The sequence below is a fragment of the Monodelphis domestica genome, chromosome 5 (genome assembly GCF_027887165.1).
Source record: "Monodelphis domestica isolate mMonDom1 chromosome 5, mMonDom1.pri, whole genome shotgun sequence".
Lineage (NCBI taxonomy): Eukaryota > Metazoa > Chordata > Mammalia > Didelphimorphia > Didelphidae > Monodelphis > Monodelphis domestica.
The window spans coordinates 44,461,592-44,531,535 of NC_077231.1; the positions used below are offsets into that span (position 1 = coordinate 44,461,592).

At 37.9% G+C, this 69,944-nt stretch overlaps 2 protein-coding genes across 3 annotated transcripts in view; both read right to left on the reverse strand.

Moving 5' to 3' along the window:
- IL26 (interleukin 26) overlaps nt 1-9,292 on the reverse strand; it is a 9,354-nt gene extending 62 nt beyond the window's left edge. The window contains exons 1-5 of the mRNA XM_001373815.3: nt 9,083-9,292; nt 8,919-8,975; nt 8,567-8,701; nt 109-174; nt 1-25 (exon numbers count right to left, since the gene is read on the reverse strand). The exon at nt 1-25 is cut by the window's left edge and continues 62 nt beyond it. Of these exons, the coding sequence (XP_001373852.1) occupies nt 1-25; nt 109-174; nt 8,567-8,701; nt 8,919-8,975; nt 9,083-9,292 (493 nt within the window). The remainder of the gene's footprint in view (nt 26-108; nt 175-8,566; nt 8,702-8,918; nt 8,976-9,082) is intronic.
- A 21,705-nt stretch (nt 9,293-30,997) lies between these two features.
- Nucleotides 30,998-60,683, reverse strand: IL22 (interleukin 22). 2 transcript variants are annotated; one of them, XM_056798442.1, is made up of 6 exons: nt 53,799-53,890; nt 37,152-37,363; nt 36,127-36,192; nt 35,729-35,872; nt 34,831-34,896; nt 30,998-31,602 (listed from the first exon to the last, which is right to left on the reverse strand). In XM_056798442.1, the coding sequence occupies exons 2-6, from the start codon at nt 37,323-37,325 to the stop codon at nt 31,525-31,527; spliced, it is 528 nt and encodes a 175-aa protein (XP_056654420.1). In that variant the 5' UTR covers nt 37,326-37,363; nt 53,799-53,890; the 3' UTR covers nt 30,998-31,524. The 2 variants fall into 2 exon arrangements, with proteins under 2 accessions (XP_056654420.1, XP_056654419.1); XM_056798441.1 differs by lacking the exon at nt 53,799-53,890 and adding an exon at nt 60,263-60,683 and having other exon boundaries at nt 31,001-31,602.
- Between the last annotated feature and the right edge of the window lie 9,261 nt (nt 60,684-69,944).

The window sequence follows — 69,944 nt, forward strand, 5'->3', positions numbered from 1 at the left end:
CTTTGTAGACTCCCTTGTTTCCAATCTGTAGATAAGGTTTTTACATTAAATGTAGAAGAGATTCATGTTTATAAAACAAAGTCTATTTGCAATCACAGAGATGCTTACCTTGTAAAATATTCTTTTAATCCTGGTAATGGGCTTCATCTCTCCAGTATAAGGAGCACATGGAAACTGAAAAGGCAACCAGAATGCAGATAACTTTTGTTAAAGAGGGCTGGAAATGCCGGAAGAAATAGGAAACTGAGAATCAATCCTACAAGTATCCTTTATTTGGCTCAGTGGATAAAGCTCTGGACCTAAAATCCAAATTCAAATTTGGCCTCAGATACTTCCCAACTCTTAGATCCTTGGCCATTATAATTGTGCTATTATTATTCCCATTTTACAGATAAGGAAATTGAGGCAGAGGTAAAGTGACTTGCCCAGGGCCCCCCAGCTTGTGTTTAACGATGACCAAGAAAGTTTAAATGACTTGTCTAAAGTATTCATAGGGAAGAAAGGGTCAGAATCACAATTTGAATGCAAGGACCCCAATTCCAAAAGGAGCTTTCTTTCTACAAAAACCACAGTGCTTCCCCAGGAGAGAAATTTGATTCCAGAAAAGTAATAGTTACTGGGAACTTGCTATATTTCCTATCCATGGCAAATTACAAATCAGAAGAGCCATTATCCTCCTCAGAAATTTGAGCTCTGAAGTATGTTACCTCCAAGTTTTTTAGATTAGGTGCATAGAATACATGTCCCAATAAAAACAAACAACAACCCAGGACTTATATCATAACCAACGACAAGTTGGATGGTTCCAGATAAAGTCTCCCCTGCTCGATAACTATGATAGTTTATTGTAAAAAAGGGTGGATATAAGCTAGGGAGGAGCAACGTAGACACAAATATCCTGTTTTGTGGACCTCATAAATCAGAGAGCTCTATAAAGGGGGTAAAGGTAGAGCCCTATCTAAAATGGGATGATTGGGGCTCTGTCTCAGGATTCTCTAGGTTTCAGAATTTAATGTATTCTAATAGTTCTTACAGTTTTTTCAATAGCTTAGACACTTCTAAACTTAGTATCTAGCAAGAATAATTGGTTAAAGCAAGACACTATCTATTTCTTCCCCTTCTTTTTTATTTTCTGGTTAAATTTCAAAGGAGCACCCCCATTGCGTGGACCTTTCCTTATGTTTCCCCAATACTGTCCTCAGAAGATATCAAGGGAGCAGCTAGGTAATGCAATGAATAGAGTACTGGACTTGGAATCAGGAAGACCAGAGTGCAAATCTGGCCTAGGACATGTCCTAGTTATGTGACCCTAAGCAAGTCACTTAACCCTGTTTGCCTCAGTTTCCTCATCTGTAAAATGAGCTGGAGAAAGAAATGACAAACCACTCCCAGTATTTTTGCCAAATGATGCCAAAACCCCAAATGATCCCAAAGAATCAGACATAACTAAAATGCTGAATGATGGTATCCCAAAACTTCCATCCCCTCCCCAGAGTGTACACTTAGAAATCAATATAAAAATCTCTATTTATGACTTTTAAGCAAAGATGAAATATGATTTAAAGAGAGAAGGGCGTGCTACAAAAGAAAGTGTACCAGAAGAGCTGGAGCTTGTATCTGAAAGTATGTCCTCAATGGAAAGAAAATACCTAACTCTGAGGTCATTTGCAATTCTCCAGTTGATTATAGATGATTAGTGGTAGACTCAGTTATAGGGTGGTGATATATGATTTTGCTTGCTGACCAATGAGAAATAACACAATCGCTTCTCCTGAAGCCAAGCTACTCCAAGAGGAGTGACAAAAAGACTAACTCACTAATGAGGTATATGGCATGATAATATAGTCAGAGAACCAGGACTCCAAGTCAATAAACTTCCCAGTTCCCAGTTGACTGAGAATAATCAACCAACTTTGGATTAAAGGACAGACCAATAAGCTTAATCCAAATAGGCCAAATTGGACCAATTCCAATTGGGAAGAAGATAAGATATTTTTGGATAAAAGATACCATCCTTTTCTGTGGCAATGAGGGAGCAAAACATGGTGGCATGGGGGCCCAACCTAGAGTATTTCATGGTCCAAACTAACCCTAAGGAACTTTAAAGATTAGATGAAAAGGCACAAAAGTAAACAGAGGTTGGGTTTTTAGACATATGAGTTCCTCTTAAATCTTATCCACAAGAGGGGAAAAAATCTACATCTAAAATCAGAGCATTAGAGGTAATCTACATCCTGGAAACACCACAAACTATAGTATAAGCAAGGTAATAGTGGCAGAGATTAAACCTATGATTTCACTGATATAGGAAATACCCAAATAAGGAAACTCTTTGCCAATGCAGATTGGCACCGTTTCTGTGACCTATGGTCTTCTGGGAACCTGGTTTTTAAAAATGTTTTATAACTATGTTTCAGAATAATATATTTCATTTGCAAACTTTTGAATGTATGCATATATATTGTAATAGTTATGGGGGGAAATGGGTGGATATGAAGAACAACACATATACATATATACATATATATATATATATATATATATATGTATATATATATATATATATGCATTAAAAACCATTTTTCCCGAGAAAATGTCCATAGGCTTCACCAGGTTACCATATGGGTACAGGACACAAAAGAGATTAAGAATCCAGGAGTTAAGTGACTTTCCTAGGGACACATAGCCAATATGTTATTTTTATTTTATTTTTATATATAGTATATATCTATATCAGGAAACTATACGTCATGGCTAGCAAAGATTCTGATCATAAAGACATTTCGATGGCTCTCTTTCAAATTATACTTTTAGAACTATTTAAATCCACATTAACAAATATATATGATTATCCACATTAATATATATACTAAACATTAATAGTTTCTATATATACATATATATGTCAGGCTGCAAGGGCTTCCCATGCTGTCATACCACATCTTGACACTCAGAAAACACTCAGTAATTGAAATGTTCTCCTAATGGTTACAGGTATCACAAAGGAGATAGTGGGCTGATTTAATCAAAGATTAGTCAGAAGGAAAATTTCATTTCAGACACAGCAAGGAGTAGAGAGTTTGGAGGGCCAGAGTTGGGGTGAATGAAGTCATTCTGACTTTAAAGCCCATCTCAGACACACATTAGCTACATGGCCCCCACCGATCGTTTCAATCGAATGCCATTTGATAGGAAAGCCAGAAAAGTAGGAAGGAGTGGGCTGGTATTATGGAATATAGGAGGGACTGAACCGAGGTGAATTAGAATTTTACCATCAGGGGGAGCCAATAGCTTCACAAACTGTAAATCCTAAAAACAGAAGGAAACCGTTTTGTGTTTATAAGCTGACCAAGAACAAATATTTGTCTTGGCAGGTTGAGGTTGACTTGAAAATGAAATTTCCTTGAAAAAAATGAGGAAAGAAAAATGTTCCTGGAAGCAATCAAAAGCAGATAGTTGAATATTGACAGTCATATTTGACAAAGATGAGTAATCTAGCAACAGAAACAAGAAAACTTCATTAAGGAAGGATAAAACCAAGTGTTGGGTCTCATTTAATCTTGATTCCCACCCCCTCCTATCATATCTGTAGCAGCCGCTGACATTTGTCTAAGGCTTTAATCACATTTTCTCAGCCTCATAAGAGCCCTGAGATAGATACTACAGGGGTTATCATCCTCATTTTACAGATAAGGAAACTGAGGCTAAGAGAATCATAGATAGAAAAAACCCATAGGCCATTTACTCCAGCCTATGCCTGGACAAAAACTTTATCTACTATATAATCAATAGGTGTTATTGTCTTGACTGGGGCAGTTAGATGGCACAGTGGATAGAATACTGAATCTAGAGTTAGGAAAATTCATCTTTCTGAGTTCAAATCTGACCTTAGACACTTCCTACCTGTGTGACCCTGGGCAAGCCACTTAACCTTGTTTGCCTCAGTTTCCTCATCTATAAAATGAGTTGGAGAAGAAAATGTTAAACCACTCCAGTATCTTTGCCAAGAAAACACCAAATGAGGTCACAAAGAGTCAGACATGACTCAAACAAATGAATGGCGAATGGTAATTACTGTCATCATCATTCTCATGGTGACTAACAATTATGTTTACTTTAAAATCTGCAAGACCCTTTACGTACCGTATCTCATTTGCTCTTTGATTCAGCCTTCACCCAAAGACCTCTAGTAAGGGGGGACCTTCAGAGAAAATCCATCCCATTTTTTCCTTTTGTTAGATAATTTGCCCTTATATCAAATCTCCAGTTGGCTGTTTGTAAGGCCTACTCATTATTCTTATTTCCACTCAAGCAGATAAGTCTCATCCCTCTTCCATATTATAACCCTTTATATAGTTTTCACATTCCTTCCTCTTCTCCAGAAATGGAGAATATCCCCAATCCCTTCAACCAGCTCTCAGATTATGTGATCCCAAAGCCCCTTCCCCATCCTGCTTGCCTTTGCCAAGATCACATGCTCTTAACTTGAGGACTACACAAAATCCATACCTTGGGACTATGGCTAGATTTTAGGGTGCCAATGACCTTCAAAAGGGAAAAAATACATTCTTATTTTGACTAACCTTTCATTTCCTTTGTAATCTCATATATTTTGTTTTATTAATTTAAAATGATTATTGAAATTCTATTTATATTCATAATTATTATTATAAAATAAAAATTATTGAGAGAAGAGGTCCATCGGCTTCACTAGACACACAGAAAAAGAGGGAGGAGGTTCACGACCAAATAAAGGTTAAGAATTCCTGGTCTATGAATTCTCTAGAAGTTAAGATCATGGTAAGGGTGACAAGATTTAAATGCTCATATTAATTTAACATATCTCCCAATATAACACCAGGCTGCCTCCTGTGTCTATAGTAGAATGATACTTTGGGCTGGATTTTTGGGAAGGGGGGGCAATATTTCACTTTTATTAACAAATGCAGTGAAATAAAAGAACTAATATCATTGAATCATTGGGTCACCATTTAACAAGAATCGAAGACTCCAGAAGAAGGAAAAAGAGAAGGTCCCATAGAAAGGGCACCCAAACCATAGAGGGCTCTTGGCTTTCCATTCTTCCAAGAATAGTATTACACACACACACACACACACACACACACTTGTTCCTTGACAAGAAGGATTTGGACTACACCTATGACTTCATCAATACAGGTCATTCTCAGGTGAGGAAATTCCTTCTATCCCTCCATACCAGCTACCCTTAGTGTTTAGGGAGCTGACCAGAACTCCAAAATATTAAAAGACTTGACCAGGTCATTTAGCTAGTAAGGGGATTGAACCTAAGTCTTTTTAGCAAGTTTTTCATAAAACTCTATCTCTGATTGTCACTATGATGAGTCAAATTGCTCTCATTTCTCTACTAACTCAAAGAGAGCCCCTTGACTTTCATCTTGTTCTACTTAGATCTTTTCAGCAACCAAAACAAAAACAGAACCCTTTGGGTTTTTTTTTTTCTGATGAGATGTTAGCTTGTAAATACTGGTACTAAAAGGAAGGGGGAAATGTAGACTCAACCAGCCCCTGTATAGCAGAAAAATAATTACAGTTGTTTGTTTGCTGCCTCAAAATGGCCCCATGACAAGTTTTGGGGTACCATGTTGTTTGGTTATTTCAATCGTTTCCAACTCTTTATGACTGTTTGGAGTTTTCTTGGCAAAAATACTGAAGTGGTTTAACATTTCCTTCTCTAACTCATTTTACAGATGAGGAAACTGAGGCAAACAGGGTTAATCAACTTTCCCAGGGCCACCCAGGTGGAATTGAACTCATGAAGAGGAGTTTTCCTGATTCCAAGTCCAGTGCTCTATCCTGTAGATAGGTGGGATACTACTTATTCTTCTTTCATTAAACAATGGGACACTTAGTCCACAACATTCTTCTTTTGTCCATTATGAGGAGGTACCAAGTTGGAGTAAGGAGGGAGTGTGAGCTGCTGATCTGAGATGTTGTAGGATGAAATAACCAACATCACAAATAATATACCAAAGCAAGACAACTGACTGTGGACACATTGACTCCCTGTCCGATAAGCCCATGCTTGGAAAGGATCATGGAAAGCCCATAGAATTTAGAACTGGAAAGGGATCTTAGAGATTATCTTGCCCTTCATCTTCATTTTACAGATAAGAAAACTGAGATTCAACAACGTTGATTGACTTATCCAGGATCATGTAACTACTAAATATCTGATGATCATGCAGCTAGTTAATATTTAAGGCAAGATTTGAATTCAGATCTTCCTGACTCCTAAATCCAACACTCTGCCATCTACCCCTTATCTTTTCTTTTTCTTACTTACTTTTTCTGACTCCAGAACAAAGGTTCTTTTTCAAGACACCATGTGTCCTCAGCATGTCCTCCTTTGATTCCATTAGTTTATAAGCACATTGAGGGCAGGAATTAGCGGGTGTTTTGTCTCTTTTTGTATACCCAAAGCTTAACACAGTGCCTGGGATATAGTAGACACTATTTTAACCCCTTATCTTCTGTCTTAGAATTAATACTTTTATTAGTTCCAAGGCTGCCCACAACATAGTAGGCACTATTGAATGCTTTGTTAATTAATTAATTTACTGAGGTTTAAACTGAGCAACAAGAATCAAGAGATTCTAACTCTAGATAAACATCTCTCCTATTGGATATAAAAATCATCATCTATCTCATTCAATGTCAGAAAGGTCCACCATGGAATACACAGGGACATCCAGGTTGCTCAGTGGATAGAGGACCAGACTTGGAGAGAGGAGGTTCTGGTTTTAAATCTGGCTGTGGAACCCTGGGAAAATCATTTAATCCCCTTTGCCTAGTCCTTAATGCTCTTCTACTTTGGAACTGATACTTAATATCGATTGTATGATAGAAGGTAAATGTTTAAACAAAGAAGAAGAAAAAACCAATGAAATATGGCAATGACCCTTCAAAGTCTTTTGTTGTCCCCAGCGTTATTGAAGAAAATCTCTAGGGGATTAGAAAATCATAGATCAAAGACTAACAGCCAAAACTTTAGCTCCATGTAACCATAGAGACATCTGCCTTCATCTAACATAATCCATCTCCCCTTCAAGCGGATGCTTTCGTAGGATGAGTCTCCCTCTGAGCCTTCAAATGTGAAGACACATTGAGCAGTGACTTCACCAAGGATAACAATTTTAGGTGAAGAAGGGAAAAATCTATTGGATGAACACAAGCTGATATTTTATTTAGATTTCACTTGTTTACTTGGTCCTAACATGGTTCTTTACAATAGGGAAACATAAAAATCAAGCAAATGAATAATGTAGGAGGTGGCCAGCAGTATAATTAATATCTTCTGACTTTGTACCATTAAAAAGGAAAAAGAAATAATGAGAATAAGCAAAAAATTTTTATAGAATCAGGAGATTTCAGAGACAGAGATCCTGGAGAGAATTAGCAAGTTCAAGCCCCTTATTTTTACAGATGAAGAGTGTACAACCCAGAAAAGTAAACTGACTCACAAGATTTTGGATTGCAATCCACTGCAGAAATCATTACATCTAACCAACCCCTGACTGAAGTATGAATCCTTCTACCATATGCCCAGTAAATATCTCAACTTCATTTAAAGAATTCCAAAGGGGCAGCTAGATAGAACAGTGGAGAGTTCCAGCCCTGGAATCAGGAGGGCTTGAGTTCAAATATGACCTCAGGCACTTCATAGCTGTGGGACCCTGGGCAAGTCACTTAACACCAGTTATCTAGTCCTTACCACTCTTCTGTCTTAGAATTTATACTAAGACAGAAGTCCAGGGTTTAAAAAAATCTGGCTATGGAAAGCCAGCTATCTTTGATGGCAGCCATTGGGAATAGTTATAATTGTTAAAAAATTCTTTCTTGACATGTATAACCCAGATTGAATTGCTTGCCAGCTCTGGAAGAGAGGAGTAAAGGAGGTAAGGAGACAATTTGGTTCATATAACCTTGGAAAACTTATGTGGAAATGTATTACATGTAATTGGTAAAAAAAATTAGGAATTAAAAAAAGAAACTCTTATATTAAATTAAAATCTGCTTTCTTGTTATTTCCATTCATCAACGCTAATTCTTTCCTCTGGGACCCTGCAGAATAGAATTCCTCCCTCCAAATGACTGTTACCTTTCAAATATTTGAACATTTAGAGATCATCTAAAGAGATATCATGTATCTTTTTGCCATAGTCCTATCCAATGTTTCTATTTTCATTCTTTTAAGGTGATGGAATCATAGATTTTTGCCTCAAGATGGATGACATGGATGTTTATATATATATATATAAACATATATATATTTATATATATATACACATATATATATGGGATGAATATTTGATGTAGTTATTGAGAAATGCAGTTATCAGCAGTTCTTGCGATCTTTGGTAGGACTAAAATCTCAGTCGGAAAAACCCTTCATTTTGAAGACACCTTCCCAAAAAGCTTTGCCTTTTGTTCTTAGACTTTGTTTAGTGTTTTAATTTGTTTTTAGACTTTGTTCTAGGTAAGGTCAGAAAATTTAGAATACCTATGCTCTGAAGAATATACTTACACAGTGATTCAGTTTCTTTCCAAAGCTATTAAAGTCCTCAATGAAGGCTGTCTCCTTGTTTGATGGAAACTGAAGCTTCCCAAGAACGTCTTCCATGAAAAAAAAAAGCAGTTGCTCTCGAAATTGGCAGCTTTTCTACAAAACAAGTAAATGGGACATGACATTAGACAACTGGGCATCAATGGCAACTGGGAGACTGGAGGACCCTAAGAAGTAAATGTTGCCTGCCCTAGGAACACCCTCTTAATCATTAGAGATCACTTTGTTGGCAGAATCAAAGGTTAGATTGTTAATTCTTCAAACATAGGCTAAAGAGAAAAGTAAAATAAAAGGGAAGGAATCCCAGGCTTACCATGAATAGATTTTTGGTTTTCTTTTTGAGCAATTTTGTGTTTTTGATGCTGTCTGCCTATAATGCAATAAATTGAGATTAGGTCTAGCCCAGAACACACCATGAGTACTAACATTTTGAAAACATCTTGGGTCATTCTCCGTCAAGCAAAGTCTAATACTTACTGGTACGGATGCTTTGAATCTCATAGCCTGAATGAAGAGTATGTCAGTTGCTCTGGATAGGGTTCCTTTATGACAGCAGCCAGAGGTGGAACGAAGTGATTTGCTTTCAATGGTGACCAAAGGCAGAAAGGTAAAAAGCAACCCAGAACTCAAAATATAATTCACTTGCATTTCCGCACCACCACCACCACCCCAACCCAAAATACACATGTGCGCACACACACACACACACACACACACACACACACTGGCCTTGTGTCACTCTTAGCAGACTGAGTTTCTTCAGGTTGGTTAGATGATAAAGGATAACCTACTTATGTAACCCCCTCCCCAAGCTTCTCCTATGAGATGCAGCTAAAGATAACTTTGAGCTTGTAAATAAGAAGATCACGCTTGTTGCTCACTCTATTTTTATACAGCTTGTTTCAGAATAAAAAAAATTTGACCTCACCATTTGTGGCAGTTAGGTAAAAGCCAACTCAAAATTTACTGGTAATGTTCAGATCATCGTTTCCACAAAAAGACGGTTTGTAATGGCATTCCGAAAAAGACGTCATTGTTTTAAAGGCATCACTCAAAAAAGAGGCCACACAATGAGCAAGAATTATAGATCGTAGTTGACCAAATTGTCAGGTGACCTCTTAGTTCCTCCTCAGATTCTAGAATTCTATAAACTAAGAAAGTCGGGGGAAATCGACCCATTTTTTCCCATGACAAAACCCACACAGCTTTTATGTTTCTTCCTTCTTGATATTCCAGAAGTACTGAATCTCAAGTTTGGAAGGGATTTTGGAAACTCTCTAGTTTAGGGGTTCCCAGCTTATAGGTAACTGTAGTTCAATGGTTAAGAACACTGGTTTTGGAATTAGAAAGACCTGAGTTCAAATACAGCCTAAGACACTTCCTAGCTTGTGACCCTGGGCAAGTCATTTAATCGCTAACTTAACCAGCAATTTAAGTAACTGACTTAACTAATCACTTAAGCATGATTTTAAAAGAATTGATGGAAAACAAAATGGCAAATCACTCACTCTGGTATCCTTGCCAAGAAAATTCCATGGATAGTCATGGTTCAAGGAGTCACAAAAAGTTGGCCTTAACTGAACAATAACGAAAACTACAGACCTCTTTGGGGATCTAGAGAAGCCTTCCAACCTCTTCTCAGAATCATGCTGGTAGAAACATTAAATATTGGGTTTACCAAAACTACCAAGAAACGCGTTTATGGACCCCAACTTAAAAATCTCTGATTTAGTCCAAACTATCCCTGAATAATAATCCCCTCTAAAGTATTCTCATAACTGTTGAGCCACAGTTGTCTTTATGGACCCCAACATAAAAATCTCTGATTTAGTCCAAACTATCCCTGAATATTAATCCCCTCTAAAGTATTCTCATAACCGTTGAGCCACAGTTGTCTTTATGGACCCCAACATAAAAATCTCTGATTAAGTCCAAACTATCCCTGAATATTAATCCCCTCTAAAGTATTCTCATAACCGTTGAGCCACAGTTGTCTTTATAAAAAAGGTTAGGAACTCCTGAACAAGACAGCTTCTGAGATCCTTTGCAAAGTTGATATTCAGTAATTCTGGAATTCTGGAAAGGGAAGAAACATGAAACCATTTGGGTTTTATTATTTGGGACTGCAAATGGGTGAATTTCTCCTGACTTCCTTTGTATAGTTTATAGAATTATAGAATCTGAATTGAAAGTATGCAACTTTTGCTAGAAGACCTCTAAGACAATTCCAAAGGACTTTTGATGAAAAATGCTACCGACATGAGAGAGAACTGACCAACTCAGTGCAAATCAAAGTACACATTTTTTAAACTTTATGTTTCTTACTTTTTTGGCAAAATGGCTAATAATGAAATCTATATTTTGCATAATTTACATATATAATTGATACCATGTTGCTGGCCTTCTTAATGGAAGAGCGTAGAGGGAGGGAGAGAATCTGGAACTGAAAATTTTCAATAATAAATAAATAAAATTTAAAAAGAAGATCTCTAAGAGAAAGGAATCCTTTCCTCTACTTTCCAAGTTAGCCATTCTACCTTGGGGTTATTCCAATTGTTTAGCAGTGTTTCCTTAGATTGAGCCAAAATCTATCTTTCTGCAACTTCAACCCCATTACTCCTTGTTGTTACCTCTGAGGTCAGGCAGTACAAATATAAATTCTTTCCATATGACCACACTTCAAATACTTAAAACCACCTTCATACTCCTTCTACATCATCTCTCTCTAAAATTAGATTCCCTCAGTTATTCCAACCGATGTTTCTATGACACGAACTCAGTCAAGGCCTTTAACCATCTTAATTATTCTACTTTTTTCTCAAGAAAAGAGTTTTGCATTTTTTCAGATGCCACAAGCCTGTGTGACCTAGCAAAAGAGAAACATTTCCTGCCCTAGTTGAAAAGGTTAGGAGGCCCTGAAACAGAGGTACCTAAAACATGTTATGATTTCTTTAGCCCTGGGATATTGGTTTGCAAATTAATGGGGTTTTTCCCCCCTTCTACTCCTTCCTTTTTATGACATAAGGTCTAGGCTCTTTCCCAAGTTCTCTCTCTATATCATGAGAAGCATCTCTATCAATCAGTTTTTCCATTCATTCATTCAACCAAATTATATCAACTATCCAGCTGAAAAACACATACACCCCACTAAGTGCTATGAAATATATAAAGATGAGTAAGACACGGTCTTTGCCATCAAAGCAGTTATCATCTAAAAAGAGAAATAAGCAGGGGCGTGCTCTCAGAGGGAAAAAATATACAGAGGACACACTTTCAAGTTTAATACATATTATTAACGTTTTCTCCATTACTTTCTCAAGTCTAGACAATCAGTAAAAGAAAATATCAAGCCCTTGATTTTAGCACTTGTTGATTTCCTGAATGTGAAATTTTAACAGTTGGCTGAAAGAGTCCAAGCTGGCTTGGGTCCAGAGGGGTTCAAGTGAAGATAGAGAGCTTACGTGTCAAGGATGCTGTGGAAAGGATTCAAATTTAGTTAGAATTGAACTAGGAAATCACTTTCCTATCTGGGATTCTACAATGTGAAAGACCAATCACACCAACAAAGCATGACCATGGATAGATGACATAAACGGATTCCTGGCATGACTGACTTAGCAAGCATATGAGATCTTTTACATCCAAAACTATATTTTGCCTCCCATCCAAATGGTTATGACACAAAAAGGCTAGATGTTAATTCCAATGATACTCCCATTGTTCAAGACATTTTTGTGGGGTAGCTAGGGGTTCTGTGGATAAAGAGCCAGGCCTAGAGATGGAAGGTCCTGGGTTCCAATCTGGCCCAAGACACTTCCAACTGTGTAATGCTAGGTAAATCACTTAACCTCCATTGCCTACCCCTGGCTGCTTTTCTGCCTTGGCGCCAATACACAGTATCGATTCTAAGATGGGAAGGTAAAAACTAAAAAAAATAAAATAAAAGACCATTTTGGGAGCACCTTCAGAATTGCCCTCCAAAGTTGAGTCATGTCTTTTTTGTATATTTCAGTGGTGACAAATTTTCCTCCACTGAGAATAAATTTCATTTTGTGAAATATGACAAAATCATTCAGGACCAAGTCTAACATATGACATGAATAGTCAGACTTGGGTATGGATTTTTGAGATTAAAAAACAAAAAAGGGGAAACTCGGTGACTCAGTGGATAAAGAACTAGACCTGGTGATAAGAGGTCCTGGGTTTGGATTTGGCCTCAGATACTTCCTAGCCATGTGACCTTGGGCAAGCCACTTAACCCCATTTGCCTAGCCTTTACTACTCTTCTGCCTTGGAACTGATAGTTGGTATTTATTCTAAGACAAAAGGTAAGGGTTTAAAAAACTAAATGAAACATTAGAGATTCTCTTGGAGTTAAGTGCAAGGAGGTACAACAACTGCTATTACATTCAGAATTTTATTAGATACATTTTTAGTTCTATAACAGCACTATCTGAAAGGGTTTGAGAGATGTCCAGGGTCTCTTCCATTGATGCAATCTCTTCGCTGATTTTGTTCTCCCAAACTTCCTCCATCCAGTTCCATTTTACCACTCAATAGTCAGATTAGCTGTCACAAAGGAATATTTACTTCAAAGGTCTCCCAAAAACAAATATAGAAGCATTCCCTATCAGCACGTGAAGGCATAATCCCCCACAGAGAGCACCTCAATCTAGGGAGGACAGAATAGGGATTAGGTCCATAATTTAGCACAGTCCCACCAAGTTCCAAGTCCAAAGCTCCCTTTGGGTTTGAGTCTTGTTGATCTGGAAACAACACTGGTCTGGAATCCTGCCTCCAAAGTTGTCTTGATTTGAGTCTAGGTCAAGGATTCCACCATTAGTGCCTTAGAACTGAGAAGGTCAAATGAAACATAATTAAGTACCAAACCCATTTCTCAGAGCCAAAGGACCTAAAAGAGGAGGGAGGAAAAGTAGACTTTATTCCTACCCAACTCAGTTCATGGTGCCCATCATGTGGATGAATAATAATGTTATCCCTCTGCACACTTCCGGAAGAGAGTGAGACAGTCCCACTTTGGAAGTTTTAAAGATGAAACCCATTCTGGCTACACAGTCAATAGAAAGAGAATATTCCAACCAGTATAGTTGGGGAATGAATGCAAAATATCTTCTCCCAAAATCAGGTCCCTGATCTCCCATGTGGGTTCCTCTAAATTCCCTAAGCATGCACCTAAGCTTTTGTTTTACTTAATTTTCTCTATATATTTCAAGAGTCCTAGAGTGAAGGCTTAATCTAATATCCATCCTCCAAAGAGAAGCCCTTTCTTTTGTACCTCTCTAGAAACCTAATTAACTAATACCTAATATATATATTAGTCACTTAATAAATGCACATTGAATCAAAGAACATCCAAATCCCAACCATCTCTTGAGAAAGTCATATTGGAACAAGCTTGACTTAAATCTCATGAATTCTTGTGTTTGTTGATTCATTTCTCATGTGCTACTATAGCAACCATTTCCCAGGAAACCCAGATAACCCTCAGACCCAGGTCTTAAAGCACACTTTCTGATAAACTAGTCATCCTGAGCATGAAATCTGTTCTTTCCCTGATGCCCACCTGGCCTCATCTGAACTCAGGGCATTTAATCTGTATTTCTCTAAAGCACTAAACTGATACCAATTTTTGGTCTAGTTTTACTTAAAGATATACTGTCCCCTCAATATCTGTAAGCATCTGTAAGCAAATTAATCGGTCTAAAAGTGACAACAATGACAGCAGAGTAAAATGGAGCAACTAGTTGACTTCTTTCTGTGTTTGATGAAAAGGATAGATCCTTTAGGTGTCACAGTGGAAAAACTGACAGTTGTGAGTTGTTTATTTCTAAATCTTATCAATATTATTGTTCCATAAGGGCAAAATGCATGCTACTTTCTCTGTGAAATGCCAGCCATCTCAGCATTCATATCCAAAATTGTCCAAGGAAACACTGTCTTCATTAAATCGAAAAATCATCTCAATAATTTCTGGCGATACTATCAACTGTGTACATTGTGAATAGATATCCATTGCCATGAGGTATTTTTCTTTATTTTTCTTTCTTTGCTAAGAATAATAAAACTATTGCTTTTGTTATTCTAAACTTAACAAACAACAAAAAACATGGAATGAAAGGTGGATATCAAAGTTGAATGAGCAAACTTGAAAAGGACTCAGCAAGTCCTCACACCAGACCTGCTAGACTCCAAGAAGCAACAGCTGCATTCCAGTAAAACTGTCTCAATAAACTGATTAAATCAGGTTGAGGGTACCTGACAGGCCTCATACCTATTGGTGAGTTAGAGGAATGTCTACCTCAAGCAGGTAAAGACTTCTTCTGGCCATTGTTCTAAAGTCCACAAAGAAGGTAAGCAAAAGCTATGGAGGGCTTAAAGTTTTATCAGACATCAAAGATGCCAAGTCCATCTGCTACAACCCGGGCCATTATCAGCTGTCTTGACTTTCTCTAGCTACTAGACTTGGATGACTTTAGAAGACAGAGATAGACTGATGACTTTGTGTAATTCTGCCTTTCTTAAATCCAATTCATGTAGAAGTCAAGGTATCATTCCATGATGTCCTTAATTCTCTTTGAAAATGAAGGACCAATAACAACTCTCTCTAAAGATAGATAGATAGATAGATAGATAGATAGATAGATAGATAGATAGATAGATAGATAGATAGATAGATAGATGGATAGATGGATAGATAAATAGATAGATAGATAGATAGATAGATAGATAGATAGATAGATAGATAGATAGATAGATAGATAGATAGATAGATAGATGATGGATGGATAGACAGAGTCAGATAGATAGATAAATAGATAGATGGATAGACAGATAGATGAACAGATAGACAGATAGACAGATGGGTGGATAGATAGATGAATAGACAGAAAGATAGAGAGAGAGGTAAAGATAGGGATGATAGAGACAGAGATAAAGATAGAGGTATATTAAGGGATCTCAAATGGACGAGTCAAGTACTGGGCTGGCTGACTTCACCATGTGATAGCCTATATTCACTTGGTGGGTGGTTTGAAACTTATGAACTTTTCATATTTTTATTTTCTGGAATTTTCCAAATTTTCCCTTTTTTCATTTTTTTTCTTTGTGGTTAACCACTGGTAATCGAATCAGTGAATAAACAAATCAGCAGTTAGAGGGGCCCTGCGGTATTTAATACTGCTTTTTTCAATTCTAAACAGTTAAATTTCTACTTCTAAGCAGATTTTCAATTTTAGACATATTAACTTTATACAAAATAAGCAATTAAGCAAACATTTCACATTCTTCAAAAATACAAATTTGTATTTACTCTTTTTTTAGGTGTTTGGAGGCTTCTTCCATTAGACGTACTGAACCTGTAACTAACATTTTCTCACAGCTCAGTGGAAGTCAGTTGTTCCTAGGATCCATAGTTAAATAAATTCTTTTGATAGACATTTACATAATCCTAATAAAACTGACATCTTGGATTCTAAGAACCATAACCGAAAGCTTGGACTAGTGATGACTGTGCCAAAAATGAAAACAAAAGATATTCTCTTTGCTTCCTGGGAAGTTCTGGGCTAGAGCCACAGCAAAATGCCTTCTGTTTAGCAGAGGACAAACTGTGGGAGTAAAAACATCAAGGAAAAGCAACTGCTTGACTACAGGGGGGAAGGGGATACGACTGAGGAGAGACTGAATGAACACTCTAGTGCAAATACCAACAACATGGAAATGGGTTCGAGTCAAGAATACATGTGATACCCAGTGGAATCATGCCTCGGCTATGGGAGAGGTAGTGGGAAGGGGTGGGGGAGGAAAAGAAAATGATCTTTGTTTCCAATAAATAATGTTTGGAAATGACCAAATAAAATAATGTTTAAAGTGGAAAAAAAATGCCTTCTGTTTGCCTCAAAGGAGACAAGATTCCCACCCCCCACCCCAGCTAGGGCTTTGGTATTAAAAAAGAGAAACACTTATTGACTTATGTTCCATAACTTCCTCAAAGTAAGGAAATGGTTAGATTCATTTAGACCTATGACACTTGACAAAACCTGAATCATAAGTGACCATTTTTAAGTAGTGAAATGAGGTTCATTAGACCTACAGTTAGAAGGTAGCTCAGAGGTCATCTAAGCAATCTCTTCATTTTATAAGAAAGGAAACCAATGGCCTGAAAACGTAAATGATTTGCCCAAGATCATATAGTTAGTAAGTTTCTGAGGCAGAATTTAAAACCAGATATTTGTGATTCCAAGCTAGCAGTATTTCTACTACTGGATGAAGAGAGTTGCTTTGGGCAATCCAAACCTTTGTTCTTCTTCCAGGTTTAAAGCAGTACCTCCCTGAGAGGGAAAAACAATATAGCACCTGAAGGGAGGAGTAGGGGAAAGTATAATTCCTACACAAAGGTAAGGACCATCCAAGAGGGAGAACTCTTTCTCCTAAGCCAGTGGTTCTCAAAACATGTTCCACTGACCATTTGAGTTCCTCAAGACCCTTTCAGAGGATCCTCAAGGTAAAAAATGTAATTTTTTATTTTCATAATAATACTAAGATGTTACTTATCTATTAAAATAATCCTTGCTTTTTCAACTCCATATCTATGTGGTAAAGTTGGCTTTTCTTTAGTATATGAAGCAAAACATATCACAACAAGTTGAATTCAGAAGCAGATAATTCAGCTGTCTTCTGTGACCTAATATATTAAAGAAAATTTAAAAATACGTAAAACAATTGCACTCTTCCCACTATATTTGTTTTTATAAAATATAGTTATTTTTATTTAAAACGTTATTTACATTTGCATAATAGACTTATTGTAAATAAATTAAAATTTTTATTTATCAATTTTAATTTCGATTAGAAATATCTGTAGATAGAACCAATGTAAACAGAAATTCTTTGGGAAAGTTAATATTTTTTAATTGAGTTTGAAAACTGCTGTCCCAAACCATTTAGAGGAGCAATTTTTCTAGGAAGGACCATGGTTAAGTGTCCTACAACAGAAAGAGAAAGTTTGCTTGCTTGCTTGCTTTCCTCTTATTTTCTGTCTTAGTAATAACAAGAGAGAAAAATGAACAAACAAACAGAGAGAGAAAGGAAGGAAGGAAGGAAGGAAGGAAGGAAGGAAGGAAGGAAGGAAGGAAGGAAGGAAGGAAGGAAGGAAGGAAGGAAGGAAGGAAGGAAGGAAGGAAGGAAGGAAGGAAGGAAGGAAGGAAGGAAGGAAGGAAGGAAGGAAGGAAGGAAGGAAGGAAGGAAGGAAGGAAAGAAAGAAGGAAGGAAGAAAGGAAGAAAGGAAGGAAGGAAGGAAGGAAGGAAGGAAGGAAGGAAGGAAGGAAGGAAGGAAGGAAGGAAGGAAGGAAGGAAGGAAGGAAGGAAGGAAGGAAGGAAGGAAGGAAGGAAGGAAGGAAGGAAGGAAGGAAGAAAGAAAGAAAGAAAGAAAGAAAGAAAGAAAGAAAGAAAGAAAGAAAGAAAGAAAGAAAGAAAGAAAGAAAGAAAGAAAGAAAGAAAGAAAGAAAGAAAGAAAGAAAGAAAGAAAGAAAGAAAGAAAGAAAGAAAGAAAGAAAGAAAGAAAGAAAGAAAGAAAGAAAGAAAGAAAGAAAGAAAGAAAAGAAAGAAAGAAAGACCCATTTGAACATGAGGTATGCTCTAGATTCCTTAAGTTTCAAAGAGTCTCGGAGAAGATACCTGATTGCCAACAATGATAATTCACCCAAGATCAAACCTTTCTCCTCAGTGGATCCTTGTCTTTATGGGTAAGACTCCAGAAAGGTCTAAGTAGACAGGACAACACAAGAGTCAGATAGGGAGAAGATAAATTATTTAATAGAAAATATCAGAGGCCCTATGGAAGGTATAGGAAACAAGAATTATTTCCCTCAGAGATATCTGTCCTGAGTGTCTCAGATGTGCCTTTGTTTTTTAGTTGAAGGTTAGAAGTATAAAGAAATTGGTCTCTAAAGATGGAAGGTCAATGAGTTGAAATAAACTCATTCTTAAGGAGGAAGGATCAATAACCTTAAGGAAAATAATCTTGAAAGGAGAGGCAAGAAAAAAGTGGTTTGTCAACCCAAAAGTCATAGATGATTTTCCTCTTTGGCTCATCCCCAGGCACTACTATGTGCATATTATTATATCGTTAATAGTATTCTTATTGTCACATCTACATTGTGATACCACCATGGCTCACTACTTTTAGGAGCAAAAGTATGTATTATTTAGCTTTTATTTTGGTTTTCTATTTTTCCATGAGCAAATATAGGTTCATACCATAAAGGGCAATATCTTGCTGCTGATTTCATGACTTTCTTCCCACATGTTGTTCCCTATATGAGTCAAGGGTTCTGATAACAACTTTCTTGTGGGCACTGAAATTGCATATAATATTCAGAATGATTCCAGATCAGAGATCCAGAGATGATCTGTGGAGAGATGTGCTCTAAAACAAAGAGGAAGGGGGAATGAGAGAGACAGAGACAGAAAGATAGACAGAGAAAGAGAGTAAGAGAGGGGAGAAGAGGAGAGAGTAAGGGTAAATAAAAAGATTTTGATAATTCTTCATGTAATAATTTGAGGGTCAGAAATCTTTCCATTCTTATCTTCCCTCACCTGCTCATCCCAATAACACCTAACCTAAAATTTTTATTTGATCTTAACACCAAGAAATTCAAGACAGAAATTTCTTTCCTTTTCTTTTTTTAAAAATATATTCATTTATTTGTTGCATTAAAATTCCCAGGTATCTCCAGCCACACACACACACACACACACACACACACACAAGAGTAGCCATCATTAAATATATATATATATAATATAAATTTGCAGATTTGTTATAGTCATACACAAATAAAAATTTATCTAATAAAATAAATATGTAATAATATAAATATATACAAGCAAGATAAATTATTATGTCTTGCATGTTTCTATCAGCTTTTTCTCTAGATATATATCACATTCTTCAAACATTATTTCTTTTGCTATATATACTGTACTCTTGACTCTGCTCATTTAACTCTTCATAATTTCATGCAAGTCTTTCCATATTTTTTCTAAAATTAACCTGCTCATCAATTCTCATGGTGCAGTAATATTCCATCACAATCATATGCCACAACTTGTTTAACCATTACCCAAACAATGGGTAGTTCTTCAATTTCCAGTTCTTTGTTAGCACAAAGAGAGCTGCTAGAAATATTTTAGAGCACATTTTATTTTCCAAAAAATATACAAAACATAACAACTGATTTATTTCCAAATTCTCCAATCATGGTAGTTCCCCCCATCATTCATATTTCTCTGGAATGAAATAACTCCAAAGTATCATTTATTATATGTATTAATTTTACTTTATTATTTGTTAATTTATTCTAATTATCATTTATTACTTTGTTGTGAATTTATTTTTATTACTTTATTATTTATTCATTACTTATTAAATTATTTTTGCTTCTATTTATTTATTAATTACTAATTACTTTTAAGTGAAGATTACACAGGGTCACCCACTGAAAATTCTTCTTTCCATGGTGTCTCTCATCAGAACTCTAAATAACAGTTTACCTGAGGTGAACAGCACAAAAAGCTCCCTAAGATCTATTTTTATGACAAATATTAGTTGAGGGAGATGATCCTGATGTGTTTCCCATGAAGAAATGAACAAAATGACAATAGCACCTTTAGGTAGAAATCCAAGAATTCTAGAAGGGCTTTACGAAACAGGTGGGAGGAGGTACTTAGTCTCCCATTTAACCACTTATCCTTGTTAAATAGATGCTATATTCAGTAGTGTTGGAGAGGGAAGTTCCTATGCTTCCAAAGAAGTACACTGTCAGTTCTCATTAAGTTCTGACCTCCTGATACATAGCTATAGTTTTCTTATTCCAGTTACAGCTTTGTCCCTTGGATTCCTCTTCAGAAATATAAATCTAATCACATCCTTGATTTCAATAGAATTGATTCATCTTTAAAATCTTTTAAGCTATTCTTTTTGGGATTTTTTCATAGCCTTAATGTGTTAAATTTTGTATTATAATCATTTGTCTACACGTCTCTTCCACCCCAAATTATAGGCTTTTTGAGGGCAGGAGTTTCATTTTTGTGTCCCTAGCCTTTCGTATGTTTAATGAATTAAATACTTAATATAAATATATAGGTACTTGTATGTATATAAGTGCATACACATGTACCCATTTTGAAGTACACTGCTTTTTTTTTATCCTTACTTCTATCTTAGAAGCAATACTAAGTATTGATTCCAAGGTAGGAGTCCTAAGGGCCAAGTAAATGGGATTACATCATATGTCCAGTGTCACACATCTTGGAAGTGTCTTAGACCAGATTTGAACTCAAGAAGAAGAATATTCCTGATTTCAAGTGCCGCCTAATCACTAAAAAGCTTCTTGACTGAGCAGGGATGTCAGCATCCAACTCATAAGGCTATAAAAAGTACATTGGTAATCATTGCCAAAAGCTCTCTAGCCACAATGATTATTCCTCCTAACATTAAATGAGACTGGTATTGACTGGCAATTTTGTCAATGGGTAAGCTTAAACATAGAATGGTTGAGTAACTGTCCCATCAGCACCCAGGCTCATCCCTGGCAGAGGCAGGAGAGAACAATCACTAATTCCCTGAGCTACTTTTCTTTCATAAACATCCATTACTGCCTTTGAAGAGACCTGAAATTGAAGGCTCTCTGGATTCACTTTGGCACCTCTTGCCTCCAAGGTGTGATTGGACTAAGCAACAAGGCAAAATCCATAAAGATGTCTGGAAGGCAGCATGACTAAGAAGTCTAATACCAAAACTGAATAATAAACATGTCAAGGATACAAGTGGTTTTTTTTTTCAAAAAACTAGATCATTCTAAGCTGATTTCAAAGGGAAATAGTGCCAACTCATAACGATGCCACAGGTCAATGTAGAGAGAAGAAAGAGGTGAACCTGCCGCCATGTTATCAGAGTAGGAGGAAAGATGCTAAGAACCACCTCGCTCAGTTTTTCCCCTCTGTGTAGGAGAAGTGGGCTGTAGGAAGGAGACATAAGGATTCCCCAGGTATTCTTATTAGGCAGAGAACCACTGAGCATCCATGCATACACAGATCATGGCTCCCCACAGGAAGCACCCCTATCTTCTCCACAGGGAAATCCCTATGTTTACTTCAAGAGAAATGTCATGGCATTTGACCAGATGGCAGGTTGGCTGGAAAATGAGATTATCTAATAATGTAAGGAGGCTTCTGGGGAGGAGAGAAAGAACCAGAGGAAGCATCTATACCTGGAAAGATACATTCCCAGAGCACCTGTGGAATTGAAGGGGAGATGGGAGCTTTTGGGCCAATATCACATTTTGTTCTATTCCTAATAAAGTGTGGTTATTTAAAAAACTAAAATTCCATTACTTTTTGTTATGTTAGAGTTACAATAAACATTCATTACAGTTTTAAAAAGTAAATTAAGGGTATAATAAACATTTGCATTTGGGGGGATTAATAAGCTATCCTTTTTTTCCCAAACCCTTACATTTCTGTCTTAGAATCAATACTTTGTATTGGTTCCAAGGCATAAAAGTGCTAAGAGCTAGGCAATGGAAGATAAGTGATTTATCCAGAGTCACACAGGAAGTGTCTGAGTTCAGATTTGAACCCAGGATCTCCCATCTAAAAGTCTGACTCTCTATTCACTGAACAACCTAGCTGCCTCCAAATAAGCCTTTCTTATAATACATCAATTCCCTATTCCTAAATTTAACTAGACAACCAAGCAGTTACCAAATTCTACATCTCCCCTGATTTTCCCTTTTAACTGAATTTCAAGATTCAGTTTTATCAGGGACTGCTTAGTGGATAGAAAACCAGGCTTGGAGTCCTGGGTTCTAATATGGCCTCAAATTGGAACTGCATTCCAACTGCATTGGAACTCCTAGCTGCATGATGCTGGGCATATCATTTAACCTTCATTGTGTAGCCCTTACTGTGCTTCTGTCTTGCAACCAATGTTGATTCTAAGATGGAAGGTAATGGTTTTTGGTTTTTTTAAGATTCCATTTTACTTCTTAAATTGGGAGTTCTTAACCTTTTTGTGTTCTTCTCCAGGACACATGAAGCATTCTGGTAAACCCTATGTACCACTTTTGAGAACAAATGAACTTTTAAAAATGTAGTATTACAAAAGTTATTCATTATCTAAATGTTTTTTAAAATAACTACTCTGAATCAAGCTATCAAAAAAATTTTAACAAATTCATTAGCCCTAAACCACTCTGCTTAAATATTCACCCTTTGAACCATTTTTCCCTAGAAGAGAGACAACCAACTCCCAGAAATAGAGTAAAAGAGAAATACCAGAAAAAAATCCACACTCTCTGAATGATATCCTCAGAGAGCAATAGGAGTCAAAGATAGAGTGGGATTGAGAGGAACTAGGGCTGGACTTGCCAAGATTGAGCTATTATTATTATTGTTATTATTATTTTATTGGCATCTATCCTATCACCTATACTAGAATAATATGAATGACTTAGGTTTAATTTAAGTGGATTTGGATAGTTAGATTCTTGACTTGAAATGATCAGAATAAACTGAAATCTTTTAGGTGTAAGCTAAATGCTTTCAGTTAAGCTACATCTTAATATTCCAAGTACTTTCCAGTATACTTACCATGTTATGACTTTTCTCCTCTTTAGGGTTTCTAGATGTATTAATTATTTAAGTTAATTAAATTGAGAAGGGTGAAAGGCAATGTATGCAAGCCCTGTTGCCTATTTCAAGTGAGCTCTATTCTTCATTTACTTTTATTTTTTATTTGGAAAATTTTATTTAATTAATTTAGAATATTTTTCCATAGTTACATGATTCATATTCTTTCCCTCCCTCCTTCTCCCAAACCATAGCCAACAAGCAATTCTATTGGGTTTTACATGTATCAATGATCAAGACCTGTTTCCATATTATTGATATTTGCATAAGGGCCATTATTTAGAATCTGCATCCCCAATCATATCCCCATCATCCCATGCATGTGATCAAGCAGTTGTTTTTCTTCTGTGTTTCTACTCCTATAGTTCTTTCTCTGGATGTAGATAGCATTTTTCTCATAAGTCCCTCAGAATTATCCTGGATCATTGCATTGCTGCTAGTAGAGAAGTCCATTACATTCAATTGTACCACAATGTATCCGTCTCTGTGTACAATGTTCTCCTGGTCCTGCTCCTCTCACTCTGCATCACTTCCTGGAAGTCATTACAGTTCACATGGAATCCCTCCAGTTCATTATTCCTTTGAGCACAATAATATTCCATCACCAACATATACCATAATTTGTTCAGCCATTTCCCAATTGAAGGGCATCCCCTCATTTTCCATTTTTTTGCCACCACAAAGAGGGTGACTATAAAAATTTCTGTACAGGTTTTTTTTTTCCTCATTATCTCTTTGAGGTATAAACCCAGCAGTTGTATGGCTGGATCAAAAAGCAAGCAGTCTTCTTAATTTACTTTTAAATCCTCCTTCAGACACCTTAAGTTTCAAAGTGTGATTTGTTGTTCTCTAGGGTAGAGAATTTAGCCAATTTCTTCCCCTTTGGGGTGTTAAAACTTGACCTAATTTTTTTAATGAAATATAATCTTGCTTAATATTTAGTCCATTCTAGATGGGATAACAATGGCAGCATATAGACTGTATTGTGTAAAAATGGAGATTTGAACTCCAGACTTCAATTCCCAGGAGTCCTTGGTAGCTCCCAGAGTTCCCCATAATCTCAGGTGAGGTCATCTCCTGGGCCAGGAGGAAAGAGGGGTTTTTAAAATGGACTCTGCCTTCTTCTCTCTCTCTCTTCCTGCTTGTGCTTCCAGGGACACACGTCTCTCATGATGTAGTGTAAGTGAATGGGCCATTCAGCCCTCCTAGGCACATGCTTTCTTATTTTGTATTTTCTTTATTTCTTAACCTTTGATAAACCTCATAAAAATATAATATTTCTAGCAAAGAAACTAATTTTTAAACTACTATAGTTTTGGTGACACCACTTTGGGAAAACAAAATACCCTCAATCTTCTGATCTTTAGTTCAGCCTTTAATAGCTAGTACCTAGTTTGTTTGTTTTTTAAGCCACATTTCTCCAAGATGCTTTTTTAGAAAATCATCTTGATCAGCTCTGACCTGCAGCCATCCACTTCAGACTTTCTTGAGCCCGTCCTGCCTGCCCGGCTCAGCTCTGCTTCTGCCTGCTTCTGACTTCCTGCAGTCTGGACCTGTTTAACCCAGATCTTGCTCACCTGGTCACTACCTGCCTGCCCAGAAAACACTAGCCTAGGAGAAGACCACTCATCACACCAGGCCCAGCCCCAACCCACCTGCCCTGCTGCCCACAATCCCGACCCAGATGAACTGCCCGGCCCAGCAATTCTGACTCAACGCCCCAGGCCCAGGACTCATTTCTATCAGCTGGTAAAAAACAGGGTAATTTTCACTTGGGCTACAATTAGCCTCCACATGGACTGGGGGCAGAGGATCAAAGGAGGGGAGAAAGAAAGGGAAAGAAGGTAGAGGCTTTTCCAAACAGGAATTTAAAGCATGGGTATTTTAAGAGGATACCTTTTCACTGCATTGATCCTTTTCTTTATATCACATGAGATTCAGGGGGAAAATTCAGCTCTCTGCAACTCTTTAACCAACTTTGGGCAGGCAACTGGGTGGCTCAGTGGATTGAGAGCCAGGCCTAGAGACTGGAGGTCCTCAGTTGAAATCTGGCCTCAGATACTTCCCAGCTGTGTGGCCCTGGATGGGTCACTTAAACCCCATTGCCTACCACTTACCAATCTGCCTTCTGACAATAGGCATCTAAATGGATAAAAAAAAACCCCAAGGAACTTTAAAGAGACTGGAGTTTATATTTTTAAGGCATTTCACACTCCAGTGGTTTATAAAAATCTCTGTGTTTCTATTAAATTTTGCTGATTGTTTTGTTTAAGGTTTAACTTTAACCATACTATTCTGTTACACTGAATTATTTTAATGTACTGAGTTTTAACTACTGTTATATTCTGTTGCTTTTCCCCTATAACCATACTGAACAAATATTATTGAATAAGCCCATATAAAAAAACAGCTTTTCTATTTTTGACTTTGTAAATTGTCACATGGATAGATGGACTCTATCAGAAAATTGCTACACTTGTATAACAACCTTTGGAAAATTTAGTGAGCTAAATATCTCAATTGATTTTAAGGGTTCTTTAGACATGATTTTTTGAAATTTTCTTAACAATCTCTGGTCATTTTTGCCTGCCCCTAACACAAGGTGTAAGGCCCATTCTAGTAGCTGAAGTAAAATACAATTATAACCCCCAACCTTCCCACATTTCTAAAAATGTGAATGGAAGTTGGGCAGTTAATCCCAGGGCATGTAACCCTAGAAGCCTCCAAAAAGGAGCACCCCTCATTTATAACTCTTCAGCTCACTACTTAACTTCCACAAGAAGGATATCTAGATTTCTTGATTATATTCTAAAACTCAAAAATGTGTTTTACTTTGTTTAAAAATATGTTTACCAAGGTTGAAAGATTTGCTACGTTTATAAAAATTGTGACAAATATCCATCAGTTCATAGGCTTTTAAAAGTGCCATACAGCAACTTATGTGAAATATGATAGTACATATTTGTACTACTGTTCAATTCATTTGCTCATACTCACAGTGGATCATGGCCAGGTATGAAGAGGAAATGGATCTCATTTTTGGTGAGAAAGCCTTGCATTCTATATTTTCTTAGCTGACACAGTGTGTCAATGATTATAAGCTATATTTTTTAATTTTTAAGCTTTTATAATTATATTTTTCTTGCATGTGCAATATATTATTTCAGTTTTTTATTTTTTATCTCCTTTTTATATTTTAAGCACATGTCACCAATATTAAGATTTTCTTTAACTTTTTGATTTTCCAGTAATATAAGTTTAAAATACATTTGTTATAATGTCAATGCATGCCCCAAAAGCTTGAGACTATAAAAATGATGTCACTAATTATTTTTTTTTTATTTATGGGACTTTATTTAATAATTCTGTCTGATTCCAGGACAAGATATACACAAAAGAGCCATTGCATAGGGCCAAAGATAAACCAATCCAGGATGGATTGATTCACTTCTAAGCCAATACAAAGGTCTTGAACCTAATGTGAAGACTCAGGGTTGCAATGTTTAACATTTGTTAAGACATAGGCCTTCCTTGTCCACACTCACTCTGAAAATACAGCCGAGTATCCCCAAACTTGGCTCCTACCTGGCTGCTACAATCTGGTCCCTTTTCTGTCTTCATAGTGTGGCAAACTTTCTGTAGTCCTGGCTACTGACTGGATAAATGCTTACTTGCTTAGATCATTTTAATTGGGCCCTGATTCAAGGACCTCTTATAGATTTATTTTTCTTTTACTTGGAATTTTTACACATGAGACTTTGATAGTCTATATTTTCATCCAGTAATTTTCTTTTTTCTTTTGGATTTTTCTGATGTCTTTTTAATTTCTCTTACCAATCGATTCACATACCTCATAACTCAGCCATGCATCCCATGTTTTTCAATCACCCTTTTAATGGGGAAATGTAAAAATATTATTATTTTAAATTGCAAAGTTTAAATCCCTTTTAAGAAGAATTTTGGGCCAAGAAACATGCTACCTCTCTGAATCCAGAAACTGAACTGTTGGAGAAGACACCACGAAGATGCCTCCAGACCATAAGCTGCACAAGAAGATCAAGAATGAACTTTGGGTATGGTTGATTGAACATTTATTTGTATCTATACTTTCATGCCAAAGAAGACTGCCTCCTAACTGGCTTTTTGTCAATGCGTCCAGCAGTTATTGGTTTTGTTCTTTTTTTTCTCGTATCCTCAAATTATTGTGATCCTTAAGTTGATTATGTTTTCATGATCCTTTGGAAAAAAAAAACTTTTTCCCAGACAATCATACGGAGAAATGTAAAAATGGAGATTTGAACCCTGGACTTCAATTCCCAGGAGTCATTGGTAGCTCCCAGAGTTCCCCATAATCTCAGGTGAGGTCATCACGTGGGCCACGAGGAGAAACGGGTTTTTAAAACAGGCTCCACCTTCTTCTCTCTCTCTCTTCCTGCTTGCGATTCTAGGGACACATGTCTCTCGTGATGTAGCATAAGTGAATGGGCCATTCGGTCCTCCTAGGCACGTGCTTTGTATTTTCTTTCTTTCTTAACCTTTAATAAACCTCATAAAAATATGATAATTTTAGCAGAAAAACTATAACAATTTGCAAGAAAGGGAAGGGCTATCCAGATTTAATCATTACAGACCAGGCTCCTCTGGCAGGGTTACGGCACCACCAAGTCCTTTGAATTTTAAATGGTATTCAGTAGTTCTCTGACAAATAATTCTGTTTTTAAATTTCCTAGATTTAAGCCTAAGCATGATGCTCTAATTCCAGTTTGTGCCTTAGCTACTGTGTGTTCAGCAGAATTAAAGTCATTTTAGTATTAACTAGAGAGGATTACAGTTGGTTAGTATTAACTTTATAGTTATTTACAGTTTTTCCTGTTAAGTTGGATTAATTGTATGACCTCGGGGGCTAGCATGAGATTCACCAACCCTAAATAATTATGATTTAGTCAGATTTCCATTTATGGCTTCATGCTAGTCGTTGTTGTATCCCATAAGGATGTGGCTAAGCAAGGTGATGTGGGCTACTTGAAGTGTGTCTGATATCAGCTCCATTAAACTATTGTAGAGTATTGAAGCATATGTAGATCTTATTAAAATTAATAAAACCAAACTTTTTGGTTATGAGATTATATTAAAATCCCATAGTCCAGTTTCAGTGCTTTGCTTTGTCTTTACGTTAGTTGGATAAATGTAAATATTAACCTAATAATATAATTATAGATAAAATCCAATTTGTATAATAAGTATTAATTGGTTTTTCTTAATTTAAAATTTTTAACATAAAGATTTAAAAACCAAATGTTTATTGGTTAAAATATAATACTTAAAAAATAGTTTCTATCCCTGAATATGCTCTTATGTAGGCTTAAGTTTTGTCTTCTGGTTTGGGGGCTTGATGGTAATTAAGGCACGATTTTTGGTAAAGGAGTTAATGAATATAAACATTTGTGTATATACATGTCTGTATTATTATTATAAATTATTCATATGTGACTCTTTTCTGGCATAGACACAGATTGATATAGGTAAGAAGCCAGCATCTCCCATCTTTTAAAAGTATATTCTATTAACACCACTGCCCTTTACCTCACATTCATTTCAGTTGCCACCCCCATGATTAAGCTCCCTTTAATTCTCCCCTGTGACAAATAATAATCATAGTTAGTCTTTGCAGAGTGCTTTACATATGGCATCTCTTTTGGTCCTCACAGCAACCCTACGAAGTAGGAGCAATAATTATCTCCAGTTCACACATGAAAAGTGAGTGGTTTTCCCAAGGTAATACAGTTAATAAGCATAAAAGGTAGAATTTAGACTCACATCTTCCTGATTCCAAATCCAGTACTCAGTCAACTAAGATAATATTAATAAATTGTTTATAATGTATATTATATAAGCATATATTATACATGTTATATAATTATAATATAATTATTATATCATATACAATTGTGTGTGATAATAAATTCTATATGATAAATAAAAATAATACACCATATTTATAAATATAATTAGTATGGCACCATAGCACCTAGGAATAGAGCATGAGCCCTGGAGTGAGGAGACCTTGGTTCAAATCTTGCCTTAGACACATCCTAGCTACATGACCCTGGGCAAGTCACTTTGCCCTGTTTGCCTCAGTCCCTCATCTATAAAATGGACTAGAATAGGAAACAGCAAACTACTCCTGTATCTTTGCCAAGAGAACCCCAAATGAGGTCACAAAGAGTGGGACACAAACTCAACAACAACACCACAATGCCTGATGCATAGTGAACCCTTTAATAAAAATTTGTTCTCTGTCCCAGCTTCACCTAGCTACCTTAATTAAAAGAGAAACGATTAAGGGGGAAAAAAAATACATTTGACCAAAAAAACATGTCAGACAATGTTCTGTCCAAATGGCACCCTAGATATCTGCTACAAAGGCAGTAAAAAGAGGAAGTAAATTTCATTATCTTTCTACCAAACCATTACTGGTTTGTTTCTTTTTTTGGTTGCTGAGGGGGTTGTTTTGGTTTTTGGTTTTGGTTGGGGGGGGGGGTTGGTTATTAGAGTCCCATTTTCTTTTAACAATCTTTTCATTCACGTTGTTGAAGTAATGCCATTTATTTTCTTGACATTGCTAACTTTGCTCTATGTCAGTGAGCACAAATCTTTGTGTGTTTCCCCAATTTCTTCATTTTCTGAGTTCAAATCTCATCTCAGACACTTCTGAACTATGTGACCCTGAGCAAGTCACTTATGATAAATGATAATGATCATTTCTGACTACAATAACATTCCATTTCATTCTTTTAGCTTAGGATTTGGGTTTGTTTGTTTTAGCATCTTCAATCGAGATTCACTTTGTTTCTAGTTCTTTCCTATCACAGAGTATTATAGTTAATATTTTGGTAGGTACCTACTTCTTATTTGCATTTTATTCCCCTAGTGTATTTACATAAATATATATGGATGTATAAATATGTGCCTACATACATATGTGTATAAATGTGTATTATATATGTGTGTATGTATATATAAATATTTATACCTCAGTAAAATCACTGGATCCAAAAATATGGAAAGTTCAGGAATAATTCCAAATTGATAATCAGAACAGGTACAACTTTATTTACAATGTTCTGATTTTGCAATAAGCCTTTATTGTTGTTGTTCAGTTGTTTTCAGTCATGTCTCACTCTTCATGACTTTTGGGGAGGTTTCCCTGGCAAAGATCCCAGAGTAGTTTTCTATTTCCTTTTCCAGCTCATTTTACAGATGAAGAAACAGAGGTAAACAGGGTTAAGTGACTTGCTCAGGGTCACATAGTTCAGAAGTGTCTGAGATGAGATTTGAACTCAGAAAGAAGATCTTAACTCCAAGCTTGGTACTCTATGCACTAGGGCATCATCTCGTTGCCCATTCCTCTACCTACATCAAGATTTCCATCCCTTCATCTATTCTGGTTCTACCTACTCCCTCTTTTCTATGATAGCCATTTCAGAGCACTCTATCCACTGTGTCACCTAGCTGCCCCAAGAAGTCCTTATATAGCTAATAAAAATTAAGTAAAATTTTCAAGAGAAATGAACAACAGAAATGACATTGACACCAAAAATAATAATTTCTTTGAGAAACTCACCCAGAAAATAATTAGAAAGCAGACAGGTTAGGACAATCAATATATTTATTAACACCAAATAAATATATTATAGCTATATAATTACATATATACACATTTACGTATATATGTACTAGTCTCAAAGTCAGTTAATAGCTTTTGATGTTTTCAATAAATAAATTCATATAATTGAAATCATTGAAATCATTATAAATAAAATACACAATTAAAGCATTAATAAATACAAAGTTAACATTAAGAAGAATTTTTCCCCTGACAAGATTAGGAAGGATTCAACAAATGTGTATAGTGGTCATTTTAAAAAAATAAATTAATTATATTTTGTGCATAAAATTCCCCACCAGACTAACATTCAGCTCTATAGCCCCTCAAGGTTTCCCAAGTTCACCCTTGGGACTCATAAACAGATAATATATATTAACAATAGGATGGAGTTTTCCACTTAGTCAATCCATGGCACATTTATGCTAGAATTTTGGCTTTCTAATTGACTTTTTGAGAAAAAAAAATTCATTCTAGCTTCCCATTTGATCTTCTGAAGCCTTAGATTTCCTTTATCCATTCTTCCTGTTTTTTGTCGAGTATATTAGGAACAGCTTTTTTTCAGGTATAGGAACAGCAAATCCAGTTCACTGACTATTTTTATCCCTCCATCTTTTCCTATCTGAGAAAATAAGAAAAAAGACCATCTTAGAATTTACATGAGTGGGATTCAAAATTAGAAAAAGAGATGCAATAATTAGATCACTAGAAAGAAGCAACTCCATTGTAGCAAATTAATTCAGTTGAAAAAAATTTAAATGCTTACATTTTCCAGTCCTTTTAAAATAGGTCCAAAGTAATATTCTCCAAATAAAAGAGGCAACTTTAGTTGGGTGGCATTACCAAAACCCAAAGACTACAGTGGTTGGAACTGTAGGGATTCTGTCAAACCATTAGGTGCCTAGTACAATGTCTGGCACATAGTAGATACTTATTGATTAAATTGTTCTCTCTGAGCCTCAAATTCCTTTATCTGTATCTGTAGAGTAAGGGCATTATTACTCGCTCTATCCTTTAGCTTTTATTTCATGTCTGGATTTGGGAAAAAAAGTCTCTCACACAGAGTTGTTTCAAGGAATCTGACTTGTAACCATAAAGGACTATTATTTATCTCCTGAAATATATCCTCATTTGAAGAAGATAATTTTAGGGTTGTGACTTAAATCTATATTTAATTGGTTGCCAAGGGAAATCTCAAATAAAATACCCAAGTCAGTCTGGAAATTTATGGTAATTTAATTAATATAGAGGGAGAGAATTTAAGGAGAAGGAGGGAAGAGAATATAGAATTTCTCCTGCCTGACCTGTGCCAGGGGGAGTTTAAAATTCCCACCTCTAGGTCTCTGGAGAAAAGTAGAGACTTCTAAGGGAATAAAGTTGGAAAAGTAAAGGAGGGAAACTCAGCCAGAAATTCAACACCGAAGTGGACAATAGCTTGTAGCCACACTAATATGCCGAAAGGCCCAGCATGCTGCTTTCAGCCAATTCTCCACCACAAAAGGTGCCAGAGATAGGAAGTGATCCAAATATATAGATCTTTCACCCTTGTGTCTCCCCTCTAAATTTTCATGTCTGCCAATCACATCAAAGGCTTTTCTCTAGGACTACCCATACTTTTAGTTCTCATCTTTTTTTGATTAGATTATATCTTTATAGTTACTTAACACTTCTTTGTTAAGTTCACCTTTTATTAGTTACTTGACCTTTTTGTGATTAATTTAATCTTTATAGTTACTTAACACCTTTTTGTATTAAGATCTTAAAATAGAATTAAAGTTCTAGCTTCACTATAATATGAGAACTAAGTACCTTCATTGTTCAATCAGGAGATTACAACTTTATCTTCCCCTAAAGTACAGTCTAAGTAGGGTGGAGTAATTTTAAAGTTCCCAAGACATTCCTGATTTTGTTAAACTAAGTATCTTCATTGTTACAATCAGGAAATAGCTAAATCCAATCTTCATATCCTCCATATAACTGAAAAGTTTAATTCATTTTTGTCCCTACTCTTCTCCCAGAGGGCATGCCCCAAACATCATTTTATTATTAATAGTCATAAGGTATTTTATTAGTGAATCTATAAAATGATTTCAAGTCTCCAAGCTACATTAATGAAATGAAATTCAATTAACCAACTTTTCCTCCCCTGCTGGTAGAAAGCATATGATTGGTTGACACCAGTGATTTTAACCAAAATCTGATTTCTGCTGATTGGACATCAGCCCAATTTCCTATACAATAGTTTTCCTAACTATACAGCCCAAATTCCAAATGATCATGATTTTTCTTGTTATAAAATATCACTAAGTTCTCAGTCATCAAATGGGAAATAGCTAGATTTGTATTAAACTTACTATGGCATTAAAGTAGATTAAAATATTTTAGGAAGAGTTTCCATAACTAGGTTTGAAATTTTTAAAAACTTTCAAGATATATAATTAACTAAACAACCTACACCCTGAATTGCCAACTTCATCTTGTTTCAGTCTGCATAACCCCTAACAAAAGCATTCTCTTCAGAGCTCCAATATGCTTCCCTTCATTCTGGGCAGCCTCAGTTGCTTTGGGGGGCTTTCCCCTAATCAGTACAATTGACGGCAGACAGAAATGAAGTCCTCCAGAATCCTGTACACATGGACTGACTCCCAAGTCAGACTTCCTTCTCCCTCTAATAAATAACCCTACACCAAAAAGAAGGGCTGACCTTCTGCTATATTTACAGGCAGCTGCTAAAGATTAGGGCATGTTGACCATTTGTCTTAAATAAAAACCAAAAGTTGTTGGTTGTTGTGTTAGGGTAAACTGGACCTGAAAATTCAGGAATGTTTCCTATAACATGGGTCTTGGGGTAAGTTTCCAGCTTTTCCTCCATCCCTTACTTATTCCCTCCATGTTTTTAACCTTTTAAGTGAACAGTTCCAGAACTCATTTCAATAAATGCATTTGTTTCCTAGGTATTGAGGATGAAAGGAGGGGGGATCTTATAAAACAAATGCAATTCTACAATAGAAAAAATGAAAAAAGAAATTGTCATTCATCTTCATTGTTCATTTCTTAAGTGACTAAATAAGAATAAGATTAATGAATGCCTGGCATAGAAATGTACATATTACAAATCTGAGAGGTATAGATGGGTTCCCAGTTCTCATTGGGGTGACATAATGGAAAACGCGGTTTCAAATTCCCCCTCTGACACATTGCCTCTGGAACCTTGGACAAGCCATTTAAAGGCATTGAGTCTCACTTTCCTTAGCTACAAAATGAAGGGGTTGGAGCTCACAGGCTCCAAAATCCCTTTCAACTAAATTGACAGGGCAAGAGTACAAGTTTTTTTGGAACTGGTAAGTGTACCTTGGATTAAGAGCCAGATGTGGGCTTTAAGTCTTTGTCCTAATACTAACTTTCCACATGAGTTTAGTCAAGAGAATTAAATAGTATTCCCTCATTTAAAAAGAATTTTTTAGTTAATTTCTCAGGTCCTTTCCAGCTCTCACAATATATGATTTACCAGAATATATCATGTATGTATGTGACTATATATATATATATATATATTTGCACAATCAGAGGGTCCCAAAAGTCTTAAAGCAGTTTTAGGCTCTAAGAATTTTAAGAACTAAGACTTCAGGAACACCTTCTATATAAACAAAAAGATATATACATATCTATACACACAAACCAATATTCATTCAACAAATTCTTATAATGAACTGTACATTTCCAGGTTTCTTTTGATAGTATTTTGAACCCTAGACTTAGAATAAATGAGTATTATCAAATGGAAGAGAGGATATTTTTTCTCCTTCCTATTAAGCCCTCTAATATTATAATAGATATAAGTAATTAATACCTGTTTTAGTTTGTTCTTCATGGCTGCGATTTTTTCCAGGACATGAATGTTATCAAACTTCATAACCTACAGGAGGAAAAAAACCTTATCAAATACAATGTCCATGTCAATATGGTGATTCTGAGATGGAATATCCCTTAGTCTTGCTATCTGAATATGTGGGCTTTAAGTCCTTGTCCTAAATCCTTTGATTAAATCCCATTGCTCATTTAAAAAAACACCGTTCCAAGCTGCATTTTCCTTGGACCACCCAAATCTGGCCTCTTCACCTCTATGAGATTAGTCACCTGGAGAGAGTAAAGCATTTTAGTCCATATTCTGAATCTAACCCAGGCTGTGCCATATTTTATATGTGTATATATACATATATAAAATCTTTTAAAGTCAAAGAATATATGTGTATGTATATACATAAAAACAAACAAGCATATATTATATATGTATATATAATATATGCACACAAAACAAATATATATGTTAGGGAATGTGTGAGTATATATATACGTATATATACTCACACACTCCCTGACTTCAAAGGATTGGAAAATTCACATATCCTCAGAGTTCAAAGAGATCTCAAAGGTCTTTGAGTGCAACCTGTACCATACAAGCAGAATCTTGGATTTCGTATCCTTATCAAATGACTATCCAACCACTCTTTGAGGAACCCTCTACCTCTGAAGTAGCCTATTCCATTTTGGACAGCTCCTTGAATTAGAATTTCATATCCATGTAAAACCAGTCTCTGCAGAAATTCCTCCCCTCTTCCTCCCTTCAAGAAATCTCACCCTTCTGCCATGGCAGTCTGTAGGGAAGTAGAGTAAGCTGGAAAAAACTCTCAGTGGGGAGATGGATAGGAGGAATTAAAGAAAGGTTGGCCAATACATAGAATACTCACACATTTGCTCAGCTTGGATTTAAGACTAGTCAGGAAGTTAAACACATGTTGCGTGTATGGCTGGAATTTGTCTCCATAAGGCTTCACTCCTTCACTCAAGGCAAAGTCCAGAACAAGCTTCATGACATAACAGCGATCTACGGTCTGCAAGACAAAATTCACCTCAGCTGGAGTGAACCTTAAACACAGAACTTCCCGCCACCCAAAGTCAAGTCAACTAATATTTATGGATGTTTATTATATGTGCTAAGCACAGGAAATGCAAACAAAAGCAAACAAATGCTAGTCATGCTCTCAAAGAGATTATGTTATTTAAAAGAAATTCACAAAACCAACATTGACAGTTCCTAGCAATACATGAGGATGTAACCTTGCCCCAGAGAGTGGCCATTACTTACTGCAACATCTTGGAACAGGGAAGAGTCAATGAATCGAGTGCTGGTATCCATATCTTCCAAACTGGCCTGGAAGGGAAGAAAAGCAATGTGGATACTTGAAAAATGGGAAGAGAATGAAGTGAAAAAAAGTCAATAAACCAAATGGAAAATCCATGTAATAGATTATGTATTGAAAATGGAAGAGTGGCAGGAGTGTAAAGGAGTATGAAAAAGAATAAAGAGTCAATGATCCAAAGAGTTCCTTTGGAACTATTTCTCAGTGAAATATCCCAAAGGCCAGCTTAGTGAGTTTTCTAGCTAACCAAAATACATTTCTCTGTTGAAAATATAAAACTTTTCATAACATAGCTCCTTCCTCTCTTTCTAATCTTCTTACATTTGCCTCTCCTTCATGTGTTCTATCTAAGACCCATCTCAATGGCCCAATTGAAGTGCCTCTGGCACAATATTCCATCTCCCATTTCTATGCATTGGCACTCCTTGTCCCCATATCTGGAATATTCTGACCTTTCATCTCCACTTAATTTGTCTTGTTTTATTTATCTGTATTCCTTCTTCTTAATTTATCTGTATTCCTTAATTTATCTTATTTTACCTGTATCCCTTCTTCAAGAAGTCATTCCTGGTCCCCTCTTCTTCTACATTCCCCCCTATTCAGATTACTTTCTTTCCATCTACTCTGTACATATTTTGTTGGTACCTAGCTAGTAACATGTCTTCTTCTCCAATAGAACATACTCTCCTTTAGGGCAAGGACTGTAGGGTTTCTTGTTATGCCTTTCTTTAGCTTAAGCACATAGTTAGTGCTTACTAAGCTTTCAGAGATCATAAGAATCAAAAACAATGACTTGGGATTCCCCAATTCCCCCAAATCCTAATCTACTACCTTGGAAAGAAAATAAAAAGATTTTAAGTCCTCTGAACTCTACTGAATCTAATACTATGAACCAGTTTTCTTTCCAACTGCATAAAGAAAGTATTTCTTGTTGAGTCAGCAGGAGAGAGGGAGGACATTTTTTCCTTACCATTTGAGACATGTTGACGATTTGGTTACTGATCTCGTTTAGATGAAACTCAGATTTTGGAAGTTTGCAGGGAGATCTGACAACAGCGCCTTCTATTCCCTGAGCCAACAGGGCCAGGAGAAGGAAGCCTAGAGCCAAGGACTCCATTCGAAAGAAGCTCAGCTTGGTGTCCATTCTGGTCTCTAGTGAGGGCCAATCTCAGGTTGGAGAATCTGTTGTTAAAGGAAGAGATACAGAAACATTAGCTATATGATATGGACTATAAAATAAGAAATCAACAAAGCTAAGTATATCAAAAGACTTACAATTCTGAGGAGTCTCGTGGTAATGTGAGCATTGGAAGGTTCTACATTTATAGATCCCAAGGCTCAACTTTTTTAAATTATGATTTAAATATGACATCAGTGCATTGTCTAATTTCCAGTATTCTCTTCGAAGAACCACTTAACCACTACTAGAGCCCACAAAGCAACTCCTCCCTGGCTTCCTACTTGAGATACAAAGAAATGTCCCTCAGTTATCCTTATCATAATACAGGAAAGACTTTCATCAACTAATCCCAGAAATTCATTGACCATCCTCACCACCCTCAGCCCTTTTTTCAGAGAAAATAATTATGCTATGTTGATTAATTCCAGGTTTTAGTAAAAGTGTCCCTTGCTCTCCCACAGGGGCTGAGTAAGCAATTTGATCGCAAACTCATTTGTCTACCAATTTCATAGATTGTTATCTCATCAGAGTAGTCTGAAATAAAGGAGCCAAAACCCATATTCTTTTTTTCTAGGGAGTGAATTTAGAGCAGGGATTCTTAACCTGTTTTATGTCATGGACTATTTTGGCAGCCTGATGAAGTCTATGGACCTCCTTCTCAGAATGATCTTTAAAATCCTTAAATTTGAAATTTAAAAAAAAAAGATTACAAAGGAAACTTATTGAATTGAAACCCAATGACCAATTTTTAAATGCTAGTTTAAAACTGCAGATTTAGAGATATTTTCATTGACAAAGAATTTATATAGTAAATAAGTTATTGTGCTTATTTTGACCACTTTTCAGAGCCTCCTGAATCCCAAACAGCATTCAAGGTAAATTTCAAATTTGACTACCACTTTTCACACTTTGGAAGGGTTATTGAATAAGAGACCACAACAAATTAATACATGTTAAAGATGACATGTAATGGTACACTTCATTTAAGCTGTGTAATAAAAAATAAGCGTGTGTGAGAATGGGCGTATGATTCAAAACTTACCTAAAGTAGGAAAACAATGCAACCTCTATCTAGTAAAAAGTGTACAGATGAGTGGGAGACATCTACTTAATGAATGTATATCTGGCACTCCACTTTCTGGTACTACCAAGAAAGAGTCCACTGCATTTATGTAGGAAGGTGAAGGGGGAGAAGAAGCCAGCCTTACTGTCTTTAGACATGTAGAAGGCTTAGAAATGGGGAAAAGGAAGGGACAATGAAGTAAAGATGACTGAGATTCTTTCCTCCATTCTTCCCCTAGATCCAATAACTCAAGACCACTCCAAACATATCTGAGTCTGCTATGGGATGCCCTTCTCCCCAAAACTGTCCACCAATATCTCCTCCCCACTACCACCACCAATCTGGCCATCATTAACTCCTTCCCCATCCCTTGCATTAATTATACCCATCCCTAGAGGAGGAAGCCCTGAATCCCCCATTCAATATTCAAGCCCCCTCCTACCATCCCAGGGGAAGAATATGAAGAAGCTCTTTAAGACCCTCTGTACCCCAGAGTGATTCTAGATTTCACACTCTTTGGATGAGAAAAGAATCACCAACTGTGATTTTTCTCATGAGATGAAGGACTACCAGCCCTTTCCATCTACCCTGACACTGACTGTATCCTAAAGTCCTCTGGGTCTTACTATCTACCTTGGAGCTTTGATCCTCAGACCCCTGGGCATTACCTCAGACCCCTGGGCATTACCTTGTGACCTACTAATGCTTCCTAAGGACCCTTGGACCTTTCCATCAATTACACATCTAACCTCTTAAGATTTTTAGATCTTTCTATCAATCCTACAACTGAATTCTGAATTCTCAATTAGGGTGTTGGCTCCTTGGAAACAGGAACTCTCTTACTTTTTTATTTCTATCTTCAATACTAAAAACGTACTTAACACATCATAAGCACATGGCATTGCATTTTACCTTCATTCATTTCTTTGCTCATTCTTTTGTTTATTCATTCACTCATATAGTTTATGAGATTCACCCTGTCTATGGACTAGACATTGCATTTTAAAGCATCCCCTCCCCTGTTCCCATGTGATTTTCTTCACTTTATTACATTATCTGAAATTTATACTCCTTAGATTTTCATTGGGGTTAACAAGTACTCTCTTTTTTAAAAAGAAATGACTGGAGAGAGGATGAACACAATACATAAATGGGGAACAAAGGGCTTCTGATGTGGAGTATTGGTCCAGTTTCATTTGACATTTTCATTATTGATTTGGAACAGGGGACATTTAGCAGGGCACATTAAAAAAAAGACATTTCACAATGAATCCAATTATTTTCTGTGGGTACTTGACAGTTTGGCCCTTCATAAACAAAATAATGATAGTTGACATATTGAGAAATTTCAGATTTACAAATCATCTTACTCAACATTATCTCAATCAATCCTTACAATGACCACTAAGAAAGTATTATAAGTATTATCCCCATTTTACAGATGAAGAAGCTAGGGTTTCGGAGAATTGCACATGTTTATGCACTTGGTAAATGTAAGAAATAGGATTTGAACTCAGGTGTCTCCTATTTCTTTCTACTATTAAGACCAATCATATCACTTTGATTAGCCATTCCCCCAGTTGATGAGTATCCCCTCAATTTCAAATTCTTTGCCACCACAAGGAGAGCTGCTATCAATACTTTAAAGCATGTCAATTCTTTTCTTTTTTCCCTGATCACCTTAGGAAACAAAGTTAATAATGGTATTGCTGGGGGAAAAGGTCTACACATAGTTTTATAACTCTGGTTGTGATGGAATATTACTTTACCATAAAGAAATGATAAGTAGGTTAATTTTAATAAAACATGAAAATACCTACATGAAATTGTAAAGAATGAAATGAGCAGAACCAAGAGGACATTATATACAGCAACAAAAATACTGTTTGAAGAATAATTTAGGTATGTCTGTCTACTCTCAGAGAAATTACTAATAAATAGAAATGTTTTATATGTACAAATATAGTTTTTTTAAGTTTATTTATTTAATTAATTAATTTAGAATATTTTCCCATGGTTACAAGATTCATGTTCTTTCCCTCCCCTATTCCCACCCCCCTCCCGTAGCCAACGAGCAATTCCATTAGGTTTTACATGTGCCATTGATCAAGATCTATTTCCATATTATTAGTCAAATATAGTTTCATATATACATTTTTTGTCAAATAATTCTTTCTCTAGTGTGGGGAGAGGAGAAAGGAAAGGAGATACCTGGGAACCTTAATGTAACAAACAAATTAATTTGTTTTTTTAAAATAAGAACAAACTCAAGAAATCAAATATATATTTTTATATTATATATACATAATAGATATAAAAATATATAGCTTTGATATCTATACTCATCTGTACGCTTCCCACATGCTATTCCAAAACCACATGCTATTCCCTCAAGTCTAGTCAGTTGTGTTATCTATGGTAATAGATTTGTGAGAACCATTGGTTTTACATGGAAAAGACTGAAAGGTCAAGGTGAGCCAGCACCTCTACTGAAAGGAAATACATACATACACACACATATATTTATGTGTATATATAAGTATACATATATGTATATATAGGTATCCAACTTCATTCAAACATGTGGGTAGTCCTGGGCTTGCCATTTTTGTTTTCCTTATCTGGAAATTTCCAAGTCCAAGTGTTAAAAGAGAAATCTGAAGAAGTAAAAGGGATGTGCCAAGACTAGGAATATCCAAGTCCATTTTGTCTTGTATTTGCCATTTTTTGCTACAGAATGCCTTGGTAGATAATGCAGGGACAGCTTAAAGCAAGTTATCTCCTTGGCCATCTCTCTTCTGCCTCTTAGAGATTTTTGTCAGTCCCAAAGGCCACCTCTACCCTTTATCTCATCTGATAAAAGAAGTATTGTTCCCTTTGATCAAACAAGACTGGTGAGCTGACAATGACAGATTCCTCAATGATCATCAACTTTTGCCATGTGCTGCACCCGCTCGTACCCACCTTCTGCTCCTTGCCTCCCATCCCATGTAAATGATGTACTGACAAAAGTATTATTGGTCCAATGGCATGCGTCCATCTTCTCCTGGTGGAGTATGGCACAAACTACAGGGTTTTTGTCTGTCTGACTGTGCTGGATTATTGGTAGAGGATAGCAAGGACCAAAAGTGAATCCATGCAATGGTCTCATATTCAAACAATGAGGCTGTTAAGAGAAAACAGGGGAGGCTCCCATTGTACCCAGTGAAGAACTTACAAGAAACACAAATGAGTCACAGGTTGGATAAGCATGAATGGAAATATCGATTTCAAGCTTTATCTGAATTAAATGTTTCCCAAGCTCCATTGGAGTTAGTTAATGGTTCTCTGCATCACCATGTGACCTTGGCAAAATCCGCTTAACCGTTTGCCTCAGTTTCCTCATCTGTAAAATGGGCTTTAGAAGGAAATGGCCAATCAGTCCATTATCTTTGCCAAGAAGGGTCTGAGGTCAGATTTGAACTCAAAAATGAGTCTTCCTGATTCCAAGCCCAGGAAGAGATCCACTGCCCCACCTAGATGTCCCTATCCTAGGGCAAAGGTTGGGGTGTTACGAGGCTCAAATGAGATAATGAATGTAAAGTACTTTATGAATCTTTCAGTAGTTATAGTAGTAGTAATAGTAATAACTACTATTACTACCACCAATATTACTATTATTAATAGTAATACTACTATTACTTATAGTAATAATGCCACTATTAATAGTAATAATGCTATTATTGTTAATAATAATACTACTATTAATAAAAATAATAACAACCTGAGGTCACCAGACCTCCAGCTTGGTAATAATTCCATTCCCTGAGCCTTCTATTGTCTTCCTGATGAGCTCAAGCTATGTTTACAGAGTGAAACAGAAGTGCTGTAAATGTTTAACAATCAGGTTCTCTGGGAGAAAAAAATATGGGCACACATTTTAAAGTTTAATCTGCATTATCAATACTTTCTTAAATCTAGATAAATCAATAAATCAAGCCCTGGTTTGTAACAATTTCTGAGTTGTAAACACTCACACTGAAAATTTAGTAATGGATTCTCACAAGCAAGTTAGAATTAGCTGCAGCACACTCCAGAACAAAGGGAAAAGAATAAAGAGTTAGGGCTCTAAAGATAAATGTCAGCTACTTTACAATTTTGCCTAGATCTACCCCAACTGCCCCAGGGCAACTTCCTGCCCTACTTCCTCCTTTTGTGATACATATGCCCACAAAGGACAGACTTGTCAACCACAGCCACCTTTCTCTTCTTCCTGAAGGCTTTATCTTCTGACCTCTGGAGTCTTGATTCAGAATCTTACTTGAAAATCATCCATAAAGATGAAAGAAACTCATCCACAGAGGGATGTTTTGTTTTGCTTTTTTATCCTCTACATTTATTAAAATTTCCTTCTAAATATCAAATTGGAAAATCAGTCTCTACCATTTCTAAAACATTGCAACAACTCAGGAAGAGAATTTCCTCTCTAGACCCACTTACTATAACTTTTAGTCTTGGAGAATTATCTAACTTTCAGAGACTTAAGTGACTGGCCAGTAGTCATACAGAGAGTAAGTATGAAGGAAAGGATGTGAATCCAGGCCAATCTCTCCACAAGGTCATGCTACTTCCCGTACCTTATGTGAACAAAATTTGACAGTTGCATTGATAATATGGTTCCAGATTTTTTTCCTCCCCTGCAAATGGAAGACTGCCATTTGTAACCCTCATGGAAATGGTGTGATCATTAGCACAATCTAGCTTTCTGTTAACAGCATCAGGCATGTGTAAATAAGAAATCTTTATATGGATGTACTTCTTATACTATAATAATAGTAACAACCCCAGTAATAATAATATACTATAATAATAATTAATTTGAATTTGAATAATTATTTTTAACAATATAGTGTTTACAATGTGCCAGGCATTTATTAAGTACTTTTAAAATGACATCTCATTATATGATTCCTATAGCCATGATTTTGTGCTTTGGCAGTCCCCTGTGCCTGAAATACACTTCTCCTCTCTGAAGCACTTTTTGGTGTAGCAAAGAAATGGAAACTGAGGAGATATCCATCAATTAGGAAACAGCTGAATACCATATATGCAATGCTTACACTCTAGCCCTCTCTCCCAGAGCTAGACCTGTTACTTCTTCCCTAAAGATTTTAGGATAGTCTAAGAGTTTGAGAAGTGTTTCTCCTCTACTGCCATTGAAGGGAGTTCCCACCAGTTGTGTTCCCGTTTGTTAGAGGGGCAAGTGACTAGCTCCCCAGTTCCACAGAAGTATTTAACACTGGAGAGTTTTAACAATGCTACAAAAATATAGCAAGAACAAAGAATGAAGTTTATCCAAAAATTCCTTGACAGGATATTCTCCCCTACTCTACCTTAGTTCTTTGAAGAGAGTAAGCTCACCTTTGCTCAGTTCCTATAGTGTATCTGTCCAACCAAGTCCATCTCCAGAGGTAGCCTTGCTGCCAGATGAGTCTGACTCTTGGCTACTGTGGGTAGAGAACCTAAGTAACAGCATGATGCCATGCTGGCTAAGAAATCTGGCATAGAATCTGACTCTCACGTTCCTATAACTTGCTTTCCTGACAACTTCAACAAGATAACAAATTAAAACTCCCATGGTTGGAGACTCTACTCCTAACCCTGGGCATCATGAGAGAAGGAATCATCAACATCCCCTAGAAGTGAAAAATGCTTACATCTTCAAAGTTGGTTGTCTTTACAATGCTGAAATGACTGGATGGAATACTCTACAGTTCTTTTCGCTCTGCACCAGATCATAGAAGTCCATCCAGGGGTCACCATCTTCCATCATAGTATGGCACAATCATATATGCCATGACATTCATAGAATAGAGCAAGTTAGAATTTGCAGAGCACTCTGACTATATTAACTACATCTCATGTAAGCTCATAAATGCAAAAGGTATTTTACAAACTTTAAGGCACTATGTACATATTTTCTATTATATAAATATGTAATAGAATTTCATTTTTAAAATCTATTCATAATGGAGATTCATGGGTTCATATACAGTCCTCTTTTGCCATTTTTCTTGTGTATGTGTACTTATTTGTTAGCATCAGTTCAGTTCAGAATAACAATTATTCTCAATTATTTTTAAAGACATTTCTGTATTAGGATAATTACCAGGACACTTACAACATAACACATCATTAAGTAAGCAATTGAGACATTCTAAATCAATGGAAAAGTCTGAATCATGAATTGCTGGGGAGGGGAAGAGTTTTATTTTTAAATTGTCATAATAAAACGAAAAAAAGTATTTCTAGACCCATAATGGAACTTGCTTTTAGTAAAGCACTTGACAAAAGTAATAATATTTTTGTGGAAAGGACAGTAAGAGAAAAGAGCAAGAAGATAGCAAAATTATATAGATTAAGATCCCATTGAATGACCAGAGTCCAAAAGTAGCCATTAACTGTCAATCTGGAGGGTGATTTGAAATGGAAGATATAAGGATCTGTCCTTGTCCCTACTCTGGTTAACAATTGTATCGGTATCTTGGATAAAGGCGTGAATGACATGTTAATCAAATTTGAAGATGACACAAAAGTAGGAGAGACCATTAAGTCCCAACATGACAGAATCAAGATTGACAAAAATCTTAACATGCTTAAAAATTGGACCAAGTCTAATACACTAAAATATAATTAGAAGAAGTACAAGGTCTTAAACTTAAGTTCAAAAAGTAAATTTCACAAGATTGAAGGAGCTGTGGTGAGTAACATCTTCTTAAAAAAAAAAAAGATGTGGGGATTTAAATGGACCACAAGCTCTATATAAATCCAGTTTGGCAGCCAAGAAAGGTTAATATGATTTTGAAAAAAATTAAGAGTCTGTACAAGAGAGGTCATAGTCCCAAATAATTTTTCAAGGACAGATGGCAACTAAAGTATTTATATTTAAAGTTTAGAGCATCACATTTTAGGAAGAATATTGATCAGTTGGAGAGCATTGAGAGAAGGATGATTAGGACAAGTAAAGGACCTCAAGATCATTCCATATGAGGATCAGAGAAGGAATTAAGGATTTTTAATCAGAGACAAGGAGAACAAAGGGAACATCAGAGCCAAAGGGAACAAAATGGCTGGCTTTGATTATAAGAAAGGCTGCTATATGGAAGGGAATTTGGAATTGTTCTTATTGATCCCAAGAGGGCTGAACTGAATGAACCTTGGGTGGCCGTTGAAGACAATCATATTTAGGCTTGATGTAAGGAAATGGGTAGGGCCATTCAAAAATGGAATTGGCTGCCTTGAGAAGTGGCCATTTTTCAGTTAAGTCATAGCAATAATCCTTGTTCATTTGTGAGTTGGACCAAATGAACTCTTAAGTCCCTTAAAACAAGGAGAATCATCGTTTCAGTAGAGTCCAACTCTTAGCAATGTCATTTGGCATTTTCTTGAAGAGGTTTATCATTTCCTTCTCCAACTCATTTTATATATGAGGAAACTGAATCAAACAGGATTAAGGGACTTGCCCAGGGTCACATAGCTAGCAAGTATCTGAAGCCAAATTTGAAATCAGGAAGATGAGTCTTTTTGACTCCAGACCTGATACTCTATCCACTGGCCACTTAGTTGCCCTCTGAAATAATAGGTCCCACCATGAAGAAATTCTTGACCCTAACATTGACCCTAATATTTTTAACATTAAAATACGGATAACTAGTTTAAGTTGGCTCAGTGGACTGAGAACCAGCCCTACAGACTGGAAGTCCTGGGTCCAAATCTGGCCTCAGACACTTCCTAGCTGGGTGACCCTGGACAAGTCACTTAACACCCATTGTTTAGCCCTTACCACTTTTCTGCCTTGGAATCAACACACAGTATTAAATCTAAGATGGAAGGTAAAGGTTTAAAAAAGTAGAAATGACTACTGGATAACAGAATAGCTATTGCTATGAAAAAGCATTCTCTGAAAGGTTGATTTTTTTCTTCTTCTCTGAAATGAATCATGGCTTACAACTTTCTCTAAGATCTAACTCCTTCAACTAACCTCCCCATTTAGCAGCTTCATCCTTTGTAAGTTCCTTCCTCTCAGTCTTCAAAAGACTCTCTTATCTTAAAAAAAATCTCAGTGCCACAACCCTTACATGCAAACATCCAGGCTCTTTGCTTCTTTCCTTGCCATATTCATTGAAGGTGCAATCAGTACCCACCCCCTCTACTCTCTATCCACCCATTCATTTCCTCTACAACCCCCTAGTCATTTGGCATCCACCCCCAGGACTCTCTTGTAACCAACTTTGGACCACATCGTACATATATCAGGTAAGTCTTGATGCATCTCCAATCTTGGAGTTGTAGTGTAAGGCACAGAAAAAGTCAGCAATGACTTCATACTCTGGACAAAGTCAGAACCAGTCTTTGTTATATGTTTATATTCAACCTACTACAACTATCTTATAAAGAGAGAAGCTTCGCAGAATAGTGACCAAGAATGGCAGAGACTCAAAAGAAAAGTTTTTATCCCAGCTCTGTGACTAACAAGTTGTAGAAACTGGAGCATTATTTCATCTCTAAGAATCTCAGTTTTCTCATCTGTAAAATGGAAGGTCTGGACTAGACAACCTTGAAAGTCCCTTACAGTTCTAACAGCTTGTGATTTTATGATTCTAAAGCAGTTGTATTCTAAAAATCAGAAGCCTCACAAAATTACCACTACTGTTTCTATATTCCAAAGAGTTCTGAGATAAGAGGGAAAGACCTATCTGTACCAAAATATTCTTAGCAGCTCTTTTTGTAGTGGCAAAGAAAATTGGAAACTGAAGAGCTGTCCATCACTTGCAGAATGTATGAACAAGTTGTGCTCTTTGATAGTAATGGAATACTATGGTGCCATAAGAAATGACAAACAGAATAAATTCAGAAAAAAACTAGAAATACTTCTATGAACTGATACAAAGTGAATTGAGCAGAACCAAGAGAATAATGTGTACAATAACAGCAATATTATCTGATGATCAACTGTGAAGGACTAAACTATTATCAGCAAAGCAAGTCTCCAAGATAACCACACTTATTTTCTATGTGATCCTGGACAAGTCACTTACCTCTGTTTGCCTCAGTTTCCTCACCTGTCAAATGTCATTATCCTTCCTAAAAGAAGATGCCCAGAATTGAAGGTAATATCCCAGATACAATCTAATCAGGGGAGGCACAACTGGATTTTCTCCTCCCTAGACTTAGCCTCTACGCCTGTCAAAATAGTCAATAATTGTCAGTTTTTTGTAGCTGCCATATTACACTTTTGACCCACAATGAGTTTGCAGTACACTAAAATTTCCAAAAACTATTACCAAGCTATACATGCCCAATCTTATGCTTACAAAGAATAGTTTGAATCCAAGTAGAATGTTATACATTTTTCTCAATTAAATTCTGTTTTATTCAATGTAGCCTAGTATTCTAAATATTTGGGGGTCTTTGGGGATGCTAATTCCATCATTCAATATGGCACCTTTTCCCCTCTCTCAGCTCTGGGTACTGGATTGGATATTGAAATGCTTATGTTTGTTGATTACTAATTTCACAGTAAAAAAAAGGGGGGGGGAAAGATGATATGTTTTTTTAATTTTACAGAAACTAAATGCAAGAATGAGATATATTGATGTCCAAATGAGGACATCAGAAGAATAGAAAAGAGAGGTGGCCCCTCCTTATCCAGGGGCCAAGCTGGAAAAGAGTGCAGAAGGTCCTTTGATTAACCGACCAGATTAGCTGCCCCCAAATTGGTTGGTTATATCTCATTCCCCAATGTCAATCCCAGTTTCAACCAAATTATCAGCTATAATTCTAAATACTCCTGATATGATTTGTCAGCTCTCTTTTCCTAAGAGACAGGAGAGTATAGAGGGCATTTTAAAAGCCAACTCACCTTTCAGAGTGAGATTATATCACCTTCTCCTCTTTATAGGTTTAACCACCACCACCACTCTAGTAATACAGAGAATAGAGCAGGAAATGTGGAGTCATAGAACCAGAATTCAGTTCCTAGCAATGGCATTAATTTATGACCTTAGGCAAATCACCTAATATCCTGGTCCTTGAAAATAAAACTCTTGGACTCACTGACTTCTAAGATCCATTCTAGCCCTAGGTCTATAATCCTATAAAACTATGATGTTGTGAGTTCTACTGACTGTCCACAGCCCCACTCTGTAGTCACTTATCCCCTCCATGAGATCCCCACATCCTAGTCTTCCTCAGCCACCATCCTCCCATCAAGACTCACCTGTCATGTACGCCAACCCTTCAAGGTCCTGCCAGGTAACTAATGGAATAAACCAATCTATGCCAAGGAGAGAACAACTACTAGTTCCCTGAACATTAGAACCAGAAGGCATCTTAGAACAAAGATTCTTAACTTTCTTGTATCATGGTTCCTTTGACAATTGGGTCAAGTCTATAAACTCCTCAGAATCATTTTAATACATAAAATTAAATCCATAGGGTTAACAAAGGAAACCAATTTTATTGAAATATGGTTATCTAGGGACAGCTAGGTGCCTCAGTGAATAGAGAGCCACACCTGAAGACAGGTGCTGGGTTCAAATGTGATCACCATGAGACTCTGGGCAAGTCACTTAACCCCAGTTGTCTAGTTCTTACCACTCTTCTGCCTAGGAACCAACACTTAGTACCTTCTCTAAGACAAAAAGTATGGGTTTAAAAAAAGAAAACAAAAAGAAAGATGGTTACCAATTTTTTTTTTAAATCAAGGACATGGACCCTTGCCTCAAAGATCATATAGAAAAGTGATTTCCTAATTTTCTTGAATATTTACCCATTTCAATAAAAAAGTGTTTTTACTTGTAAACTATATATTACTACTACAAATAATAATTATGTACATTATAGAATTTACCCCAAAATAGGATAAGATTGAGCTACAGATGAAATCATATTTGACCCTAAGAGAAACCCTGCAACTTACTGAGAAAGGTAATGATGATACGCTGGCTGTCTTCCATTCCTGAAATGCTCTCCCTCTTCATCTCTGCCTCTTGACTTTCTTCACGTCCCAGCTAAAATCTCATTTTCTGCAAGAAGCCTTCCCAATATCTCTTGGTGCTAGTGCCTTCCCTCTATGATAATCCCCAATTTATCCTTTCTCTGTCTTATTTGACCATATCCATTTGCGTGTTGTTTCCTGCATTAGCCTGTGAGCTCCTTGAGTGCAGAGACTATTCTTTGCCTTTCTTTGTAATCCCCAGTACTTAGCACAGTGCCTGGTATATAATAGGTGTTGAGTTTTTTAGAAACCCTTTATCTTCTGTCTTGTAATGGATACTGTGCACAGTTTCCAAGGCAGAAGGATAGTAAAGGCTAGGCAATGGGGGCTAAGTGACTTGGCCAGAGTCATACGGCTAGAATGTGTCTGAAATCAGATTTAAACCAAGGATCTCCCATCTCCATGCCTGGGGCTCAATCCACTGAGCTACCCAGTTGCCCCCACAATAGGTGCTTAATAAATGTTTATTGACTGACTCTAGTTTAGGAAAATCACTTTAGCAGTTAGGTGGAGGATAGATTTGAGAAGAGAAAGACTTGTGGTCAAGACCAATTAGGAAGTTATTGAAATACTCCAATAGAGAAGTGAGAAGGTCCTGAACTGGGGTGGTGGCTCTATGAATAAAGTGAAAGGGATAGATTGAAAGAACTAGAAGGATAGAGGTAGAAATGGTGAGATTTGGTAAATGGCAGGGAAAGTGAGGAGTCAGAGAGGGCACCCAGGCTGGGAACCCCAGTGACTAATGATGATATTGGATGTAGGGAAGGTTGGAAGAGCACTGGGTTTGGAAGGAAAGGTAATTTAATGAGATCAGCAATATAGATCACCCACAACCCAACAACGCTTGCTCATCCTAAGTGACTAACTCTGTCCTACCCAAAATGAAAGTGTGAGAAGCAGAGGCAGGGCTGTGACTTCCCCAGGGCTCAAAGCCTCCCTTGGGAGGCACACCAGCTTCAGCTGAGAAGAAACTGGGAGAGAGAACAGAAATTGGATATGTCGAGAGGTAACAGCTTTTCCCAATAGCACCTGTGCTGCAGCAGCTGTTTGTAGGAGCCCAGTACATATCAGTTCTTCACATAGATACTCTCCTAAATAGCAAATTTGTATTTAAACAGGAGTCATCTGATGCTTTACAGACTAATGTTGGAAAGACCAAGCAGTCTTTCAGAGCATAGAGAAGACTTTGAGCATGTGAGGTTGGACATCCTACAATGCTCAACTTCTTGTGATATAAAAATAACAATTATTACTCTGAAGTATTTGCTATTAACAAAAGGTAAAAGAGGTCCATTCTGACCTCTTCTGAGTGTATGTGTGTGTGAGGGGAGAGAGGGAAAAAGAGAGAGGGAGGGAGGGAGAGAGACAGAGAGACAGCGAGAGAGAAAGAGACAGAGGGAGAGAGACAGAGAAAGAGGCAGAGAGGGGGAGAGACAGAGAGAAAGAGGGAGAGAGACAGAGGGGAAAGGGAAAGAGGCAGACAAACGGACAGAGAAAGAGAGAGAGAAAGAGAAAGAAAGAGAGAGAGGGACAGAGAGAGAGAGAGGGAGACAGACAGACAGAGAAACAGAGAGGGGGGAGAGAGACAGAGACAGACAGACAGACAGACAGACAGACAGACAGAGAGGCAGAGAGACACCGATAGAGAGGGAAAGAGAGAGAGTCAGAGACAGAGGGACAGAGAGAGAGACAGAGAAAAAGAGAGGCAGAGAGAGACAGGGGGGAGAGAGACAGAGAGACAGACAAAGGGACAGAGAAAGAGACAGAGAGAGAGAAAGAGACAGAGGAGGGACAGAGAGAGATAGAGACAGAGAAGGAGAGACAGAGATAGAGAGGGACAGAGAGAGACAGAGATAGAGAGGGACAGAGAGAGACAGAGACAGAGGGACAGAGAGAGAGACAGAGAAAAAGAGAGAGAAAGAGAAAGAGAGACAGAGACAGAGACAGAGAGGGGGGAAAGACAGGCAGAGGGACAGAAAGAGAGATAGAGAAAGAGACAGAGAGAGAGAAAGAGACAGAGGGGGGACAGAGAGAGACAGAGAGGAAGAGAGAGAGAGGGGGAGAGAGAGACAGAGATAAGAGAGACAGAGACACAGAGAGATAGAGGGGGAGAGGGAGAGAGAGACAGAGAAAGAGACAGACAAAGAGAGAGAGATGGGGAGAGACAGAGACAGAGGGGGGAGAGGGAGAGAGACAGACAGACAGACAGACAGACAGACAGAGGGGGCAGAGAGAGAGACAGAGAGGGGAAGAGAGAGACAGACAGACAGAGAGGGGGGAGGGAGGGAGAGAGAGAGGGACAAAGAGAGAGGGAGAGACAGAGACAGAGGGACAGAGAGACAGAGGGGGGAGAGGGAGAGAGACAGACAGAGAGACGGACAGAGAGAGACAGAGACAGAGACAAAGAGACAGAGAGAGAAAGAGACAGAGAGACAGAGAGAGAGAAAGAGAGGGGGAGAGAGAGGGAGGGAGAGAGAGACAGGGACAGACAGGGACAGAGAGAGAGAGAAAGAGAGGGGGGACAGAGAGAGACAGAGAGGGAGAGAGACAGAGAGAGACAGAGACACAGAGAAACAGAGGGGGAGAGGGAGAGAGACAGACAGACAGAGAGACAGAGAGGGGGGAAAGAGAGAGGGAGAGAGAGAGACAGAGAGAGACAGAGAGAGAGGAAGAGAGACAGACAGACAGGGACAGAGAGAGACAGACAGAGAGAGAGACAGAGCGGGGGCAGAGAGAGGCAGAGGGGGAGAGAGAAGGAGAGACAGATGGACAGACAGAGAGACAGAGAGAGAGATGGGGACAGAGAGACAGAGGGGGGAGAGAGGGGGGACAGAGAGACAGACAGAGAGAGGGGGGAGGGAGGGAGAGAGAGAGAGGGACAGAGAGAGACAGGGGGGAGAGGGAGAGAGACAGAGACAGACAGACAGACAGAGAGATAGACAGAGACAGAGAGAGAAACAGGGGGGGAGAGAGAGAGGGAGAGAGACAGAGAGAGAGGGAGGGAGGGAGAGATCAAGAATTTCTAGTTATTCTTCTGAGGAAATAAAATATCAGCTCTGGAGAACACTCTGGATCATTTACTTACATATAGGCCTATTTTCCTCCATTTACTCCCCAGGATGTCCCAGAAAACTCCTCTCCAGTGACCCAATGAAAGCATGATTGAAGGCAATAGTTGCCTATGGGATTCCCCTGGTTCACCATGGTGGTTTAGTGTTCTCGACAATGACTTGTAATATGAGGAGGATTTGGGGGAAAGAGCTGGAAGTCAGCATTACTCTACCTCAAGACCCACAAACACTTCCTTCTTTCATTTAATTGAACCCACAAAGAACGGATCAGAGTTCTACTTTTCTCTCTGAGACTCAGTTTCTTCATCTGAGAAGTAAGGGGTGAGGAGAAGGAGAAGTTGGATTAGACAATATTGGATCTCTAGTCCCCTTTGTGCTTCTATGGTTTTATGTTCTGAAATAGTCAATGAACATAATTAGTTGCTCTTCAGTTACCCCATATATATATAATTTTTGCCAACATGAGATAGATTATTAGGAGGTTCTTTAAGAAAAAAAAAATCCAGAGAATTTAGCTGAAGTCATTAGACATAAAATTATCTGTAATCCAAAAAAGATATTGCAATTTACATTCAATTGTCTAAATTTGAGGGAGATGAGGAGGGGATGGAACTGATATTATTTAATTAAATTTAAATTAAAAATTAAAAACTGATGTAGAACCCAAATATATTTTGCTTTTTATTTTTAAACCCATACTTTCTGTTTAATAACAATTCTAAGACAGAAAGGCAAGGGCAAGTCAAATGGTAATAAGTGACTTGTTCAGGGTCACACAAATAGGAAGGGTCTGCGGCTAAATTTGAACCCAGGACCTCCTGTCTCCAGATGTGGCTCTCAATCCACTGAACCATCTAGCTGCCCCAGATAGCAATCTGCAAATGATTAGAAGGTCTATCATCAATGGGAAGTGTGAGTAGACATACTTCAGAGCAAAGAACCTTTGTCAATGACTAGGAATTCCAGTGAAATTAATAATAATAATAATAATAGATTTGTATAGAGATGAATACATAATCTCACTTGACCCTCACAACAACCTCTGTTGTCAAATTCATCTTCTTCAAAGTGCAGTTCTGAGCAGGTCTCATACACACACACACACACACACACACACACACACACACACACACATATACACCATTTAATAAACTCCAATTACTCCCAATTACCTTTGAAATTAAATACCAAATTTCTATTGAGGCTTTAAAGTCCTTCATAAGCAGCCCATCCTTCCCTTTCTTGTCTCCTAACACCTTACTCACCTTCAGGTGCTGTCCAACACTACCGGCACTGGCACAGATCGCTCTCTCCACCCTGTGCCTTTTCAATGTTTTCCCTTCATTCCTAGAATTCTCCTCCCTCCTAATCTCTGCCTCTTCATATCAGAAAATTTCCTTCAAATATCATCACAATCTTCAATCTTGCAAGTATTACTCAACTCCTAAAAAAGATGCCTTCCCTCAGATTATCTCCGAATCATGGATCCTTAGAATTCTGAAGATCATCTGATCAGATGCTAAAGCCCTTCCATGATCTGAGAATCAAAATGACATTACTATATTGGGTCAAGGTACAGCGTGTCTGACTGTAGCTTTTCAGCCCTCTATGAGCTGGGAAGGCTATTATCCCAGACTGGCCACAAATAGTCCTTATGAACATTTGGGGTGGAGATCCCAAGTATTCCAACTCTACTGCCAGAGAGTGGAACTCCAATGGGTCCTCGATGTTGTCTGAATGTCAAATATACATTTACCTAAGACTATTTTACAGAGAACTCACACAAGGCAAGCACTCATGAGGTCCAAAGAAGAGACAAAAGGACACTCTCCAGGAAACACCAATTTGGGTAGTAGGGATAGGAGCTAGACCTGTGAGTTCATGGGTATAGGGAACTTCTAGTTAAGGAAACTCCTTGTACAGCCAGAAGTACAGACAGAACTTTGGTATTGGTTGTGAGACAGGGGAAACACTGGCACAGATCATCCAGCAGAGTGTACTCCCATCAGAGAAGGAGCTATGCTCCATGAGCAAAGCAGAAGAAATTGCAATGGCTCAAAAGCAATGTGAGATCCACAGATCCAGAGACATCTCTATCCCAAATGTTCATAGGACTATTTGTGCCCAACGTGTGGTAGAGCCTCCCAAGCTCATATCGGTCTGATCAGACACACTGTATGTTGATCCAATACAGTCATGTCATTTTGGTTCTCTGTGTATGAAGAACAATGACAAACCAAATGCATATTAAGAGCAGGAGATGTTTTTGTCTTTCTTTGTATCTTCTTGTGCTTAGTACAGTGCCTGGCTTAAAAAGTACAGGTTGATTTAAATGATGACAACACTGAGAAATGGGGGATATTATCATCCTTTTTTACAGATAAGGACACACAGCTCATAAATGCCAGTGGTCTTCCTGACCCAGTATATAGAGTTCTATCCACTTAACCCACTGATTCTAACTTGCTGTTCAATAGAAGAAAGGCTTTTCTATCAAAGACAAGCATCCAATAATGGGGCAGTTTCCCTCCTAGTCACTGGTCCATTTAAGAAGTTGGATGATCAACTTCCAAGGATCTTTCAAAGAAGATTTAACAGCATTAGGAGGAAGGCTGGATTCCTTGGCCTGAAGTCCCTTCTGAATCTCAAATTCTATAGAAAAGAATTTGTCAATGCAAAGGAAATTTCTGTCTACTCTTTCCAACATTAAATCCCAAAGCTACTGGACAGTGGTACAAATATCCTAAAGCCTCTTTTACTATGGAATTTCATCAATCATTCAATCCTGAATGTTCAACAAGTCCTCAAATTTGTATATTCACTTGGAAAGTTCACTGTTTTTTCATGCATAATTGAAACAGAAAATTAGTTTCTGATAATGGAAATGTGAAGTCTCCAACCATATATGGCTTTACAGAATCCTTTGAGGACAATAATTATCAGGATTCCATAAAATAAAGTGAAGCTCTTCTCTTTCTCACTTAACCAATATTATCAAAATGAAAAGGGGCCTTGAAACCTAAGCTCTTAGTTTAAAAATTATAGACTTGGGAGCAGTGAGGTGGCTCAGTGGATTGAGAGCCAGGCTTAAAGACAGGAGGTCCTGGATTCAAATATGGCGTCAGACACTTCCTAACTGTGTCACCCTACTACAGTCACTTAACCCCATTTACCCAGCCCTTACCTAATTCTTCTATCTTGTAACTAATACATAGTGTTGATTCTAAGACAGATTTTTTATTTTTTTTTCACAAGACAAATTTATTTTTTTTTTTACAGAATCAGCATTTTGCCCTCCCTTTCCCCCAACCCCCTCCCATATCCAACACATAATTCCACTGGGTTTTACATGTGTCACTGAACAAGACCCCTTTCCATATTATTGATAATAATTGCACTAGGATGATCATTTAGAGTCTATATCCACAATCATATTCCCATCAACCCATGTGATCAAACAGTTGTTTTTCTTCTGTTTCTATTCCCACAGTTCTTTCTCTGGATGTGGATAGTGTTCTTTCTCATAAATCCCTCCAAATTGTCCTGGATCAATGCATTGCTGCTAGTGGAGAAATACATTACATTTGATTGTACCACAGTGTATCAGTCTCTGTGTACAATGTTCTCTTGGTTCTGCTCCTGTCACTCTGCATCAATTCCTAGAGGTTGTTCCAGTCTCCATGGAATTCCTCCAGTTCATCATTCCCTTTGAGCACAATAGTATTCCATCACCAACATTTACCACAATTTGTTCAGCCATTCCCCAATTGAAGGGCATCCCCTCATTTTCCAATTTTTGGCCACCACAAAGAGCGCAGCTATGAATATTCTTGTACAACTCTTTTTCCTTATTATCTCCTTGGGGTACAGACCCAGCAGTGCTATGGCTGGATCAAAGGGCAGACAGCCTTTTAGCACCCTTTCGGTATAGTTCCAAATTGCCCTCCAGAATGGTTGGATCAATTCACAACTCTACCAGCAATACATTAATGTCCCAATTTTGTTACATCCCCTCCAACACTATTACTTTCCTTTCCTGTCATGTTAGCCAATCTGCTAGATGTGAGGTGATACTTCAGAGTTGTTTTTGATTTATATTTCTCTGATTATAAGAGATTTAGAACACTTTTTCATGTGCTTATTAATAGTTTTGATTTCTTAATCTGAAAAGTGCCTATTCATGTGCCTTGCCCATTTATCAATTGGAGAATGGCTTGATTTTTTTGTACAATTGATTTAGCTCTTTATAAATTTGAGTAATTAGACCTTTGTCAGAGATTTTTGTTATGAAGATTGTTTCCCAATTTGTTGCTTCCCTTCTAATTTTGGTTGCATTGGTTTTGTTTGTACAAAAACTTTTTAATTTGATGTAATCAAAATTATTTATTTTACATTTTGTGATTTTTTTCTAGCTCTTGTTTGGTTTTAAAATCTTTCCTTTCCCAAAGAACTGACATATATACTATTTTGTGTTCACCTGATTTACTTATAGTTTCCTTCTTTATATTCAAGTCATTCACCCATTCTGAGTTTATCTTGGTGTTGGGTGTGAGATGTTGATCCAAACCTAATCTCTCCCATACTATCTTCCAATTTTCCCAGCAGTTTTTTTTTATCAAATAGTGGATTTTTGTCCCAAAAGCTGGGATCTTTGGGCTTATCATAGGCTGTCTTGCTGAGGTCACTTACCCCAAGTCTATTCCACTGATCCTCTTTTCTGTCTCTTAGCCAGTAGTACCATATTGTTTTGATGACTACTGCTTTATAGTATAGTTTGAGATCTGGGACTGCAAGGCCACCTTCCTTTGCATTTTTTTTTCATTATTTCCCTGGATATCTTTGATCTTTTGTTCTTCCCAATGAACTTTGTTATGTTTTTTTTCTAATTCAGTAAAAAAGTTTTTTGGTAGTTCAATGGATATGGCACTAAACAAGTAAATTAATTTGGGTAGGATTGTCATTTTTATTATGTTAGCTCATCCTACCCATGAGCAATCGATGTTTTTCCAATTGTTTAAATCTAGTTTTAATAAAGTGTTTTGTAGTTGTGTTCATATAGTTCCTGTGTTTGTCTCAGCAGAGTAGATTCCTAAGTATTTTATATTGTCTATGGTGATTTTAAATGGAATTTCTCTTTCTAACTCTTGCTGCCTAAATATGTTGGAAATATGTAGAAATATATAGAAATGCTGATGATTTATGTGGGTTTGTTTGTATCCTGTAACTTTGCTAAAGTTGTTGATTATTTCCACTAGCTTTTTAGTTGATTCTCCAAGATTCTTTAAGTAGACCATCATATCATCTGCAAAGAGTGATAGCTTGAACTCCTTATTATTCATTTTAATACCTTCAATTTCTTTTTCTTCTCTAATTGCTACTGCTAGTTTTTCTAATACATTGTTAAATAAATAGAGGTGATAATGGGCATCCTTGTTTCACTCCTGATCTTATTGAGAATGCTTCTAATTTATCCCCATTGCAGATGATGTTTGCTGATGGCTTTAGATATATACCGTTTATTATTTTTAGGAAAGGCCTGTCTATTCCTATACTTTCTAGTATTTTCAATAGGAATAAGTATTGTATTTTGTCAAAGACTTTTTTTGCATCTATTGAGATAATCATGTGATTTTTGTTGATTTGCTTGTTTATATGGTCAATTATGTGAATGGTTTTCCTAATATTGAAGCATCCTTTCATTCCCGGTATAAATCCCACCTGATCATAATGAATAACCCTCATGATCACTTGCTGGAGTCTCCTGCCAACCAATCATTACAAAGCATTTAGAGAAAAGCAAATCTGAGTCCAGAATTGACCTGATGGAAACTATGAAAAGCAGGATAGACCAAACCAAAAAAGGAAAATCAAAAGTTCATAGCTTAAAATCGGTCTTTAAAAACTAAAATTGGGCAAGTAGAAGCTAATTATCTCACAAGACAACAATAATTAACAAAGAAAACCAAAAGAATGAAAAAATAGAAGAAAACAAGACATATTTCATTGAAAAGACAATTAACATGGAAAAAAGACCCAGGAGAGACAATTTGAGAATTATTGTTCAATCTGAAAGCCTAGAGCAACAACAACAACAAAAAAGCCTTGACATCATATTACAAGAAATTATCATTCCCCAATCAACAAATGGTCAAGGGACATGAATAGGCAATTTTCACATGATTAAATCAAAATTCTCAATAACCACTTGAAAAGGTGTTCTAAATCCCTCTTGATTAGAGAAATGCAAATTTTAAAACTCTGAAGTACCACCTTGTACCTAGCTGATTGGCCAATATGACAGCAAAGGAAAGTCATGAATGTTGGAGGGGATGTGGCAAAATTGGGACACTAATACACTACTGGTAGAGTGGTGAATTGGTCCAACCATTCTGGAAGGCAATTTGGAATTATGCACAAAGGACTTTAAAAGATTGCCTTCCCTTTGACCCAGCAATACCACTGTTGGGTTTGTATCCCAAAGAGATAATAAGGAAAAAGACTTGTATAAAAATATTTATATCTGTGCTCTTTGTAGTGGCAAAAAAAAATTGGAAAATGAGCGGGTGTCCAGCAATTGGGGAATGATTGAACAAACTGTGATATCTAATTGTGATGACTATTGTAAAAATGGAGATTTGAACCCCAGACTTCAATCCCCAGAAGTCCTTACTCTAGTTCCCAGGATGCCCTCTAATCTCACTGAAATTCCCACCTGGGCGAGATCAAAAATGTCTATTTAAACTGGCTGTAAAGCCTACTGGGGCTCTCTTCCTATTTCCGCTTCTTAGCACACACAGCTCTCTACCTAGCAGGCAAGATGTGAGTGGTTGTGAATAGGCTCTCTGGGCCTAGACATGTGCTTTCTTATTTTGTATTTTCTTTAATTTTTAATCTTTAATAAACCTCTAAAAATATAATACTTCTAGCAGAGAAACTAATTTTAATTTGCTACACTATTGCACTGAAAGGAATAATGAACTGGAGGAATTCTATATGAACTGTAAAGACCTTCAGGAATTGTCACAGAGTAAAAGGAGCAGAACAAGAGAACATAGTACATAGAGATGGATACACTGTGATGCAATCAAGTATAATGGACTTTTCTACTATCAGAAAAGCAATGAGCCAAGACAATCCAGAGGAACTTGGGAGAAAGAATGCTATCCAAATCCAGAGAAAGAACTGTGGAAAAAGAAATACAAAATAAAAACACATGATGGATCACATAGTTTGATGGGAATATGATTAGGGTTTTGGTATTAAAAGATCACTCTACTGCAAATATGAATAACATGGAAATAGATTTTGAACATTGAACAATGATGCATGCATAACCCAGTGGAACTCTTTCTCAACTTTGGGGGGGGGGGGACAAAAGAGCAAGGGGAGTGTTATAATTTTTAAAAATGGGGGCCTTGTCCCAGTAAGTAGGCTTTTCTGGGATTATGGTGTTGACTTGTTCTCAGGACTTGACTGGTGCCTTTATTCCCAAAAGCCTCCTCTGGACACACAGTCATGTCAGGCAGGATGACTGTCCCTATTTGCTCTTGGCTTTACTCAGTCAAGGCTAAATAGTCAGCCTATCCCAACACACTCTTTTCTCTTTCTAACTCTCTACCTTAACTTCTATAGCAATTTAGATCCAACTGTGATTTTCTTTAGAAAAGGGATGGTTTATTTATTTGGGTTACAGGGGAGGAATTAGGTCAGAGGGATCAGGGAAGCTTACAAGATTAAGTTAGCAGTTTGTCACTTCTTTCTTCAGCCACACATACTGGCTCAGGCTTCAGTGTTTCTTTTCCTCCTTCCTCTCTCCTCACTTCTCTATCCTACTCTAAACAGGTCACTAGTGTCCTTCTTGGTAAGGAAAATGTATAGGATGGGAGTTCAGGGGTAAAGCACCCCTCAGCAACAGTTGTTGTTCTCTTTGCTTCTTTAATCAATGATCCAGAGATGTCAGGGATCTTTCTGTCTTCCAAGGCAAGGGGAAAATGGAGGCAAGGCTCTGGCACCACAGATTAGGGGTCCCAAGCTCAGGTCCTTTGCTCCTGGGTCTCATGAATCTCTTTTTGAGGGCAAAAGACCCCCTCCAAAGCTCTATCTCCCAGAAGTCTCTTTGCTCCCTCCAACTGCCACTCTTGACTGCTTCCAACATTCCAAATGGTTGCTCAGTACTAGTTTCCTTTCCACAGGAGGGGAATCATGAATCATGGAACCATGGGAAAAAAATTCTTAATAAAAATAAATAAATAAATAAAATTAAACCATTTTAAAAAAAGAAATTATCCAAGAAAACTATCCTGATATTTTTGAACAAGAGGGCAAAATAGACATTGAAAAAATCCATAGATCACCCCCTTCATTAAATCCCCAAAAGACAACCCCAAGGAATGTTATAGCCAAATTCAAGAGCTTCCAGATAAAGGAGAAAATACAGCAAGCCAGAAAGAGACAATTCAAATATCAAGGAGCCCCAGTCAAGATTACAAAGGATCTGGCAGTTTCCACCCTAAAGGACTGTAAAGCTTGGAATATGATATTTAAGAAGGCAAGAGAACTGGGTCTATAACCAAGAATCACCTACCCATCAAAAATGACTATGTACTTTCAGGGGAAACTATGGGCATTTAACAAAATGGAAGATTTCCAAGCATTCCTAAAGAAAAGACTAGAACTAAATGGAAAATTTTATGTACAAATACAAAATTCAAGAGAACCATGAAAGGTAAACAAGAAGGGGGGGGGATAATTATATTTCTATATGGAAAAATGATAACTATAACTCTTAAAATTATTTTCATTATCATAGTAGATATAAAACATTCATAGAGTCTGTGTTATTAAGCTGTATATGATATGTAGAAAAAAATTTGAGGGAGTACAAAAGAGAGAATGATACTAAGAGAAACTCAAAGAAAGAAGTAAAAGAGGATAAATTATACCACATAAAGAGGCACATGGGGTGGGGATGGAGGGAAGGATACTATTATAAGAAGGGGAGGAAGAGAATAGTAATAGGTGATACTTAAACCTTACTCTCAGTGGAATCAGTTCTGAGAGGGAAGACAAGCCAGATCTATTGGGGTATCAAATTCTATCTTATTCTACAGAGAAGTTGAAAGGGAATAAGGAAGAGTGGGTGGAGGATGAGAAGTATTAAAAGGGAGGGAAAGGTTGAGGGGTGGCAATTAATAGAGTTTAAAGAGAAATAAGAGGGGAATAAGAAGGGAGGGGTGGAAAGAAAAATAAAATAAGGGTGAGGAAAAGGGAGCAAAACACTGGTGTGGAAAGAAATAGTGAAAGAAGAAAGGACAGGATGAAAAGAGGAAATCAGAATAATGGGGAAAACACAGGTCATAATTATAACTCTGAATGTGAATGGGATGAACTCACCCATAAAACTGAAACAGATAACAGAGTAGATTAAAAACCAAAATCCTATCATATGTTGTCTACAAGAAACACACATGAGGGGGCAGCTAGGTGGCTCAGTGAAATGAGAGCCAGGCCTAGAGATGGGAGGTCCTAGATTCAAATCTGGCCTCAGACACTTCCTAGCTCTGTGACCCTGGATAAGTCACTTAACCCCCTTTGCCTAGCCCTTACCACTCTTCTGCCTTAGAACCAATACACAGTATTGATTCTAAGATAGAAGGTAAGTATTAAAAAAAGAAAGAAAGAAATACACCTGAGGCAGGTAGACACCCACAGGAGAAAGGTAGGAGGCTGGAGCAGAATTTACTGGGCATCAAAAAAAAAAAAAAAGGGAATTTGCAATCATGATATCTGACAAACCTAAAGTAAAAATAGATTTGATTAAAAAGAGATAAGGAAGGTCATTACATCCTGAAAAAAGGCAGTATAAAGAATGAAGAAATATCAATACTCAACATGTATGCTCCAAATGGGTATAGCATCCAGATTTTTAAAGGAGAAACTATTGAAGCTTAAGGAGGAAAAAGACAGTAAAACTATACTAGCAGGAGACCTCAACCTTCCTCTATCATATCTAGGTAAATCAAACCAAAAAATAAATAAGAAAAAAGCAAGAAATTTGGATGGAATCTTAGAAAAATTAAAGTTAATAGATATGTGGAGAAAAATTAATAGAGACAAAAAGGAATATACCTTCTTTTCAGCAGTACATGGTACATTCACTAAGATTGACCATGTACTAGAGCATAAAAACATTACAAACAAATGCAGATCATAATGTGATAAAAATTATAATTAGTAAAGGTACATGGAGAAGCAAATTAAAAATTAATGGTCATTAAATGATCTGATTCTCCAAAACTGGTGGGTTAAAGAAAAACTCATAAAAACAATTACTGATTGAATGACAATGAAAAACCAACTTGTCAAAATTTGGGGGATAAAGCAAAAGCAGTACTCAGGAAAATTTCTATCCCTGAGTGCCCATATTAACAAAAAAATAGAAAGAGGAGACTAACAAATTGGGCATGCAACTAAAAAAAAACTAGAAAGAGAAGAAATTTAAAACCCTCAGATAAAGGCCAAATTGGAAATCCTAAAAATCAAAGGAGAAATTAATAAAAGTGAAAGTAAAAGAACTATTGAACTAATAAATAAGACTAGGACCTGGTATTTAAAAAATAATAATGATAAAATAGAAAAAATATTGCTTAACTAATTAAGAAAAAGAAAGAAGAGAACCAAATTAACAGTATCATGAATGAGTGATCTCACTCTAGTGAAAAGGAAATTAAGGTAATTATGAAGAAATATTTTGCCCAGTTAAATGGCAATAAATATAGCAATCTAGATTAAATGGATGAATATTTACAAAAATATAAATTACTTAGATTAACAGAAGAGGAAATAGAATACTTAAATAATCTCATATCAGAAAAAGAAATTGAACAAGCCATCAAAGAACTCCCTAAAAACTCACCAGGGCCAGATGGATTCACAAGCAAATTCTATCAAACATTTAAAGATTAATTAATCCCAATACTCCACAAACTATCTGACAAAATAGGCAAAGGAGTCTTACCAAATTCTTTTTATGATACTAATATTGTACTGATTCCCAAGAAGACCAAAAACATAGAAGTAAAACTATAGACCACTATCTTTAATGAACATAGATGCAAAAATATTAAAGAAAATACTAACTAAAATGCTACAGCAAGTTATCACAGGATTTATACCAGGAATGAAATTATGGTTTAATATTAGGAAAACTAGCCACATAGTTGACCATATCAACAACAAAACTAATAGAAATCACATGATTATCTCAATAGATGCAAAAAAAAATTAAAAACTATCCATTCCTATAGAAAACACTAGAAAATATAGGAATAGAAAGGCCTTTCCTCAAAATGATTAACAGTATTTATTTAAAACCATCAGCAAGTATCATCTGCAATGGGGATAAGTTAGATGCCATCCCAATAAGATTAGAAGTGAAACAGGGATGCCCATTATCACCACTACTATTTAATGTTGTACTAGAAACACTAGCAATAGCAATTGGAGAAGAAAAAGAAATTGAAGGTATCAAAGTAGACAATGGGGAAACTAAATTATTAATAACTCTTTACAGATGACATGATGGTATACCTAGAGAATCCAAGAAATCAACTAAAAAGCTAATAGAAATAATAACTTTAGCAAAGTTGCAGGGTACAAAATAAACCCACTTAAACCATCAGCATTTCTATAAGTTTCCAACAAAACCCAGCAGCAAGAGTTAGAAAAGAAGAAATTCCACTTAAAATCACTCTTGATAAAATACCTGGGAATCTACTTGCCAAGTCAAATTCAGGAATTATATGAACATAACTACAAAACACTCTTCATACAAATAAAACTAGGTCTAAACAACTGGGAAAACAAATTACTTATGAGTAGGATGAGCTAATATAATAAAAATGACAATCTTAGCTAAATTAATTTACTTATTCAATGTTATACTGTAATGTCCAGTTCTGGCTCTGATTCCAAGGAGAACACACACACACAGTACTGCAATACGCAGGAGGTACTTTAATACAAGCTATAGCCTGGGTCTTCACAAGAAGTGAGACTCTAAGCCTTTCCTAAAGGAGGTTTATATAGAGGCAGTAAGGGAAGGGGGTGGTCTTACACTTGGGCGCCAAAAGGAAGGACACATCAATCTTAGTCTTTGGTACCCAGATGTTCAACATATGGTCATGAGGACCTAGGTCAGGTCAGTGACCCCTGAGACAATATATCTTTGTGAAACCTGAGATAACATATCCTTGTGAAACATAAATAAGGATATGTCATTCTTAGGTCTTGGGATATGGAGCCCATTTGGGATTAATCTGGAGGGCAAGTTCCCATGATATTAATCTGTTTCTTCATTCCCCACTTCTTTTTAGGAAACTGAGGAATCCTACTCATGGGAGTGAAATCCTGGTAGGGATATTGATGTCTTTTAAGGGTAGATATTGCTGTCTTAGGACCATGAGTTGGACAGTGTTTATCTGATCTTTCACAAACTGGACCAAGCGATTGAGTATATAAGGCCAGAAGGAGGATGAGAATGGCCAAGGGTCCAGTAAGGGTGGAGATCAGGGTGGTGAACCAGGGGGTGGCCTGGAAGACCTGCTGATACCATGGTTTGCGGGAAGTGAGAACTTTTTCCCTATTGTCTAGGCTCTTTCTAAGTTGGGCCAGGGACTCCCTAACTATACCCGTGTGGTCGGTATAGAAACAGCATTCTTCCTTCAATGCCACACATAGTCTGCCTTCCTGTAGGAAGAGGAGATCAAGACCTCTGCGATTCTGGAGCATTACCTCGGAGAGGGATGACAGGGATGTTTTCAGGGCATTGAGAGATTTCTCAATGCACCTTAGATCTTCATTTACAGCCATATGTAAGGTCTGGAGACCATTGCGGTAGGTGACTAAGGAGGTTATGGCCGATCCCTGCCAGTCCAAGTATGGTGGACAGTGTTAATGCCAGAACAGGATCCCTCTGAAGGCGGGGGTATTTGTGTTGCTCCCAGTAGATCAGGAATTTGTCTCCCCGGGGGTATAGGACCCTGGTATGACAGTGACCAAGATGCACACCTCTTTGTTGTTAGTTAAGGTAGAGGTGGCCACACAGGGAGTAAGGCCAGAAATCGTGCAAGCCCAATGAGCCCCTTCAGGAGGAAGGTACCAAGCAGGGGAGTCTGTGCCGGCCTGGAAGGGGAGGCATTGTGGCACACGAGAGATCAGGGTGGAGTTTCCAATACAAACCCCTTGGCCTGAGACAGCTGGGAGGGTCAGGCCAGCCTTTCCATCCTCCCAATCACAACTGTCGGGGCTGATCTCTGTGGAAGTATTATAAGTAGCATTGAGGGCTATAGCATCATAGTAGGGAGGGTGGGAAACTAAACAGAGCCAGCAATCAGTGGGCATATTTGGGAAGGTGTGGTTTAGGGTCATATAGGCCGCTTCAAGAAGAGGCAATAGGGAATCCGTAGGGGCAGAGTTGGGGGGTGAGGCTAACCCGGGTGAGGATGATGGAGGTAAGGGGGATATAGGTTTCACAGAGGGGCCAAGAGCTGAGAGCAAGGAAGGGTCAGGGGCTGGGGGCAAGGAGGGAGCAGAGGCTAACGGAAAGGAGGGGGAAGGGGCTAGGGGTTGGAGAACTGGATTGGGTCTCACCGGGTATGAGGGAATTGCTAGGGGTTCTTTCTTGATCAGGATAAGCCCCCCTGGGTCAATTCCTGATACATACACCCTAAAACCCCAGGTTCTCCCTAGGAGCCAACCCTGATCCTGGGGATTTAGGATGGTTATATTCAGGAATGCAGTTCCCTGCCACTTCTACCAGGCCAGTGTGGCCCCTTCCATTGGACCATCGAATCATCCTACGAGGATTACATCCCGGAGAGGACCAGGTTAGGAGTATTAAGGAATTGGGGACTGGGGCCTGCCACCAGGTAGCTGAAGTTTCACACCCCCAGTATGCACAATAAAATTGGTTGGGAGAATTACAATAGGATCGATCTGGGACAGAGGCCGGGCACAGATAATAGTCAAAAAGGACAAAAGGCTTAATGCCTGGACCATTGCAGCTAATGGAGGTGAGAGGTTAGCAAGGTGTAAAGAGGAAGCTTGGAGAATCAGGGGCCATAGTGGAGGCAATAGTCATTGAGGTGTCCCAGCTGCTGAGGGACCATTTCCAGGGTCAATGGGGGTTGCGGATGGTGGAAATCCAGGAGGTGAGGAGGAAGGCAAGGAAAAAGGTGAATGCCATAGTGGAGTTTTTCTTATCCTGGAAACAGTAAGGGAGATGGGTGATGACTCAGCTTAATCTTCAAAGGGTCTGTCGGATGCTTATGGGCCACCCAGTGAATTCTGGTCCGGTGATTCAGCCTTCCTGATGTGAGAGTGGTGAACCCAAGAACCAACTCTGTTGACCTTTAGAGCAGAGGGGGTAACAAAGAGGGTTACAAAGGTTCCCTTCCACCGGGACTGTAAGGAGCCTTTCTGATGTCTTTTAACCCACACCCAGTCACCAGGTTGGTAAGGGTGGGGGTCATAAGGGGCAGGTTGAAAGAGGTCCCTGACTTGAGGCCAAAGGTCCTTCTGAAAATGTGCTAGACTCAACAGCATAGGCCGTAGTTCAGGAGGTATGTTTCTTCCCGTTGGGTTTGGGAGTGTGGGAAGAATGGGGGGAAGAGAACCATACAGGATTTCATAAGGGGTTAAGGATGAGGGTCCTGGGGTGTTCCGGGCTTGGAACAAGGCCAAGGGAAGGAGGATCACCCAGTCTACACCAGTCTCGAGGACCAATTTGTTTAAGGTCTCCTTAATTGTTCTATTCATCCTCTCTACCTGGCCTGAACTCTGGGGATTATATTCACAATGCAATTTCCAATTTGTCCCCAGAGCTACGGCCACCCCTTGTGTAATTTTACTCATGAAAGCTGGACCATTGTCTGAGGCAGTGGTCTTAGGTAACCCATACCAAGGGATGATTTCTTCAAGAAGCTTCTTTGCAACTATTAATGCAGTTTCGGTCTCAGTCAGAAACGCCTCTGGCCATCCTGAGAAGGTGTCAACTAGAACAAGGAGATATTTAAGCCCAAACTTCCCCAGTTTTGTTTCAGTAAAGTCAATTTCCCAGTGTTGGCAAGGTCTTTGTCCCCTTATTCTCTGCCCAATGTATTTGTCAGGTTTGGCTGCACGGAGGAGTTGGCATGCTGTGCAAGAGTCAACCAGCTGGCAAAGGAAGTGGTCTCTCCCTCTATATTTGAGTTTGCCTTTGTCCAAGAGTTGGGCAAGTTTTCAGTCTCCTAGGTGAGAGAGGTGGTGCAAGTGGGTAGTAAGGAGCTGCCCCAATGTCTCTGGAAGGAGCAGATTCCCTTCAGGGTCACGGTACCAAGCCCCCTCTGCTTGTCCTAGGTGGCTCTTGATCCAAGTAAGGTCTTTCTCAGTATACTGGGGTTCTCCAACCGGAGGTGGAGGGATGGTAGTTGTGGTGAGGATCGTGACTTGTCCCCGAGCCACCTGTTTAGCTGCCCAATCTGCCAATCTATTCCCTTGGGCTTCCAAGGAGTCTCCCTTTTGATGCCCAGGAGTATGTATCACGGCCACTGCTTTTGGTTCCCAAACTGCCAATAGGAGATCCTAGATTTCAGGAAGATTACAGACTGGGGCTCCACCAGAGGTAACAAATCCCCTTTCCCAATAAATCGAGGCATGCACATGCAGGGTGGCAAAGGCATACCTGCTGTCCGTATATACTGTGGCTCTTTTCCCTTCTGCTTTCCTAAGGGCTTGCATTAGGGCAACCAACTCAGCTTTCTGGGCTGAGGTTCCTGTGGGTAAGGCTGCAGCCCACACAGTGTCACCTGCTGCATTCACGATGGCCGCCCCGGCCAACCGGTACCCGTTTTCAAGAAAGCTGCTGCCATCCGTGAATAGAATTAGATCACTGTTTGGAAGGGGTTCGTCTTGTAACCTGGGTTGAGCAGTGATCTCTTCTGCTAAAACCTCTCCACAATCATGTATAGGGGCTGAATTAGTAGGAGACGGATTGGACAGTAGGGTAGCCGGGTTGAGTGAAGAGATGACCCTGAATGAGATGCGTGAAGTATCTAATAGCAGTGACTGGTAATGTGCCAATCTGGCGTGTGAAAACCAACGACTCGGAGGCTGTTTCAATACCCCCTCAATAGCATGGGTGGTAGAGAGAATTAGAGATTGTCCATAAGTCAGTTTGTCAGCATCCTTAGTTAACAAGGTGGCCGCGGCTATAGTGCGAAGACAAGGGGGCCACTCAGCTGCTAAGGGGTCAAGGCGTTTTTGAAAGATATGCCACTGGTCTATTCCAGGGTCTTAACCTTTGGGTTAACACCCCTTTTGAAACCCCATGTTTCTCCTAATAAAGAGTTGGAAGGGTTTTTCGGTGTTAGGAAGTGTTAGGGCTGGGGCCTCAAGCATGGCCCTACGAAGGTGTTGGAAGGCCTCTTCGGCTTGTGGGGTCCATTCCCAGTCTGGGGATTCTTTGGCCAGATTGTATAAAGGCTGCACAATTTCAGCAAAGGAGGGTATCCACAGTCTGCAATACCCCACAGAGCCCAAGAACTCACTGAGCTGTCTGGCTGTGGAGGGACGTGGAATCTGCAGAATTGTGTCTTTCATGACTTGAGTTAGCCATCTATGTCCACCTTTCAGTTTATACCCCAAGAGCTTGACTTCCCGCTGGGCCAAGGAGGCCTTTTTGGCACTCACCCAGTAGCCTAAGTGATCCAAGGTCTTTAAAAGACCTGTGTGCAATCATCTGAGGTGCGGGCGGCCAAAAGAAGATCATCCACATATTGGAGGAGGGTGACCTCAGGGTGGGTAGTTCAAAAATCTTGATGGTCCTGAGCTAAAGCCTCACTGAACAGTGTGGGGCTATTTTTGAACCCCTGGGCTAGCCTAGTCCAGGTGATTTTTCCAGAGGTCTGGGTACTCTCATTAAACCATTCAAATGCAAATTCAAATTCAAATGCAAAAATTGGCTGGCTGGAGGGTGCTAGGGGTAAGGTGTTCTTCAGGTCTAGAGCAGTATACCAGGTCAAGTCGGGAGAGAGGGAGCTGAGTAAGGGTAGGGGTTAGGCACAATTGGGTGGATGTCCTCAACTCTAGCTTTCACTTCCCTTAGGTCCTGGACTGGGTGGTACTCTATCCCTCCCGGCTTCCAGATTGGTAGTAAGGGAGTATTCCGGGGAAGTGACAAGGTACCAGGATACCCAAGCCTAGGAGTCTGTTGATCTGAGGGGTGATACCTCTTCCGGCCTCCAGGGTCATAGTGTATTGTTTAATCCAAATGGGTATTACACCTGGTTTTAAGGTGACAATAACGGGGGGTGGGGGGGCCTATTTTTGGCCAGACCTACCCCAGAGAGTTCTGCCCATACCCCAGGGGCCCG

Coding starts and splice junctions, on each gene's coding strand:
- IL22 (XM_056798442.1), bottom strand. CDS start 37,325: ATGGACACCAAGCTGAGCTTCTTTCGAATGGAGTCCTTGGCTCTAGGC. Junction 35,873..36,126: donor CCCTGTTCCAAGATGTTGCA/GTAAGTAATGGC, acceptor TTTGTCTTGCAG/ACCGTAGATCGCTGTTATGT. Junction 34,897..35,728: donor AATCCAAGCTGAGCAAATGT/GTGAGTATTCTA, acceptor TTCCTCCTGTAG/GTTATGAAGTTTGATAACAT.